This window comes from Fusarium coffeatum (genome assembly GCF_003316985.1).
Source record: "Fusarium coffeatum strain FIESC_28 chromosome Unknown BRIP53273_contig_6, whole genome shotgun sequence".
In the NCBI taxonomy this organism is placed as follows: Eukaryota; Fungi; Ascomycota; class Sordariomycetes; order Hypocreales; family Nectriaceae; genus Fusarium; species Fusarium coffeatum.
The window spans coordinates 1-53,820 of record NW_022157805.1 but is presented as its reverse complement, the minus strand read 5'-3'; the positions used below and the strand labels follow the sequence as shown (position 1 = coordinate 53,820).

Here is a 53,820-nt window from a genome sequence, read left to right as displayed (position 1 = left end):
AAAAAAAAAAAAAAAGCAACAGCGAGTGAATCCAAGTCTCAGTCGCTTCCATCCAATAGACTAACATGTAACGCGGCATCCTGTTGCCGCCCCATTTGTTCCTGCATATGGTCATGACTCTTCCTCATGCTTCTCCTCCCGCTAATAAACCAATGCATGTCCGTAACGCCTCGTCCCCTCCAATCAACTGTATCCGAAATGTGTCGAGATGTGGTGTATCCAAGTGTCACTCTTTGTAATCCACTTCCATCTCAAAACGCCTTGCGGCTTCCTCTAGTAACCCATCCCAGTAGGTATCATTGTATATGAAGTGAAACAATAAAAGAAAATAAAGAAAGAAATATCTCTATCCGTTCGATAGAGATGAGAAAATGAATGATAAAGCCTCGTATAGAACTCGGAAGTCGTACTTCCAATCCTGGTCCTCGACGACTGGCAAATGCCTGCTTCGCCTTATGAGGTGGCCCTGGCCGCTCTCATGGAATTGAAGAGAAAGGTTAGACTAGAACTTGATGGTTTCACCCAGCATTGCTCCTACTACCATTCATAGGCCAGCCAAGAAGGTTTGGTAGGAGCAGTACTCAGATCAACAAAAAGTCCCATCCCTTCGATTCCATGACATCCCGCCAGTGGATGTGCAGCTGGGTCGCCTCAGACGTCGTGGACCCGGGTGTGCTAACGCCCGAGAGGCTATCATTTTGTGCCCACACCTCGTGTAGGAGGGTGGAAACACGTCCCATGGTACCAAATCGACCTGCATCACCGAGCTGGGCAAGGCGATCTTCAAAGAAAGCTCGGAATGTGCTACCAGGGACGCTGGTGGAACCGCCAATGAGATAGACCCAAGCAAGGTTGCGGTCAAATCCATTGGGGCCCGAGGGGATGTGCTGGAGCACATTTGTCAGCTTCTCAACCAGTCCCATGGTGGAAGGTTGTCTGGGGTTGAAGCCAGGAACCAGGCTGCAGAGGTAGATGCGCGCGGCAATGCGGAAGGCCATGGTCATGTTCTTAGAAAGCTGCTTGGGTGAAAGGCTTCCGTTGGCGTTGAAGGGCATCTTGGGGCCCGCATCTCCCATCTCGGTCAAGCTGATCTGCTCACCAAGCGCAGAAACATGCTGGCAGAGAGTGAAGTCATCCATGCCGTCCTTCTTGAGGGACTCGAGGCAGGCGATCTCAGAAATGAGGTACATGACTCGGTCTTCACAGCCCATAAGCTCGCGCAGTCCAAGACTAGGGTTGAACTGAGAAAGGTGCTTCTCGCGGTAAGTGTGAGCAAAGGTTGGTGATCTACCCTTCATGGTAGCGCCAAGAATGTCGATCCATGAGGACAGAGACATGTTGAAGGGAGTTTGCATGGAAGCTCGGGTGGGGTCAGTGACCATGCCAGGCAGGTCAAGCTTCTGTACCAAGCTAATGGCAGCTTGGAAGTGTTGGTGCCATGGGATGTCCAACAAGCCGTCATCATAGCGACCGACGACGGACTGGAAGAAGATGAGACCGAGAGTTGCCTCGAGAATTTGCTGGTGGTTCTCATCCTTCTTGAGCGCCTCGCAAAGAGCCCAGATAGTAGCATAGCGATGTCGCATAATGTCGTTGTCGAGCTCCTCGGTAGAGGAGTTGGTGTGCGACTTGAGGTGCTGGGCAGCAACACTCAAACAGCAGTGAAGGTAAGCGCTGTTTGACTGAAGAGCAGGGAGAACAAGATCGGAGCCGACTGAGCAGTGTTGGTTGGACTCGAGGATTGGGAAGATTGTTGGCAACACGAACTGGATGAAGTGATCCAACAGGCGCTGGTCGTTCTCATCAAGCTCAAGCTGAATCTGTCTCGACTCTGTTGAAGGACCGTGAGGGAAGTCGAAGAAGTTGCAGTTGAGTGTCTCTTCAGAGAGGGATTCCTTGCGCTCTTGGAACACCTGCTCGGCCCACTCACCATCCAGACCATGGGGAAGGACTGTACCGGCAGGAGGAGGAGTGTGGTAAGTGCTGAAGGTGGAGATGTGTGATTCGCGAACTGTAGGGACATCGTTGACAAACATTTGTCGCTCTGTCTTGACGTCAATCTCATATGGCGAGTAGCTACCAAACATGAACTCGGGGTGCATGGGAGCACCAAAGCCATACTCGTTACTGCTTGGGGGGCTGTTGAAGTTGAAGGCAGCAGGGTATTGAGAGTCGATGGAAGCAGATCTTGTACGGTCGAGAGGATCAGTGAAGGTGGCTGATGTGGGAAGAGAGTGGGTAAGACCAGGAGGAGAGCTGGTGACAGAGTTCTGAATGTTGTGAGATGACTTCTCAGAGAGCTTCTTGCGCTTGATGATCATCTTGATGTCCTCCTTGTGCTTCCTTCGCATATCATTGTTGCTCCACCACATGGGTCGCTTGTACTCGCACTGCAAGCCGAGGTGCTTGCAGGCTGTGCACATAGGAGTTCCCTCGTCGCATTTCTTGCGTCGCAAACGACAAGTGTAGCAGCCTGTGTAAGTGAGATTAGCTTAAGTCTTTTCTTTTTTTGGTCGGGCACTACCATGTGAGTGAGTTAACATACCTGTTCTTGAGCGACGGTGCATCTGAGTCTTGGTCTTGGGCTTGCCATTGCTGGCTTTGGAGGCCGGCTTGGCCTTTGCAGACTGAGATACAGTCATGTTGACGGTGTTCTCGGAAGCTCGCGAGACGCCTTTGCGATAGTCGGGGGGCAGCGTAGACATTTGTAGGCTGCGATGCTGGACCGTAGAGTATTGGCGTGCTAGGGGACCAGGATGGGGTGTGTGATCTACAAGGGGGGAGTGGGACTGTGCAATCAGGGACCACCTGCGCACTGTACTTGACTTGACTTGATTTAGTGTGTGGAGTCGATCACTCCAAAAGGCTGAGAGACGAGAGGAGCAAAAAATCCAGAGCCAAGAGGTTGGGCGTTGAGAAACGTGACCGGGGGGATATCGAATCCGAGTCTGTATCTTCCGTTTCAACAAGTCGAGAATTAAATTAGCGTAATTGTGTTTTTGTATCGGTCAAGATCAGTATGGATCTGAGCGAAATTTGTGGACAGTCGTGTAAGTGGCAGCCAGGCCGACTCTATCAAACCACAACTGTAGTCGTTCGTTTCGTCCGTTCGTTCGGAAATTGTCCAAGGATTGACTGGTTCAAAGCAAGTCCGGCTTGCTCTTCACTGGAGATTGTTTGTAAGAACAAAGATGTTCGGGGAGTAGATGAGGGTTGAGGAGGGCGGTAAGAGAGGAATGGAAAGGGGATCAAGAGAGCCTTTGGCGACACTTGGGATCTCTGAACACAACGAAGAAGAAAGAGGGTTAAATTCTTGGGCGGCTGCTGGAGGGCTAAATCCTTATATTTTGGCCGCTTCTCTCGCGGCCCTTCACACGTCGATTCGATGATGGCTTCCCATCGTCGTGTTGCTATTTTTGCATCATGCACACAGAACCTGCCATGGCACCAAAGGCAGCGACTGCGCTTAGAGAAGCCAATGAGAAGAGTCGCTCAAAGATAGTCTCTCTGCGTCCATCGGATCTCCACTCTAGGAATAGATGTGCACAAGACGGCATAGGGCGAGCAGGGATTCTGCAGTAGAAAGAGGAAAGTCGCGCATGGTGTGCCCATCCAGTTGTCCGTGGTCATGGCAAGCAGCCACTCTGCTTGCACCAAGAGCTCATCAAGAGGGGGGGCTGGATCCCTTTGCGATCTAGCTCTTCACGGGAGAACATGCGAGGCGGCGAGCTTTGACTTTCTGATTTGATTTGAGGCCATCCACTTGACCAAGACATTGACTAGTAGCAGATCATCCCCAGTTCAACTACCATTCAAGGTTCCCTAATTAGGTTGAAATTATGTTTGCTATATTGAGTAGCAACTTGGGTAGTTTCTCTTTCGCAGTATGTATTCGAATCTCAGTCGACCAAGATTCCATGCAGCAGATCTGTGTCGTAGTCAGTATGGGCTGCTTCAACGGACCACTACCAATATTGGTTTCTAAACCAAGAAGCAGTAACACCCACCATGATGCTGATAATGAAGCTCACCGGACTATCGCACCTGCATATGCGCAAAGTACACCGGAGAGGGGAAAGGCCAAAAGGTCGCACAAGGATGCGTTCACTAGTTCGCATCCTCTATCAAGGTCCATAGCATGAACGACCAAACGGGGCAGGGTCGTTCCATGCTCAACTGCCAGAGCTTGTACTGTGCTAGTATGGAAAGTTTATTCGGTCGCACTTGAGATGGGTTCATTAAACAGTCGCATCTAGTGCAGTCGTGGGCCGTTGAGAAATTCATGATTTGCGAGTCACGCTTCACGCTTTGAGTCTTGGAACTCGACACTGGTCCACGATCGGCCAGGATTTGTCGGGCTCTAGGACATAACTGACATAGGTTGGCAGTATCGAAATGCCTTATTGGGTACCTAGATGGATTTCGACGAATAGAAAGGCCAAAGAGGCGGTCAACCATTAGATTGGTCGAGCGGCAAAAGGCCTCATGGATGCAGACCTGCAAGTGGCTGCCCGCAGCCGGGTCGAGAAGGCCCCATGAATAGCGTATCAAACTCCTCTCAACACCAAGTCTCCAGTTCGAAAGTATACCGACATGGTTAGGTAGCACATGTGTCGTGAACTAGGGACTCTGTAGGGACCGGGGGGCCAGGTCGGTGACGTCTGGCAGCGCGGGGGTGATCGTGGGTCTTGAAAGATATTCCGTAATTCGAGGTCACGAGTGTTGAAAGGAGTCGTGCATTGCAGCTTTGAGCCATATAGAAACAGCTCTAGACAGGCATTGGCATGTCTTGATAGCCTTTCAGCTCGTCCGAAGCTTGGTGACCAGGTTATCCTTGAGTGAGACAGACAAATATTGAATCATGCGGCCTCAGCGTTGAGAAATAATGCAGCGTACTTCGTAGTCGGTACTCACTATTCTGCAGTGGACCGTAGCATTTTGACGAGTACCCGACCCGCGTGGTGTCCTCAACGACAATCCTTTAGTGGATATGACAAGGCCATTGTTCATTGATGTTGCTGTCGAGTACGAGGCAATACTCGGTAAGGTACATGCGAGTACCCTCAGGTGGCTGAAAAGCTCTGCTGGCGCTAGGTCGGGTCGCATTGAAATCTGCTGTCATTTGGTGGGAAAAAAGAATCGGTCTGGTGAAGAGGCCGAGCAAGGAGCCTTGTTAGCCATGTAACTGTCGTGTAGTGTCGTTGGAGAAGGAGCGTTTCTGGCCCGTGATTCGACAGACGAGGGTGACACGCTTGCATTAGTGCGTGATGGGACGGGACCAACCGATGAGGAGCTCCTGCCGCGAGGCAGGGGTCAAAGCAGGGTCTAGTCCCAAATCACGTTAGCACCCTTGTCTTGCTACCCCGGCCTCAGATCTGGATTGGCCGTGAGCCGCAGTTGGCTTGACAGGGAGCTATTGTAGCTTAAGCCAATCAGGTATCAGAAGACGATAATCTCTGCCTTCTTCTTCTAGGACCGTTCCAGGGGCTACCCTGTCCTGTCCTAGCGCAAGACCCTGACCCTGACAGTATTCTTGTCCTAAGAGTGATCAACAAAACACCGAACCGAGCGGGGAAACTCGACAGCCTTGGGCTAGAGATGATGTGATAAGCGGACCATAACGGGCATTAACGGACTGCGTGTATGTAATCGCTTGTAAAGGGTCTTGAGAGAAATTCTCGCCATCTATAACATCATTGTTGGTGGCTGGATGACACGGACAGTACCTGCTTGGTAGTAGGACAATAGATCCAATATCGATCTTATCTAGAGATGGATATGTAGATTGCTTATGTTTGTGGAGGAGGCTGACGCTGCAGAAACCAACAGTCAGATCATCAGTCTCTACCAACCAGCTTAAGTCTCTCCTACACCACCATTCAAGAAAGTATGCAAGACCATACCATTGAAGGTTGAGAACTTGAGCCGGATTAGGTATCATCTGCACCTCGCAAGGTACATTAGCCTATCTTTGATAGTCATCACGTCTTCTCTGTTTGTGTCTCTGTGAGCTATCTCAACTCACAACTGATCAACTAATCATCAACACACGGTTGCATAATTAGCAATTTTCAATGGCATTATCCATATTTATTTCCTCGAATCGAGTCAGTGCAAAGAAACCACGGACCTTATACAAACTCATGAATCTTTCCGAGTCTAGTACTGATCTAATCTTTAGACTGGTGGCCCATTGGATCTTATCACAAAAGGGTAGCTCGTCTGCTCATCTCCTAGGATGGTATCGCCTGTCAGTTCTAACATTCCCACTTGGACTTCTCTCTAGGCCTGAGTGATGGATATAGCTCCCCCGCCAATGCGAGTCATTGCCTTGTCCCCGCTCGCTACTGTACAATTTAAACACTGCCGGTCGACTCCGTCTGTTGGTCGTTTTGTCGTCTGTTCGTTCCGTAGCATCCCTGATCCTTGCTCCCTGCTCCAGCTCAACTGCAGGCATGCTTCGATAAACCGACTCGACAGACTCTCTTTTCGGCTCCAGGACCCGTCTGGGCCGGAGACTTTGGCCCTTCATTCCTATTTTAACATTTAGCCCCCTCATCTTCTCTTTTCGGATACATAATTCGGGCTAAATTGTCACTTTGTCGCCCACTCGGCGCTTAATCGAGTTTGGCTCAACCAGTGCAACACCAACCCAGCGCTAACAAATCCCATCACATCTTGTCACATCTAGTCTTCACTTTAGCATCTATTTTTAATTTAGCCCGCATTCCCTGCTACATACCGACATAATTTGGTCATGATCATGCTCATATGCGACCTAAATCTTTATCGATTTGGGCTAATTATGGAAAAACGTGTACTAGGTCTTGGTCTTGCTCAAGTTCGCTTGATGTAGTTTGTCTCCAATAATTGCTCAGCTCCTCAGCAACCTTGACTTCTGTTTACATGGAGATCCTACGTTCTTTCAACCTACTCTGATGCTCCCTCTTAGTTAATGTCTTGGTTGTTCTCCGGGTGGTCCGCCTTCTCCAATCTAACTGGATTGCGCAGGGACCTGTTCATCCATTTGATGAACATGTTAATATTCTGATCTTCAGCCAGCGTCGTAGTCCTCGGCTTCAATGTAACCGGACTGGAGTAATACTCTGTCCCGTACAATCCTCATCAAATCTTGTCTATCAAAATTTTGTCGCAATCTACTATCAACCTCAAGCACTGTTCCATCAGCATTCCTGCTTGAGCTGCCTACCTACCCTGTTAGCCTGTCAACATGGGCCACAACTCGCGGCCGACCTCGAATATCACAGCTCAACCCCAGCTTGATAATTCGATATCACGAACTCTCACCCTCCATTACGACGCGATTCATCTCAATGTGACCGGACGAAACCTTCGTCCGGTCAAAGGTGTCATGTCACGTAGTGCTTCAGACGGTCTAGCCTTGTGTGGCTGAAGAAACTTTACTCTATACTCGAGATTGAGTTTTGTACCTTGAATCTTCACAGTGAGTGTGTTGGTTGCTCTCGATAACTTACACACCACCATAGACGTTAGTGGGCCTTTCCGTAGCCGTTGAAGGGTCCGCGGAAAGAGTTTCTTGTCCCTGGCGGGCCGGTCCAAACTTAAGATGGACGGGAGTTAAACGCACATCCAGGGTATTGGCCAGTTCAAGCTGAACTCTATTACCTGAGTGATGAGACCGCACAAGGAAAGTCGTGCAAATGCGCAATTTGAAAATGGCAAGCAAGTTGCCAATATGGAATGATCAACAACAGAGTCGAGTAGAAGCTGATGCTGGCACAGTACAGTACAGTAGATCGAGGCGACAGCTGACTAGGCCCTTGTCTATCTGTCAGGGAAGACAAGACATATTTGAAGGTTGAAAAGAAAAAGCCTCCGGTTGCCAAGACTCATTAGATAGACCTGGTAAAATAGTACTGTACTGTGCAACTGAGAGGCGGGGGAGTATATGCGGACTTGGCTTTGCTCGCACTCGAATCACGATTTTTGTCCCTCATTTTCCCCGCCCGACCTCCCTGCCATCCATACCTAGCTCTTTTCTGATCCAGATACGGAATTTTGTTCGCTGGACATGGTTCCGCTGCCCAAGCTACCATTCGAAGCTCCAGAAGCTCACCCATAATGCGACCTGTGATTTCGCCATCCACAGTGGTCGAGAAGGTCGCATTAGTCTGGCATCATGTGAGATTGTGCAGAAGTGAGCTTTGGATGACCCATTGGTTGACACGAAGAAGCTGATGCGTATCGAAACCGTTGATGGGCTTGAGCAACGGAAGTGGAGAGACCGAGAGTGCGAGTAAAAGGTACAGTAGAGGGCTGGACGGATTGGTGCGGACCAGGATTGGAATGGCACATGCACACTGTGATGTGATGCTGGGGGGGGTTGCATGAGAAAATGAGAACCGAGAGCTCAGATGTGACGCTTCGAGTTGACTGCCGCATTCGTCGGACGTTTTCTAATCACCTCGCTGTATGTACCGTATGCGATAATGAGGGACACCTCGGCTTTGCTCTTCAAAGTTAACAATTCGTAGTCGATTGTGTGTGCATAGACTAGGGACTCGGATAATCTCTCAATTTGACTGCCTATCGGCTTTCATCACCTGCATTCAATCCTCGTCGTCAAGTTTCTCACTAAGTAGCTACCCGATATGTGCTGCCAGACAGCACTTTTGTCCGCATGTGTGCCCTTGCTGTCGGCCGCTCTCAAGATTGATGAAATCATCCAACTGGATCTGTAGAGTTGGTAAGGGCCAACTTTGAAGTGAGACACCACGATGGCTATGTAAGACATTGTTATATATTAGCCAGTCCAAACACAAATGTCTCGAACTCCCGAAGTTCACGACAGCCAGGTATTGTCGTCACCGGTATGGAATATGGCGTCGTAAAAGCGGGCGGAACAGTCGGTGAGCGTCCGTGAAGAAGAGTCTTTCCGTAAGAGACTACGGTCTAATCCTCTATGCAAAGCATCTTCACTTGAAGGCTGGACGGGCATGCGAAGCAAAGCGGGAACAGGGCATTAGCTCGCACAGGCGTAAGGATCTGAAGCCACTATTGCTTGATGCCTGTCTGATTGTTTCCCGAAGTCCGTCAAGGATCAAGCCCAAAGCCTAGCAGCTATCACTGTTACATTCAACTCAAAGAAAACTGATGAAAAGGAAAAATACTAAAAAGAGCAAGATTTCGAAGCTGGGCGTTGACAAGGGTCTAATGACAGATGAGAGTGCACAGACACAGAATCCTTACCGTGAGGCTAGAGAAGGATCGGTTATAGCCCCGCAGAATGGCGATTGACGGACGCAAGGCCAATCGATGTCCCCAAGTGGGATTATGAAATGCTATTGGGTCGCAGAAGAAATTGTCCATCATGGGCATGAAGAACTGAGGCCATGTCTCCCGTGGCATCATCACTAGAGTCATACTATTGTTGATTAGGCGAAGTGACTCGAGACGCTGGGTGTTTGTAAGTTGCCAGTTCAAGAACAACGCAATCATTGCAGGGCCAGGAATCGCACGTCAACAGGCCAGCGCATGTTCTGGACCCATGTAAGTGAAGCTGCCTATAGCCGAGAGTTGATGTTGTAGAGGTGAGTTTTGGCAAGATTACCCTATAGTCAAGTAAGACTTGGGAAGGTGTAAGTCGCACTTGCCAAACTTACACCTCATGGCTTCACCTTTGCGCAGTAGGTAGGTAGTATCGGTACCACTTTCTCAAGTTGCTGTTGCTGTGCGACATTGCTTGGAAGGTGTTGCCCAGAACCCGTGCAGTTGTAAAACTGCAGGTTGTGCTACATGAGGAATCGTAATCTTCGACCCCGCAACAAGAGATCTTCCATTGTCCATCATGGAAATGCAGTGAATTAATGTCGCGTCACATTGCATCTCAGCCCAGGCACAGAAACATACCTCTTGCTTGTTTTGGTCAGCAGTCGTCGTAGCGACACCTCCATCATTGAGTATCAAAGTGCATATCGCTCTGCTCGGACATGGAATTGCGATTTTGAACCAACCATATCTTGAAGCCACTCACCCTCGCACGACTGAGCCGTCTATCATCTCCTCAATTCTACACAAGGGTATGCCACCTTGCTACACTTTGCAACGCCTATAATCCCAGATATCACCGATTCAGCTGATGGATTGGGGCTGTTTGCCAATTGACAAGACAGCTTTTACCAAACTACAGCAGACTAATCCATTTACAGTGCGACCAAGAATGCGCAAAATCTAAATCCTGGTATAATGTACACCACAATACTCTGTACACCACATCTCAGTTTTGCTCTCGTTACAAAGTCATAAAGTTCGACAAGGAATAGCACAGTATCAGTCAATTGTCACCGCTCTCCCCGAAATATTGCTGTGATAGCCCGCGACCTGTACATGAGGCGACTGGACTTGTCCATGTGAACACGACTGGCCCCGGTCGATTGAGTCACACGAGAAGCAAGACAAAATATCGAAACTTGACCGCCAGTATGAGCAATCCTCATAGTTCCATCGAAGAGGCAAAATTCCAGTCTGGAGCCCGCGACAGATAGACGAATTGTGGATGAGGCGAAGCAAGACGAGTCTGGAGCCAACCAAGCGATGCCGCCCAGATCCGCCTGACTTCTGCCGCACGGAGAATCGTGGCGCATGCGAATGTTCGTTGGAAGCAAACCAACGAAGAAGAGAACGGTCCGTTCCACTAGCCTGCCCGTGCATATCTTGTCTCCTCATTTGTGAACAGAGCAATCGTTGGCTACCGTGATTGGATCTTGAGTGACATAAGGCCAAGACTGGCGTCCGCGTTCATAGTGCCTGAAGAGGAAATCGGAGTTACGAAAAACTGGTGGTGGGTCAAGTAAAATAGCAGACAGGGACTTTTACAGGGACTCCAAGCCTGTGAAGGGCCTCACAGCATGGTGGGGGGGCTCGTAACCTTGAGCAGTAAGGGACCCTTTGAGGGCCTCCTTTAGCGGCGACAGGGCACACCACCAAGCACAAGTCGCCAAATAATGCGAAGAACTCTTCGTGGGGAAAACATACGATTGACTAGTCTTCACCTGCGGCGTGTCGGCGGTTTTCTTAATGCCTGGCACAGCTCGGAAGACTAGCTGCCCGAAAAATGGTGATCTTTTCTGCCAATTGAGGTTGATAATCACGGCAGATCTCCATGAGACCCGCTCTACAATATTCAGTTTGTCAATTGGGCATTATGTGAACAGTAGCCGAGACTGGGATATGGGACTGAAGCTGGAGCTGGCTCCAGCTTCGACTTTCAGTCTATCAGATCCTGAATACCAGCTCGCAGCTTGAAAAGTCCCAAGCTAATGCACCATGCGTGAGTCAAAATGAACACATACTACTGATACGCAAATGTAACGGTTTCCGGTCCCACAACCAAGAAGCTGGAGCGGTAATGGGCTGGGTACTTCCAGCCACCAGGATCCAGCGCAATATTCGCAACCGTTGAAAGTTTGTTCCTGGATGGAATGGGCGAGACAAGAGTAAACTTTCCAGGCTCGGAAAATATGCGCCGTTGCAAGGAAACACAAGCTTCCATGTTCACACACATTCACATCGTTCCTATCACCCAAATCACATGGCTAGCCTCATGTTCAGGAACGCAAGAGTGTTACGTTTTACAGCACCTCGCAGACGCAGGGGGGAACAAAATACGTTGAACAAGAGATCAAATGTTACCAGAGATGACCACGTCGTCGACTATTACGATGCCAGCGACTCATAACCCAGTGCATCTCAATGTCTAAGATTCGAAGCCAATCTGTACCGGGCATCGTATATGACGATACCAATCAACCCATGTCGATTCTCATTGTCTCTCGAGAATTTTGTATGCAGATGATGGGGCCTGTTTCCCGCCCCTATGCCAAAGCTGCGCTGCATGGTCCGTGAGGACCTTGTCATTGCAGCAAGAAAGCTGTTGTAACACTGAGTAGAGAGTACGGATACGCTGAGAGCTCGCAAAATGCGAAGCGAGGAAAGATAAGATCAAATTTCTTGGGAAATGTGATGAGGAAAGAAAACAGATTCATCACCTCTACGCTGAGGGTTGCCAGGGCATCCATCATCAAAATCACACCAACCCATTGAGCTGAGACTGTGATGGATGAGAGAGGATGAGATATTGATCTCAACATAGTTGCTAACATAAATGGTACGTTGACTCGTTGCTCAACCTCATCTCAACATAGTAACACTAGGTGAGGTGGTGAGCAACTCCAGTTCCCGGCGCTTAGACGCCCGTTAGGGCCGCTACTGTGCTTTTCAAGGTGTGGCTCTAACAGATCTCCAGCTCTGGAGCTTGTGTTCGCCGAGTTAAACCTAACGCCTCATGAGCCAGGGTCGCAACGTGCGCCAGGTCAAGCCAATCGACGAGCACAGACTGCTTAAGGCATTGTGCCCCACGCTCTTCTGTCTACGACAAGGTCCTCTCTCATCGAGCATCGTCATTAAGCGTCCAGCCCAGCAAAGACACTGCTTCACTAGCATCCTCTGAACCTCAAGACCCCGGACACTTTCTGATTCGTGAGCCAAAGGTAAGGAACGTGACTGGGCGTGCATTTTTGCATGCGAGAACGAAACGCAGCCACTATGCCCAGATCGGGGGCCCAAACTGGTACCGCCAGCTTGACGCCGCGCACACACCCCAAGTCCGTCGACGGTCGTTCCTCGTTTCTCTCCACTATCTGAACCAAATCTCATGCATGTTCCTCAGCAAGAGGGGCCTCTTGTTACCCAGCCTCCATTCTTTACGAACACCGTTATTCCTGATCGCTTCTCAAGTGAAAGCAATCCGGTCAAACGCGATCTACATGTTGGTCAATGGATATCTCTTGCGGTTGGTGATAGGATGCTGTTTGCTTTCCACTTCTGCGTCCCGTGCCGGTGTGATGAAGCCGCAGAACCCTGTCTTCACCCTGGCCCTTTTGCTCACACCCTCCTCTTGATACTCCCGTCTCTTCTGCTGCCGCCGAACAAGCCAGGGTGCAAGGGTCTAGGGTCTAGGGACTAAGGACTGGGTTCCAGTATCCCAAGGGCCTAAAGATATGGCCGCAGACTCTGCATTTAGCACTCACTCAAGTCTATTCTTGGTCTCCATACCCTCCGTGACCGCCATACTCCTGCTGGTTCCCTCAGTCACCAGCGTTGAGCTATAGTGCATACATAACATCCCGTAACCGCCCGCTCGCCCGCTCCCCTGGTCCCCTCCTTCTAAGTTTTGCGACCACTGTATTATCCTCTTCGACATCACGAGGTTTATGTTTCCTTTATTTGTTTCTGTTTGTTTCACGGCGTGCTCTTGATCGTGCTCAGGCACTGAGTTCTAAAGAAACGAGTGCCGGCAACGGCTAAACCAAGCAACCATCACTTGATATAACCCATCCTTACCGACCATATCTGGTGCCTGGTAGCATCAATACCTGGATATCCCTATAAAAAAGTACAAAATGGTAAGTGCGAAAAGCTCGAACGTGAGTGTCCATAGAAACCGCTAACGCGCCGACTTACAATAGGAGTACTCATCTTTCCGAGGCGGAGATCGCTTGACGTACTCCCAAATGCGACAACAACCTCTTCCTCGTGATACCTTCTTCAGTCTCAAGAATGATTCCCAAATATTGGAACGACCAATTTCAGTAGCAACCGAATTTGTGGACACGGACTGGGAGGAAGAGGACGAGATTATTAGTGACGAGGAAGATAACTCACCACGCATAAGCTTGCAATCAGTATGTATTTTGCGTAAAACCGATACAAGTCTTGGAAGGCACTGACAGCCGAACCTTTTCAGGCCGGACAACCGAGTTTCACCACAGTCTCTTCTTACGATGAGGTCCCAACACCAAGGTCAAGCAGAAGTCAAGAGGTCCCTGTTGAATACTCACCCAAACAAGTTGAAGGCCCTCGAGGACCTCATCTGTTCCGAAACTCGACTGACCACTACTCATCAACTGAAGAGGATATTATCCTGACACTATCGCCTATCACCCCGAAAGGACCTCGAAACATTGCCGACTTTCTCATGTCGTCTCAGCCACCACCGCAGCCCCGTGCTAGTCCTTTCCAATACACTGATGTGGAACTTGACACGACAACTCTGGCATCATGGACTACTGAGATGGTTGCACAGGCTATGCTCAATGCTGGCATTGAGTTGTCTGTCGCTGACCGATTTATGGAGAATGACATTAGCGGTGCAATCTTAATTACATTAAAGTTCGAAGACCTTAAAGAGCTCAGCATCCAATCTTTTGGCATCAGGACCAAGGTCTGGCACCAAATCCAAGCCTTGAGGGATAGTCGTCCTGCGTCACCTCAACCGGAGACTCCAATTGAGGATGTGCCAAGCAGGGAGTTGGTGAGAGAGGCGCGAAGACCTGAAGAGAGTGGACTAAGACGTCGCCAGAGCAGCAAGCGAAGGAACCGAACAAGGCCAAACAGAGACGATATCACCCCTATGGAATCAGTATCCATCATCGGTATCGAACAGGTCATCCCGAAGCCACACCATTGCTCCAAAGGAGAAAACTGCTCCAAGTACAAGAAACAACAGCAACTTATCCGGGCCTTCAAGAAGGAATATCCCCATGTTGATATCAATGCTACCGGGACGGTCATGATTGGTGATGCTGGAAACCCAGAGACTGCCAAGGCATTGGATCCCAACAAGGTCCGACCCATCTCAGATGCTGAGCCTTCTGTAGTCGCATCCTCGGATGTCATGGGTCCTGGCATGCCGCCTATTCAGTACCTTTACGAAGCATCTCTTCGTGGAGTCCAGGCCAGAGATCCCCAGGACAACGTCAGGCAATTTCTTAACTTCCAGCATCAGCATGGAGGTGAATGCAATGAGGAAGTCCCTCCCACACCCCCTTTTGCTGGAATACCAACTGCGCAGGCTCAGCTTCCTCACCAAGGTTTGCGCCGACTGCCTAAGCTCTCCATCCCTGGTAAGGCCCCGCTGCCGCCTTCACGACTTGGTGCTTCATCTGTCCCTCCTCAGAAGAATCAGGCACAGAATCAATCGTATGTGCAACGCCAGCAGCAACAACAGCAGCAGCAGCAACAGTATTACCACCACCAACAGCCTGCTTTTATACCTTACCAGATGGAAAGGACCAGCCCTCGGTCTCCTGACCTGGAGATGACACCCAGAAATAACTTCCGCCACGGTACACCTTTTTCAGAGCTTGATGTTCCTGTTACCGCTGTACCCATTGGCCCTGTCGCTCGTGACTTCTCACAGTCTGTTCCCCCTGACATGAACTACCGAACATCTCCCACCAACAACGTTTCTCCTCCCCGTTGCCAGTCTCGTACTTCAGCCCGCCGTCCATCTTTCCCCGTGATGCCCTCTCTGGAGGAAAACAGGCCTATTAACACGGCGCGACCCTCTCAAGGGTCATCATCTCCCAGGTCGCCGCGAGGCTCACGAGCTCAGCAGCCGCTTCAGCCGCCTCCTCGGGATAACCTCCCCTTCTCGCGTGGCCACCTCAACGGTTCCGAGAAAACCCTTGCGCCTTCTATCACACCCCTCGGCGCCAAGGGAAAGTCTCCCTCTGCCGACCCTGCCAATGGCATTAGCCACCAAGGCCCCATGAAGAAGCGTAAGACCAAGATGCTTCGACACGAGTGGCAGGACGGTTACTTCACTCTCAAGGGTACTCGTCTCAACATGCACAAGGACTCTGAAGAGCTGGACCGCACTCTCGAATATGTTGATATTGATGACTATGCGATTGCTTGCTCAAGCGTGGCATCTTCTTCCAAGCTTAGTGCCGCCTTCAAAACAATGCACCTTTCTCGTGGCAGCCACAGCCGTGAGAAGAGTGACCCGGTTGGCGCATTTGCTTTCCAGCTCATTCCTCAGGAGAAGAACACCGCGCGACTTCGCAAGCGCGAGAGTCACATCCAGCCTGCTGGCTCAATCCCTGCTGAAGGAGTTAACGGCACAGGCAAGACACACCACTTTGCCGTCAAGAACCGTGATGACCGTATTGACTGGATGCGTGAGCTCATGCTTGCCAAGGCATTGAGACAGAAGGGCGAGGGCTTTGAGATCAGTGTCAACGGCAACATGATCTAAGTCGACTCTTACCACTTTCCTTTTATCATCTACGAAACTCTACTCTGTATTGCCTTTTCTTTCCCACCTGATAACTCTGACCGGAAATATTTATTCTGGATCACCGTTACTCAGACTGCTTGTTTATTATTCTTTCTGCACTGGTGTTTTCGTGTGCTTTTATATGCCAGAACGTACAACCACTTGAGCGGATACCTACCGCGGCTCTCTCGCGGGATGCCCACACAACGGATGAATGTTAGCTCAAAACGAGCAATGGTGCTTTTATGGGTATTTGGGCTTTGCATATGATGTTCTCTTTGTTTTGGCTACAGCCTGGTTATGACCTACTTTATACCACTCACACACGACTTTAGAAAACGCAACACAGCACAACCCACTCCCTTTAAAGGCTTATGAACGACGACATGGATACCATATGGCGCTACTTGACTTTTACTTCATACAGATAGCTCAGGCTAGCTTCTTAGGATAGGAAAACAAAATGAATTGATGAATTTATATACGTACATGTCCCACCCAAACTGATTCCAGATGTGAACGATCTGTAGGCGAGTTGATACTGAAGTAATGTGAGTACTGAGCCGACAAATACCAGTCTGTGGTCTCAAATAGCAGTAGCCTTGTCTGCTTCAGACAGATCATGTGATGCAGACTTGAGATGGATGTGAGTAAGTGCCCTTACATCCAGGGACAACTGACTACTAGTATGCATTGTCCATCAAGACATATGAGGTAAACCTGCAGTTTCGCTAATAATTGCTGCTCGTATTACAGTCTTAGAGTACCGTGGCCATAAAAGAATTAATCTTTGGTAACGACATCAACTTCCTTTGTATATCATGTTCTTCTGGGATAGAACAATCATCAGAGTTTCTAGCTATCAGAATTATGTCTCATAGGATAAGTCGAGACGACACTTGCCACCAAACACCACTGTATAATCCCTTCTCATCACTCAAACTATCACATACGACCACAGCTCGTGGAGAATACGGGGTCCCGTCTGCTCCCCCATCGTCAAGCCACGAAGCGCCGGATTAGTAGTTGGATCGGTGACGACCAGCGAATACCTGGTGTTGTATGTCTTTTTTTTGTTTTTGGTATTTCACTTTTTGGGCTGTTCCTATAGAAATACATATACATACGTGCCGTGGTATCATACCTCATTGCCCTTCGCTCACCCTCCATAGACATGATCATGACATGAACACTTACTGACATCAAATGGTACATTTTCCCCACCTGTATATGCAGAGTACAATATCTTACAAAATTCGCTCCCCCTCCGCCTCTTTGTCTCTATCTCAATGCCGTAACATCGTTTTCCCTAAACTGTACATCCTGTCTACACAAGTTCATCATATAGTATCTCCCAATCTTTACGCCGACTTGAAGTCAGGTCGTAGCACTCCTGACTTTTGAGCAACCTTTTCCCAGTCAATAAGACTCCACCATGACTCTGCGAATGCAACCTTTCCACCCTGACCGCCAGCACCGACACCCCAGTCCAGCAACCAGGCGTGCTCCCATGTGTTTAGGCACAGAAGAGGCTCGAGCTCGATACCTCCTGGAGGAAGATCGCCTGATCGCTTGTTGGCACCGAAGGCCTGGTTGTTCATGAAGTTGCGGGCGGAGCCGTCCTTTCCGACAGTGTTCATATCGGTACTTTGGGCACGCCAGTGAGCGCCAGGGTAAGGAGAACCAGCGAGGTAGGTGGGCAGAAGGCGGTAGTCGCCAGGGCCGGCCTTGACAAGCCAGAGGAAACCGGGACCGAACATGGCGGAGGCTGTGATGATGAATTCTCGGCGGAGGGTCTCGATGGAGGAGAACGAAGCCTCGAGCTCGTTGCGGAGAGCATCGGGCATGGGGGTACCGGTGGGGGAGATGCCCTGGAAGAAGAAGTGGTTGTTGTGGGCCATGGAGGCATAGTTGAAGATGGGGGCCTGGTTAGGCTCGCGGGCTGTCATGAGAGCAATTGTCTTTGTGTCCTTATCCTCGAGTTCGGTACCTGAAGGAGTATTTTGTTAGTAAATGCAGTATCAGTGGGCTGATATAGAGAATTGAATATAGATGAGTATTGCGGTAGTTCAATGCTCTCCTAACATCAATGCTACACATACCGACAGTCAAAGCATTCAGCTTCTCCACCATGAGCTTCATGTACTCGGTCCAGGCAATAGAGAAACCTCCGGGGCTCATGAGGTTGGGAACACCCTGGGAATAGTCGTGCGGCAGCTCGGGAACATGATGGATTGAACGGCGGGCATTGACCATTGGGCGCATGCCGAGGCCAAAGACCTGGCGAGGAACCCTTAATCTCGGACGAAGCATTTTCTCTGGTGAAAAGGGCGACGGTGTTGGAAGTTATCGTCAATTGAACCGTCGTCGTCGTCGTCGAGTTGGGACGATTGGATTGGACTTTTTTGGTGTTTGGCGGCTCTTTCTGATAGGCCTTGCCTGAGGTTTCTGCACGGAGCTAAGTTTAACCGGGAAGATGTGCTGAGCCACGGACGATCTAGGTCTGTGGCGGTGCAGTGGTTATACTTGTCTTGGTTCAGACCGGGGAAAAGACACGCTAAGTGGAGTGGCTGAGTGAAGAACCTGAGACTAGACTCAGAACGACCGAGATACAATATCAATGACCCGGCATACCTAAGGTAGGCGTGGCCGAAGCGGGATAGGTCAGCACGGTCAGGTACCTCTGCAAATACATTAGTAGCGTACGTAACTGAGCGCCTAGGATACTGTAATGTTCATGATCACAAGTCACAAGTGCATCGTCTTTTTTAACTTTGTCCCCCTTTCCTTCGTCTTATTTCTTGGCCAGCATCTTTGATTCGATCACCAACAAAGGATAAGTTTCATTCTACAACACATTCTGTCAGAGTTTGTCCGCCAAGCCCGTACTTTCGCCTCTCTCTCCGCCCCCGTTGGACCCTTTTCGGTCATCCTGAAACATCACCACTTTCTCTTCTCTCCTCTCGTTCTCGTCTGAGACAAGCGACATCATACTCAATTAAACCACCAGACGTACATCAGCAACTTTCCACATGCAACCACCGTCAAATCTCGAAGTTATACCAGTTGGCGTCGATGATGCTTCTTCTCTAGTATCTGCTTCTTCAACCGTTATCGAAATGGCCACCTCGGTCATTGCCTCGGCCGCTTCCATGGCTACATCTGCAGCCGCGTCGGCTACGTTTATCTCGTCCGCACCACCAACACCATACGACGAAAAGGAGTCCAACGGAGAATGCTCGTTATTAGGTTCCTTCGCGCTTCTTGTGCAAGGCGCACTCGGTGCTTTGGCTTTACTTTCGCTCGTATATAAACGATGGAGGGAACGGCCTCAGCGACCTCTCAAGATTTGGATATTCGACGTTTCCAAGCAGGTCTTTGGTTCCGTACTTGTGCATATCGCAAATATCTTCATGTCTATGTTGACAAGCGGTCGCTTTTCGGTCCAAGTCGATCCGTCAGCATCAACCGTTACTACGCGTTCTGATGACGACGATTATGCTCCCAACCCATGCTCCTTTTACCTCCTCAACCTCGCCATCGATGTAAGTGTCAGCCGTGCCTTTACTTTTCATGTCTGATCCACTGACCTTTGAACTTAGACCACTCTCGGTATTCCTATTCTTATCGTCCTCCTCAAGATCCTTACCGGTCTTGTCCGTTTTACACCCGTTGGCCAACCCCCCGAGTCCGTTCAATCAGGAAACTATGGTAGCCCGCCAAATGTCTGGTGGTGGTTGAAACAATCTGTCATCTACTTTTGCGGTCTTTTCGGTATGAAGGTCTGCGTTCTCATCATCTTCATCATGATGCCCTGGATCTCTAAAGCCGGCGACTGGGCCCTTGGCTGGACAGAAGGCAACGAGAAGCTGCAAATCGCATTCGTTATGATGATATTCCCTCTCATCATGAACGCCCTGCAGTACTACATTATCGACTCGTTTATCAAGCTCAAGGACACCGACTACGAAACCGCCAGCTCCAACGAACCTGATGATGAGAGTCGGCGCAGGAGATATGACGATGACGAGGACGAAGCTTCACGCGATAGACTGGTCCATTCTGAGCACGAGACCGATAGCGACTCGGACGACGAGGCCGATAAGCCTGTCGCGCGTTCTGCGCAATCTTCTCGCCAACCTAAAGCAAGAGACTCTGGAGAGTACGATCCTGAGCGCGATGGTGACGATCGGACCATCATAGGAAGTAGTTCGAGCGCCCGCGGCCCAAAGGACAAGGTACCCCCGGAGCTGTATCCTAAGGAATAGTGGAGAGACAGCTCTCAGCCTGTGATGGTTTTTCTTTTTGTTAGATTTCCCTGACTGGTGGCATCGGTGTTTTAAGCGATATTTTGGTTTAAGTTGTGGAGTTTCTTTTTTACTACGATGGTGTAACATTCAGGTGCACTGTTTGTCTGGGCTTCTTGTACCGTACGGTGAAAGAAGACAGATGTAGAGCGTATACGGTGGTCTAGGGCGTTATAAGATGGGATCACATGGCTTTCATAGGTATTAGAAGCGAATTCATTTACTCTACGCTTGGGCAAAGATATTGAACCGTCATTGTAACAGGTGGCCTAGACTTGCATAAAGTGACCGGAGTTCGTTCAACAACTCTAAGTTTTCCATAAGTCTTAGGACTTTGGAAATAAATAACCTAGAAGCCATTCTAAGAGCCATCCTAACTTGCCTAAAGTGACGAAATTCCATCTCAACTATTGAGTTCTGATAATCCTTAGGATATGCATTGAAAATTAGCCTAAGAGACGGCCTAAACTTTCATAAAGTGACCAGACTTTATCTTAATTGTCTAAGTTTTGACAAACCTTGGGATCCACATTGAAGATAGAGATAAGTATAGCCTAAGAAGAGACTTAACCTTGCGTAAAGTTACTAATTCGTTTCGTCTTCATTCTCATGGTCGATTTTCTCATACTAATACCTAGTCGTTGACTAAGCTGACCCAAAGGTTTCTAGAATTTATCAAGCCTTGTGAATTCGTCTTATAGCTAGCGACGATGCCTATGTTCAAAATGCCCGAAGGCGTCTCGCCAAGTGATGTGAATAAGAAGTACATCGTTAGACCTTTCCAACAAAATCTACACTGAGCATCCATGACTTGGATGATTGCCAGATAACCCCACCTGAAACGCCAATGCAGACCCAAAACCCATATTCAAGGAACAACTCTATATCCATAAAGTACTGAGACAGATAAGAGGCCAAACGCCTTTCCTTTCTTTCTTTTCATGCCATTGTTTCAGAAACTATATCCATCTCTCTAAGGCTGGTATGGCTTGAAACCGGGATACGGCTGCTGAGGCTCGTAACTGACCGGTGACTGAGACTCCAGCAACTGTTGTCGTTGGGGCACAGGGCGAGGGCCATAGTTGCCCTCAGGTGGTGGTGGTCGGTAGTTGTTCATAGGACCAGGTGATTGACGGGCCGGTTGGGCGTAGCCGAAGTCGTTCTGGGGAGCGGGTGAGTGACGGGCTGGCTGAGCATAGCCAAAGTCGTTTTGAGGACCAGGTGAATGACGGGCAGGTTGGCCGTAACCATAATCGTCAGCAATGGCGGGAGAGCGTCGTGGAGGAAGATTTCCGTAACAGCCAAATTCATCCTGATGCATGGAAACTCGTTTGGCATAACTGACAGGGCGAGGCGAAGGGCTTGCTCGGTATCCAGCGTAGGTAGCTGCCATGTCCTGAGGTGGGACGCCTTCGCCGTAATTCGGTGTGTTGCCGTGTCCTTGCATCTGACCAAAGGCTGGAGCTTGTTCAAATCCTTGGTTGTAGCCGTAGCCTTGATTCCCATGGGCAGGTTGGCTCAAACCTGGAGAGCGACGCTCGTGTGGCATAGGAGCAACGGCAGCAGCGCCGTAGACTTGGTTAGGAGGGGGGGCCTGGTAGCCATAACCTTGCTGGTCGAGTGGTGAATACACATCAGGAGCTTGGCCAGGGCCTAGGTAGCCACTCGAGTTGCCTCCGGGTTGACTGTATGGGGTTCCCATCATGCTGTGTTGGCTAGGAGGTGGTTTGGAGAGCGTGTCCAATTCGACGGCTTCAGTGTGGACCTCAACCTTCTTGCTATTGGCACCCTCCCAGCTGGGCATTGCAGGCAAAGCGTCGTCGTCCTTCTTGCTCGTTTCGAATTCAGCATATTGAGGTGGCTCGTTACGAATAGGCTGAGTAACTCCATACTGAGGTGCCGAGGGGTTCATAGGAGGTTCGGTTCGATATCCATGGTGCTGAGGCTGAGGAGCGTAAGGATCGTCAAGGTGCTTTGTCTGACTGCGAGGAGGGTCACAAGCACCGCAGCAGTTACCGCAGCACTTGAGGCATTGACAACAGCTACAACAGCACGAAAGTCCACAACAACAGCAACGAATGATACACCAGACAATACTAAAAATGATAAGACCTCCGATAATCATGACGCCAATCACTGGCCACCTGGAGATTGTTAGTGAACAAAGCTTGAAACTGAGAAGGGATATATACGCACTTGCACCACACCACATTCATACAATTATCCCAGCTGGAGAAAGCACTTGCGAAAGTCTCAGATGTGGCAGAAATTTCGTCAGTTGTTTGGGCGGCATCAGCGATCATATCTCGTCGTATAAGATCGGAGGTAATAGTTCTAACGAACTTGTCCTTGACTATTTCCCAGGCGCTGCCTCGAAGGCTCCGCGCCATAGCCTCGTCGATGGAGGGCATTATGGCGATTATGTCGCGGGTTTCGATATATTCAGATAATGAGCGTATTGGAACTTGAAATGTCGAGTACGTTGATACAGTGATATCTCGAGATATAGTGATGTAGTGATGCTGGATATAATGGGTATAATGCTCTGTCGTATGAGCGAGTCGTTATGCTAATTGAGTTTTGAAAATAGTGATGGAGAAACGGCGAAAAGTCAATATTGTATGGTATTTGATACAGCGACGTATGTGGTATTGTTTCTTCGGCGCGTAATTCAAGTTGTTGATGCGGGTCGTTAATGGAATGAAGGATGACGGTTTAGCGGTAGAAGATATCGGGAAAGCGGCGCTCGCACCGGTCGATATAAGAGAAAGTAGTGAAGAGAAAAGAAAGGAAGAATATAATCAAAAAGATCAAATGAGGGTAAACAACCTTTGCAAAGGTTCAAAATAGGCTCAAGAGTTTTCAGCCATGGCGAGTGTTGTGTTGGTTGAGAGGTAAGAATGAATGAAGCGAAGCCAGTGCAGTGGAGGGAGTCAAATGGAAGTTCAAAAGATCCAATCCTACCGATGCAGGTGCAGGGACCCAGCGTTACCGCCAGTGGCGGGGAGGATCCAGGGGAAATGGGACTGCTAATTTTACCCCTGGACGGGTCAGGGCAGCCGACCTCAGTGCATGCAGGCGCCAAGGGACTTCTGAAACGGTGAAACCCAAAAGGGATGTCGATTGGATGTCTATGGGGCGAGCATTTCATTTCAGCCTGTACTACTCTGCACTACGTAGTACGTAGTAGTTGATGGACAAATTTGAAGATTGATCTCGAGTATATTGACATCTATTCAGTGCAGAATGAAATGTATCAAAACAATGAGCATTTAATATTCTATACAAGCCAAAAACAAAAGGACTGCTTGTTGCATGGGACAACGACGCCTTTGTGGCTTGGCCTGCGAACCCTACTCCGTATAAGACCGACGGTAAAGAGGAACATTGAGGAATTGAAGGAAGAAGATAGGCAAGTTCAAAGATTGACATTAGATGTCGACGATCGTTGCTACACATATCCACCATAACTCACTCTGTATAAAGGTCACAAAGCAAGCACTGCAACTCTCCCTGCTTCTTCTCAAGCACAACCTCAAGTTCAAGTCCTGACGACTTTAACCGTAGGTGCGCGATATTAAGAAGAAATCAATTTACTTCAAGCCTGCGTCAGAGAAAACCCCATGCCATTGTCCCCGTTAGCTCTGGTCTCAGCGGGGGTCTTCAAGGGCGACCATTTCCGAAATGACAGGGTCGTTTCGATAGCCGGACGATCCTGTCGCAGAATTGAAGGGAATTCAAAGCAAAGGGTTTTTAACGATTGCATCATAATTGTACCACTGGAGAAAGTACATAGCGGGAGGACATTTGGCCCTGCTTTGACTGAACTTAAGTCTTAGCATCGTGACAACCCTCACTTTGACTTCGCCAATATGCGCGGCTATCGGCCCAGATACTTGGGACTTGGCGTTGATAAGACCAAGAAGCCAAGCCCTAGGCTCTTCTTGCGGTGATTGCGATGTGCAAGGTACCAAATACGCGGATGACCTCGGTTGCATTCTTTGAGGCCGTAGACATTCAGATCGTCGTTGATTGCTACGTGAGAGTGATACCCTAAAAAAAACGCCCAATATATGGGTACCTTATTCAGTATATGGATGTGTTTTGCTGAATGGCCATCATGTTTCATGCAGACTCCTCTTGTCAGCGGCTGTGGCGCCAATGCATCTGCCAATCGATGCACGAGAATTGGCTTCTTGAGAAGCTGAAACGGAAAGATGCAAGACTATTGAGCGCCTCGCGGGAGACTTGAAGAAATCATGTTGGATCTCTTTTAAAATAGACGCGGCTGTGCTGACATGCAGAGAAATAGGCGCTGGTAATACCAAGATTTGAGATATGACATGATATCTTGCAGCGGTCAACTATAACATTGAGTTGTTGACACGAGACCATGTAACAACAACGTCTGACACCCAATACGGCTACGGCGACAAATCTAGTCATCTATTGCCATCACAATCATGATCTATTTTCTCAGATTAATAATTATTTAATAGGAGAAAGCTAGTTGCTATGTAGGTGATCGAAAAAGTTATACATCAATCCACCCAAGAACCAGTACTGTTCGTGAGAACAAGCACTCTTATCCGCGATGTCTCTCGACGAAACAGCAGCCATTACATATCATGAAATCAAGCTCCCAAAACGCCTCAACAAGTGGTATCCTTTCGTTTCATTTCCATATCGGGGCGTGTTTTCGCAATATTCTTACATTCATACCACTCTCTGTTTACTTTCCAGGAGGAGGTCCAGGAGGGGGCGCATATCCGCCATCGCGTTGATAAGTACCCTGAGGATGCTGGACTCCGGATTGCTGACCATAGTAACCGTCGTTGGTGTTAAATGTGTTGCCGGTGTACTGAGGCTGCTGCTGTTGGCCGTACGCAGGAGGCGCAGCGTAGCCCTGATTGTAGCCGCCTTGGTTGTAACCCTGGTTATGGCCACCTTGGTTACCGTAGTTGTACATTTGGTGGTTGTTGTTGTTCTTTCCCCAGGGCTTGCCAGCCATCCAGCCGGTACCGTAGACGGGCTTAGTGCCACGGCTCTTACGACGGCGAGAGATGCTTTGCAGAGGTTAGCATGCAGTTCAGTCATAGATGAGGTGATAGTGATGGTGATAAATACTTACAGACAGCACATGAAAAAGAGGACGAAGAAAAAGATAACGACGCCTGCTAGAACCCAGCGTCCCCAGTAGGACCAGTTGTTGCGGTAACAATAGCCTCTACTGTAACTCTGGCCATAGCCGCATCGAATGTCGCGCGCAAAGAGGGAGGAGCCGTCAGTGGGCGCCATTGTTGATGTTGTTTTGTTGATTGATGGCCAAGACACGCGATGCCGTGTTTATGTATCGCAGCAATACGAGAAAGATGAACGAGGAAAGTTACTGATTGTTCAAACCGACAAACTTTGTTTTTAACTTATTGCACGTTGCTCGTTTGCGGCGTTGAAATGCAATTGTTATGTGGCTAAGGCTTGGCTAAAGTATGACGTATACTCGACAATGATGATGATGCGACGAGGGTGACGTTTAGGTTGTAAGCCTTGTAGGTGATAGGTGATAGGTGAGGAAAGGGAAAGGTTATGTGATTGATTGTAGAAAACAGGAAATTGTCGAATCAAACAAGAAAGATGGGATAAGGGCGAAAAGAAGCACAGAGAAAAAAATGTGTGGGAGGGCAGCTGGTCTTTGTATTCAAGCTGCGACTCCCAAGATATCAGCCAAGCCCGCCCAAAAGGTCAAAGTTGCCTGGCGTAACCCAACCAAAAACGCGGTCACAAGCTCTATCTTTTCCCTAAAGTCTGGGCATTTCCACTTTTTACTTCTTGGCTGTCAAAAGGCTCTTGCGATGGTAGTGGCTGTGCGTAGCACTACAGTAACACTTTCAAGCTTGGCACTTACATCACGGTTTGAGTGTAACTGTAACGTCCCCCGAGACTTGATCGTTTGAGAGCATGCGCCCGTCATCAATACGCAGCGTATTCTCAATCAATTGAAACTCCAACGGCTACAATCTGCAACAACCTAGGAGCCTTCCATTGACCGGCAAGTTTATACCGAGATCAACAACTTAATCACCTGTCCAAACCCAAACCAAGCCTGCTGAGCCTCATATCTTCGTGGCTCTTTACCCACTTAATCATGAGCTTCGCAGCCCTTCTTCAACATCTGTGGCGAAGCGTAACTGTGATGACGACAAAGGTTCCACCCCCAGAAAGCTACTTCACCCGATTCAACGGAAATTACCTTATGTCGACAGCAGATCTGCTTACTGTAGTGAGTCGTTGATATTCTAGAACGTCATATCAGCAACCTCCAAATGCTGGACTCTTTGCGAAGACTCCAAATATCCTGACACGTTAGATATTACGTATCCCATTTCGCTAGATGCTCTTTACCAACAACCTCGGGTTGTTCTTTGCCATGCACTTTCACGATTAAGCCTAATAGCTGGTAGTCACAATTCTGGGTCTGGTTTAGAGCATGCAGGAACTAGGTTAATTGCCAAACACCAAGTCCGATGCCTGAGCGCTATGGACTAGGACCCTGAATAAACTCCTTGCTGGTGGTTATTCGCGTTTGCAATAACTTGCAGAGCAGTCGGCACCGCTGAGGTTTCTCGATAGAAGAAAAAGTCTTGTGATATCCAAAGTTATCCATTCGCTCTACCCTCTGGTTATTATGCTGCACCCCTGGGTATGTTGGCTTCAAAAGCCAACTGACCTCGCATCGAATAAATCAGCCTCTCGTCACAAAACAATGAGCACTTCTCATACAGCTCTAAGTCAAACGCTAGTTGCCTTGGACCTCGCAAGAGGGTCGATCCATTACCGACGGCATATTGTCTTTGTACCCCAAACGCCGTCAAAAATCATCCATCTTGCGCCTTTTCCTTCCTAAAAAGCCACATGATCCGTCATGAAGAGGTATAGTATATTCGTAATTGTCGTTCAGCTTAGAGACCGGCTCGAGGGAAAGAGTAGCGTTGACGTCGAAGCTCGTCAGCTGCCTTCATGTTGCGCTCCGCGGCCTGTTGAGCTTGTTGTCGCGCTGCTATCGCGTTGACCTTCTCTCGGGCCTTGAGCAGACTGCTGTTATCTTGCTGCTTAATCTTGGAGCGAATGTCGTATAGTTGCATGAGCGTGCTTGCTCTTTCTAAATCTTCCTCGAACTACATAGAAGTCTTGTCAGTGCACAGTCCTAGCTTAATCGTAGGAGTAACGGTTAATGGAAAGTCTCACATCAGATTCGCCACGGCGAGGAGTGCCAGGGACGGAGTTCACTGCTGACCCCGTGTGGGAGTTGGGAGAGAGGATTCGGCGGCCGAACTTGTCGAACTTCTCAGAAGACCAATGACGCTGTAGGCCCGTAGGGCGTCGCTGGTTGTTGGTAGCAGGACTCGAGGTGGGGGCAGTCGCAGTTGCATCGGTTCGGGTGTAACTGGGTTGAGGAGGGTTGCTGGCGCTGACGATGGCTTCGGCAGCTCCTGGATCCTGATAGCAGTAAAAGTTAGTCTTGATGGTAGACAGAAGACAGTCGCGCAGTAATGCGAAACTTGAGGCGTAGCATTGAAACGTACGGCAGCGCCCAGGTTGCTGAGGTCGGCGAGAACCTGGGATAGTTGGAGGCTCTCCATTGTTTATAGTAGAATTTTGTTGAGATGTGTCGCTAGTGAAGTTGGCGGCGATAAAAATAGTTGAGTTTACTTCCTATTGCATTCATAAGAAGAAAAAAGGCAAGATATTTAGGTCTTCTCTAGGAGGTAGGTAAGAGAGGAAATGAGGTTAGAACAAGGTCTGAGGGGGGAAGGTGTTTTTGACCTGGATCAGAGTGCCGCTTGCTCTGGCTTGCTGTGGACAAATTTTGGGTTTCGGAGGCAGAAGGTGGGCGGGCAGGCAGCCGCAGATCCGCACCTACCAACTTACAGGGGCCGGGGGGGAAGGCGAAAGGGAAGCAACCAAACTTTAGGCGGGCCCCGAATAGCGATTGTGGAGGGGTAGACGGTAGAGAGAGCAACTGACACCGGTCAAACGGTGATACAGTATCGTCTTTGAATCATTAATAAGGTATTTTACTATGAATCACTGATGAGCTTCATAATCAGTGATACATTTCATGATTTTTATCTATCGCCACTGCATATGGAATCACAATTACGGTCTAATGAGGTATCAGGACGCTTTCAATGCAAAACATTCGATATTATGCTGAGAAATAAGAATTAGTGAAGCAAAGCACCACAACCACCATCATAATCAACATGATTGGTCGCACCCAAGATTCTAAAAGTCCAGAGCCCCAGAACTGCATTAATCGTGCATATGATAGCCCGTGTCCCCCGGATGCAGTGGGATCTTGTGGAGGGGACCTGGGGGCTAAATTCGAGATTACAGCGTGTCGAGACCTACCTCAGCCAACCTAGTATCCGGGGTATCGATTGCTCCCCCACACTTTGATTCCGCCCATCTATGGAGAGGACGTCGTCAAAGTCACGAGCTTAAAAAAAGCCATGTCTGAGAATGGGAAACGTTACTTGCACAAAACAAAGGACCGGTTAAAAGAAGAAAATCTCACCGCTTCTCTCCCATTGAAACACGTACGAAAGAAATCGATCGAACGTGGGATACAGGCATAGAGTACTGTATCTCTTTTATCACATCCTGATCATCGCTCTTGTCCGATATTGCAGGTCTTTTCCTTGTATATCCAGAATGCCAGAGACGCGTTGCTCATGGTTGCGTTGCATTCCACCAGGCGGCGAACATTGTTAATCAATATTGCATCAACATCCGCCCTGTGCACCGGATAGGGGTAAGGATTGTCATCGTTCAGCCTGGTATCATTGCGGACACATGGAGGATTGTTTTTATTTCTCACTACTAAAATTCGTCCATAATCACTCGTCACTAGACTGTACCTCGTTGGTTCTGAAGTTTACCTCCACTACGTCATTGCATGAATGACTTCACGGTCAGCTCTCTCAAATTATCGTGTACTAGACTCCCTAATATCAGTCGCACAACCCATCGTGATCTTTGCATCCGAGTCTGTCCGATTTCGGGGCACATGATCAATTGTCAATTGAATTGAAACATTCCCCATTTTATCCAGGCCTGGCCAGACAAAGATGCAGGTTTTGGCGCATGTAACCCTCTCATTGACCGGGGTTCCCCGCAATATACGCACTGCCGATGCGTGAGCTTTTGAAGCTTATGGGGAGCTTGAGTCTTGGCTAGCCTAACTTTAGGATACTCGTATGATAGAATTCTCTAGATCATTAGAGTAAATTAGTTCTCCTTATGATGAGAAGATTCATGCGTTTAAAATATGCATTAGATATGTGTTGCCCTGCGAGGTCTGAGCTACCTCAAAACCAGCATCATATTGCAGTCCACCGTTTTGATAACTTCCATTCAACCCGGAGTGAAATCCCGTCTTGCCCGCGCATTTTACCTTACTGTAGGATTGACACAATGTGGAGCTGACCCTCGGGTCATCCATCTCCTGTTCTCGAAGCGCGCCTACAGTATGTCGTCGATCTTGGAACCATCTTCATCCCACGTTTGAAAAGCCCGAGAGTACTCCGAATTGCGCGGCGCACATCTTAAAGTTGTGAGGAATCAAGAAAAGAGGTACTCAGGTATCTAAAACAGGTACCTAACCGCCCTGCTATCAAACCGATGTCATATGTTCGTTTTTACTTGCTGATGATAGCGGAACGCGGCACCGGTCCGCAGCGATGGTATCCACCCCCGCAAAGCCCCGGAAGTCCGGCCCCACTGATCTTCATCTGCTCTCTAGGTATCCGTAATCCTTAGAATACAAAAAATAAATAGTCTAAGAGCCTGGTCTAAAGTGTCATAAACTGATCCACTTATTTCATCTCTTATGCTCTCAGCACCCTTTTGTACCCCCTGGGGATCTGGTTCTGTCCGGTCCGGCCTTCAAAAAATAGCCTGTCAACTGTCTAGACCAAGGACTCGGTCAAGGAGTTGCTGTGATCGTGTAACCTCATGCAACCTTTATTGTTCAGAACTTAGCCTGTTAGGCTCAAAAAGTCCATGGATAGCAAAAGCCTTTGCAAAGGTTATCGTCTTTTTCTGGATTTGTCTTTGCAGTTCAGAGCAATATCTGAACTCCTTTGACACCAAGCAGAGATATGACATTCTAGATAGATGTACCCTCTGTGCCATGCAAAAACAATAGTCTTAGTTAGTACATGTATAAGGTCAGTTTTCTCGTGGGAAAACTCGGTATGTAACATAAGGTAATCCCTGTTGTAGTCGTCTCGATTATACTGCCTGGATCTCCAGCAGCCCATTTTTGTTATTTCTCCATTACAAGGTCGCAAAGCAAGGGAGCTCAAATCTATGGAATTTGATAATCTGTCTAACGTATGTGAAAAGCGCTGGCATATGTGCTTTAAAGCTTTAGAAGACACCTAAATCCGGGTCTAAAATCCTACAAATCAAGCCATTGCTTTCACTAAGACTCCAGACGCTCTCAAGTCATTGATCATAGTTTTATTCATAGTATTCATCGAAAAGACTAATCATAGGTCATCTTTACGCGCCAAACCAATAGCCCATTAATCTCTGGGTACTCCCGTTAACCATAATGTATCATTAAACCCAACCCTGTATTTTTGTTTTCTTTGGACTGTCTTGGGCTCTTTAGGCCTTCTCGATTCTGCAAATGAGATCTGAACCGTCGACAGAATCACCCTCGCGAACGTGGAGAGAAGTGACTCTACCAGAGTGCGATGCACTGACGCTCATTTCCTATACAAAGTTAGTAATCGATGCCCAGGAACAACAAGTAGATAGTAACTTACCATCTTCATGGCAGAGAGAATGGCAATCGGGTCGCCCTTCTTAACCTCGGAGCCCTCATGGACACGGAGTTCGACAAGGACACCAGACATAGGCGCGCCGACCTGGCTCGAGTCATTAGCATCGGCCTTAGGTCGGCTGATGTTCTCAACAGCAGCCTTCTTGTCAACAACAGTGACCTGTCGGACCTCTCCGTTCATCTCGAAGAAGACCTCACGCTGTCCAGTGTTCTCAGACAGGGGACCGACAGCAAGAAGCTTGAGAATCAACACCTTGCCCTTCTCGAGCTCGACGTTAAACTCCTCGCCGATCTCAGGGCGAGACAAGAAGTATCGGGTGGGCAGCACAGAAAGATCGCCGTATTGCTGGACAAACTTCTTGTAGTCCTCGAAGACCTTGGGGTACATCACATACGAAGCAACGTCACACTCGGTAACAGGTGCGCCGTACTTCTTGCCAAGCTCGCGCTTGGTCTTGACGAAGTCGACAGGGTCGAGGAACAGACCGGGTCGCTTGTCGAGCTTGCGTCGACCACGAAGAGCATCGGATCGAAGAGGCTCGGGGAATCCACCGTAGGGCTGTCCCATCATACCTTCAAGAAACTCCAGGACGGAGCTGGGGAAGTCGAGCTGAGATGCCTTGGCCTTGACGTCTTCAGGGGAAAGTCCGTTCGAGACCATGAACTGGGCGAGATCGCCAACGACCTTGGAGGTAGGAGTAACCTTGACAATGTCACCAAGAAGCTCGTTGGCATGCTCGTAAGCCTTCTTGGTCTCAAGCCACTGAGATCCGAGTCCCAGTTGAGAAGCTTGGAACATCATGTTGGTCAACTGACCACCTGGAATCTCGTGCTCGTACACCTCAGGGTCAGGACCAGCCAAGTGAGCCTCGAAGGGAGAGTAGAGCAGACGAAGTTGCTGCCAGTATACATCGAGGGATCGCACAAGCTTGGGATCCAAGCCAGGGTCGCACTCGCTTCCCTCAAGAGAAGCGATGATAGCGTTGATACTGGGCTGGGATGTCATACCCGACAGACTGTCGGTGGCGGCATCAACAGCATCGGCACCAGCCTTCGCGCAAGCAACCATCGAGGCCACACCAGTACCGGCGGAGTCGTGGGTGTGAACGTGGATAGGAAGATCAGGGTACTTCTTGCGAATGGATCCGATCAGAAGTGTCGCGGCGTGGGGCTTGAGCACACCAGCCATGTCCTTGATACCCAAGATATCAATGTCAAGAGCAACAAGCTTGTCGACAAGGTCAAGGTAGTACTCTAGATTGTACTTTTTGCCAGGACGCTAGAGATGGGTTAGCCGATATGATCCAATTGTGAAAGCATAGCAAATCGAGTAGAAAGGAAGTATGATTGTAAAAGAAACGGAAGGACAGGGAAGCTCATAAAGAATAGCCTAAGAATTTGCCTAACCAGCATAAAGTGACCAAATTCTTTCGTCCTTTATGTTAGGGTCTCGAGGCTTGTCTAAGGCTTGCCTAAGTGGTCTTGCGCATAATCCGCATGATGCGGATGGACGGTAGTCATAGAGCAAACCACTATTGAGAAGCGTTTGCAGCTTATCCGTGAGTTGGCGCTTGGGAGTTTGAGCTGGGGTTGCATATGTTTCAAGGGAAGAGGAATCGCTGGCGAAGCCAACAACAAAGTAAACAGTAAAATGGAAAGAGCTACAAGTATGGCGCTTATCCATAGGGAAGGAGCCAACTTGGTGCAGAAAAAAAGTGAAACACCATCGTGAATACTTACAAGCACTGTTGAGATAGTTAGTAAAACATCACAAGTCCAAGGAATAGATTAACTTACTGTCTCCTGAGTAAGATACAGTTCCCTCGCAGCAACCTCCCGCTCGCTGTACGGCCTTGATACCCACTTCGAGTTGATCGATATCATTCAAAGCATCAAAGACTCGGAAGATATCGACACCGTTCTTCTTGGCCTGATCAACAAAGTGATCGATGGCGTTGTCGGGTAGAGAAGAGTAAGCAACACCGTTAGCACCACGGAGAAGCATCTGGAAAGGAATGTTAGGAACAAGCTTTCGCATCTTTCGAAGTCGGTCCCAAGGATCCTCGTAGAGGAATCGCATGGCAACATCGAAAGTGGCACCACCCCAGCACTCGAGGGAGTAGAGGTTAGAAAGGGCATGGCTGGTCTCTTTAGCAATGCCGAGCAAGTCGACTGTACGGACACGAGTAGCCAGAAGCGACTGGTGAGCATCTCGCCAAGTTGTGTCCATAAGAAGAGTACCCTTGTACTCGCGGACGGCCTTAGCGAAGGCCTTGGGTCCTTGCTCGAGAAGGATGTTTCGCCATCCCTTCGTGCAAGGCTGGGAAGTATCAACCTTCTCTCCGGCGGAGTTGATGAGCTCAGGTACTTGGATCTCTCCCTTGAACTTGGGCTCTCCAATCTGTCCCTTGATGCTGCTACCATTGACGGCGACGTCACCGAGGTAGGCAAGCAGCTTCTGGGCACGGTTCTGGCTGCCGACGAGATCGAACAGTTGAGGGGTATCGTCGATGAAAGTAGTCCAGCAAGTTCCATCAATAAAGGTAGGGTGGGTAAGAAGAGAAGCCAGAAAAGGGATGTTGGTTCGGACACCTCGAATACGGAACTCGATCAGGGATCGGAGAACCTTTCTGCGAGCAATCTCGTAAGTAGAACCATGGCAAGTACACTTCGTAAGCATGGAATCGTAGTGGGGAGTGATGACGGCACCAGCGAAACCGTTACCAGTGTCCAGACGGACACCGTTACCACCGGAAGATCGGTAGACCTCGATCTTACCAGTATCGGGTTGGAAGCCCTTGGCAGGGTCCTCAGTTGTGATACGGCACTGGATGGCAAAGCCACGAGTGGAGATGCGGTCTTGGGTAAGACCAAGCTGGTTCAAAGTGGCACCAGCAGCAATCTGAATCTGAGCAGCAACGATATCGATTCCGGTGATCTCCTCAGTGATAGTGTGCTCGACCTGGATACGAGGGTTGATCTCGATAAAGTAGTGGCGGTTCTGCTGGTCGACCAAGAACTCCGCAGTGCCTGCATTGCGGTAGCCGGCTGTCTTAGCCAGTCTAACAGCGTCGGCGAGAATGTTGTCACGGACCTCAGCGGGGAGATCCTTGGCAGGGGCAATCTCAACAACCTTCTGGTGTCGTCGCTGTACGGAGCAGTCACGCTCGTACAAGTGAACGATGTTACCGTGGTTGTCACCGAGGAGCTGGACCTCAATGTGCTTGGGCTTGTCAAGGAAGCGCTCAACAAAGACGGTGCCGTTACCAAAGGCAGTCTTGGCCTCGGAAGTAGCACGCTCAAAGGACTCCTTGAGGCTCTCCTGGTCACGGACTACTCGCATACCACGACCACCACCACCGAAAGCGGCCTTGATGATAATGGGGAATCCATACTTGTCAGTGAACTCCTTGACCTCCTCGTATCTCTCAACGGCACCCTGGGTACCAGGGACGACAGGGACGTTGGCAGCGTTGGCGAGCTTTCGGGCAGAGACCTTGTCACCGAGCGAGTCAATGACATCGGGGGAGGGGCCGACAAACTGGTCCGGGGTTAGTGCACGGACGGAGCGGGAAAGGTGGGGCAGTTTAGACTCACGATGAGGCCAGCCTTCTCGACCTTACGGGCAAACTCGGCGTTCTCGGAAAGGAAACCGTAACCTAGAGGTTAAGTCAGCGCTGTGAATGCCGGATGCCGAAGTTGAGGTAAACAAACCAGGGTGGATCATTTGCACGCCGTGCTCGACAGCGATCTTAACAATCTCATCACCAGCGAGATAGGCGCCAACAGGGGTGTACTGTCCACGCTTGCCAATGACGTAGGCTTCATCGGCCTCTGAAAGACATTGTTAGTAAAATGGTCTCGGAGGGGCATATGGGTGTCGCGTACTCTGTCGGTGCATGCTCAATCGGTCCTCATAACTGTGCGAGTTAGTTTATAAACTCTCGTGCCGTCGGGATCGCGGTTCAAGTGAGGGGTACCTGAAGACTGCAACAGTGTGCAGTGAAAGCTCGTGAGCCTGTAGATGATTAGCGCCTTAGTCCAGGCTTATGAGCCGCACGAAACCGAGAGTCGTTACTTACAGTTCTGAAAATCTATAACCAAATACCAGTGTCAGCTAGGCAGTGTCTAAAAAGAGCGACCGGGCGGAAGGAATGGATAGGCAGTCATACACGAATGGCTGTTCACATGTTAGCTGATTGCGGGTCTGCTATGGGTACTGAGAGTGTTCGACTTACGGATTTCACCACGGTTGGCAACTGCAAAGGAGTAAAAGATTCAAGTCAGCGCAAGTTCTCGAGATAAGCAATGGGGATCATTGGGCCCTCCAGATAAGCCATTGGTGGCTTTTAGGAGCGCGTCAGCTACTCACCAAGAATCTTCTTCACATGCATGATGCTAGAGTTGGCGCGGATGTGGTGGACCGAGTTGGCCTCCTTCGGCTCATCGATATCATCCTCCTCGAAGACATCGTTGAAGGTGAGTGGTTGCTGAGGGGCGGCCATCTTGTGTGATTTACTTCAGCGACTGTAGAAGAAGTTGAAAAGAGAGAGAACAAGAAGCTCTAGCAAAGAAAGGGAGCTTTGTCGAGAGCTCAATGGCGGGGTCTCTTGACGTTTGGTGGGGTAAGGAGCACGCTTGTCGGTATGAAGATACCACGACAGCTCTTCGACCGCAATATCACCCAGTAACGCAGAGAATCGTGGGTAGAGGGTATAATGGAGAGGAATAGATAAAGGTATAAGGTTGAGAAGAAAGTAAATCGAAGGGAAGGGACATGCAGGCGGACGAGGGGGGTTTTGTAGAGCACTGGTAAATCAATTCTATCCCCCAAGTCCGTCGTCGGTGACACACCCGGCCTCCGGGGGTAGAGAGAGGGAGAGAGCTATCCAGGACGGGAGGGCGTGTGATTGGTAAAGTGGACGGTGAGGGAGTGTACGTTGGAGAAAGCCCGAGGGGCACCAGGTGTGAGAAGGCGCAACCCGTCACGTCCCAAGAAATTGGCAGGTACTCGGTACTGTACCAAACCTATCACACAGCGGCGCAGGCGGAACCCTCCCACTCCCACTCGATCCATCAAAACTTTCCAACTAACAATCAAGGTATCGCACTAAGAAACACCTTGGGTATGACTCCAACGGATCTGCTTCGGCCTTGGAGACGTACCGTATCTGGATGGGGAAGAACTAGAGGTACAGGCTTCTACAGAAAAAGAATCTCTGGGCGGTTACCAACTAACGACGAGGAGTGGAACTTGATTCGGCCACATAACGACTCTACCGCGGTCTCGTCAACTCGGAGTTTCTATACTACGTAGCCTTTTATGGTGTACAGCTGAACGGCGGTCGCTTTCCCGCTGAACGTGATACCCTGTGTCTCTTGGGGGGCATCCTTCTAGCATGTACGAATCTATAGACATTACAAGATGTTGTTGACCGGGCCGGTTGATGTAAAGGGCTGTCTATACCAATGGAAGAAGCAACAATAGCATAAAAGCGGCTATGAACAATCGCGGCAATGGGCATCCAGCCTGACGGGACATACCCCGGAAGACTGGGGGTTAAGATGTCTGTGAGCGTGGTGGTAGTATGCCGTAAAGGGAATCGACGCGGCATAGCTTAACACACAGATTTCATCGCGCCTCACCCGGGAACAGACAAAATAAGAACATGACACAAAGGCATGGGGGAAGACAGGGTGTGTGATACAGGATGGTCTCAAATTGACACAAGTCGTCGTTGCGAAGATTGCGACAGCATAACGAGACCTTTATAGTATCAAAGCCGGGGGATATGCTCAGAATAGCTTCTATCATATCACCAACAACGTCTAGCCAGCTAATCACATGCCGCGGTTTCGGGAAATCTCTAAATATATGTACATTGGTTTCAGTAATAATCCAAATTTAACGGTGGTCAGTGTTCTCGGTCTTGTTTGCGACGAGCAGCGAGACAGAAAAAAAGTGAGAGTTGACGCAACTCATTCCCCCGACACATCTTTGTTTTATCCGGCCATTGACCAATCAACGCTCTCTGATAGTGTCTCGACATGACTTGAGGATATTATTTTGGCTCAAGCTCGGAGTTTTACTATCAGCTCCAAGTTACTAAGTTACTTAGTTATCTGTCTACCTTACCAAGTCATATCTCGATATCCATCTCTCGAGCTTTCACATAATAACCTCATTGCGCGCCGATCGATTTCAGCCGTCGCGCCTCGTACCACAATCAGCTTCCCAGCAGAAGGAACGTCTCCTCAACAATTTGGTCTAAAGGTACATTGCGATTCTTTACGTTTCGCTCACGTACACCGACCAGGGCGCACCTTACCTCTAGAGGTTTTGACGCTTTACCTCTAGAGGCTGCCTGCACCGCGTCTTTACCTCTAGAGGTTTGAGGAGGTTGTTGTTGTCCCACACGCCTGACGCCGGCGTAGGAGCGAACGATCTGTTCACCTTATCCATGGGTGGCCATGTCATGGACCAAGGGAAGTCCAGTCAAAGTATCCACGTTTGCATCAGACTGGGCCTTCCTTAATGCCGAGGCTATGTGTGTCTTTGACGGCAGCAAAATCTGGTGAGATCATCCTGGATCGCTGGCCCGAGACTTTTACGCATTGCAACAGAGCCGTAGCAGTAGCTGTGTCCCTCCCACCGCATCACCTCGTCCACAGTATCTCGGGACTGGAGCTATTGGTGTCACGGTGGACGACCGTGACACCGTACACCTTGACCAAGGGATCTACATCTACCTTACTTACCCCCACCACTGACTGGACCCTGGCTGCGTTGTTTGGTTCCAACTCAAGCTCAATCTCAAAAATCTCAAGCTCGCTGAAAGCCCCAAGCTCCAACTTACCTAACGGACGAGTGTGGGGTAAAGCACCGTACCAGATGCCTTGAGGCCTTTGCGCTGTCGCTGCTCGCCGTTTGATCATGGTCTCATTTTAGCCTGTTTTGTCTATCATCTTACCATCCAGCCGTAATAATTTGACAAGTACTTTTATTCGGCTTGTTCCCACCTGCTGGAAAAGTGACTGGGAATAGCCTACAGCCATCCACCTGATCACACTCTGTACCCAGCACGTACAACAAGAGTGTCTGTTCATCAAGAATGACGATCACTCGCGGCAATGTTTTACATATCCTCGTACTTAGTAGGTATTCTAAGACATAAACTTCAAAGCGTCGTGTCTGATTGCTTGTTTCGCGAGGTCCATGTCCCGCCTTTATCAGACGCTCTCCCACCAGTAACCGCATTCTACCATTCTAACCCCCACGGAGGTCAAAGACCGGCACCTATTTCGTTTGAGCCAAAACCCACTCCATCCCAGGCGGCATGACCTGCCTAACCACGCTCTCTCGGTGGATGAAGGCCGGCGCATCACTTTTGTTGATCAAGATTGACGCTTTTATTGGTGCGCATTTGGCAATACAGATCATGTTGCTTTTGTGACTTTTTCTGCAATTATGTGATCCCACTCTGCAAAGCTGAAAGCCTCCACTGTCGATGAAAATCATTTACAATTGGTTTTTTGTAAAACAAACAGGCTCTTTCCACCTGAAGCCCGGGTTCAAGCAATAACCTGCTACAATTCTTAGGCTATTATTGAGAAAGCGAGCTAGCTCCGACTTCGGTCTTCGGTGTACCCCTCCGAGCCGCTGATTCGATACTGTAGTAACGATTGAATAAGATTTGATACAAATCGAAAGACCGGATTGGAGTAGGGCTGAAGAGAAACCAAATAGGAAGGCATTCCTCGGTTCGAGGTTGATCCTTCGGTGTACGGTGTGTAGGTACCGATGAACTTGTCGGCCGAAAAGGTCTGGAGCACTGACGTTTTCCCCTCACGAATACCGAATTCAATGATACGAATAGGGAATTGGAGTTGATCTGAAGCCTATTACAGGAGGCTGTCTTTGTATTGACACTCGAGCTACGATAGTCACCCCAGAAGCAGTGTGAGACAAGCAAGGTGGGCCTCTGATTCACTATACTCAACATTATGTTAGCAGATCATTCACTGCTTCGATCCAGCAACTGCTTTAAACAGTTCATATCCTCAGCTACAAGCTACGACGTAAGTCATGACAGCTACAAAGAAGTAATTTGATACAATTTACTTCTATAACCGAAACGCGGCTAGAAAAGGCAACAAGCGGTTCCGGTAATGATTTGGTAATAAAGAGCGAGTCTTTCCGAGCAACTCCAGGACGACGACTTCTTGAATTTCATCTGCACGTTCACGGACAGAAGCCGACCAGAACATTACCAATCTTGTCCATACAAAGGCCGGGGTATGCACCCTGACCTTGGATTTGCTGATCAGTGTCAGCTAGCTGTCCCTAGTCTCTGCTTCACCTTGACCTTATTTCGTCACGTTGTGGTCCCGAAGAGGGAAGGCCAGGCACAGGCACGAAAACATTCGGGACTTTGCATGCAAGATTCGGGTCTGAGGCGGCTCCACTGCTCAGATCTATCTTGTCCGTACGGAAGACACTAGTTAGGAGCTACGTGCCTACGTAGGGTCTGAAGTGTCTGGGGTTTGTGTGTATGTTTCGAGCCTACTCACGTCAAGCTGCAGCCGAGAAACATACTGAGGGCCTGACATAGATTAAAGTCTTTTAATCACAGGCACAGTTCACAGGTCACAGGCGAGGAGGTAGATAGGCAGATAGGCAGATAGGTACCTAGGTACCTAGGTAAGTAGGTACTTGTTTCATAGGTGCTCATACTCAAGTCACTTATTGCTCTTACCATGGCTTAAGCATCTCGGGAGCGCCTCCGGGGAACCTCATTTAATCTCCGTTTTGCGGGGGAATAGCATCTCTCCACCGTTTGCTCGTGACGCTCTTGTGGCACTTTGAGACAGGATAGCGTCTTTACTCTAACCATTTTGATTGATCTAGGGTCCCCAAAACGCGATCGCACCTCTCTGGGTGCAAGTACTGCAGGTATCCCGGCTCGGAGTGCGATTCTAGATGATCGAGGGAACAATTTCTTGTAAAGGTACAAAGTTATTGTGCGGTAGCTGTGTGCTCATGGCACTCTCCGAATCCCGAGCCCCCAACCCGGGGGCGCTCCCATTATATGGACGGCATGCAGCCCGACACACCGATCCGCCCAGTGACCGTCGGTTTAGCACCCTCTTTATTTGCTGACAGCGTTCTGAACCTTCTCCGTGGCCTTCTCTACCTTGCCCTTAGCAGCCTGGGCCGCTTGTGCCAGCTGCTCCTTGGGCATGTTCTCCTTTCCGCCCCAGTAGTGGTAGTTCAGGTATCGGTATCCTTGAGTGAGCTGGGCGCCGGCGTTGACGAAGTGGCAGGCGAAGAGAAGGTAGTTTCTGGGTGTGACAGCAAGGGAGTATCGCATGAAGGTACCGGCATAGATGATGAGAGCACCGGTCATTTGTCCCGAGATCCTAACGGATGCAAGTTAGTCGTGAGCCTTGCAGGCAGATCAAGGCAGGGATTATCATACATCTCAGGGCTTTTCTGTGTGTCCATAATGGCCGCCAGAGGGATACCAAAGTTGGAGACAGGACCCCAGAAGTCTGCAAGAAAATGTCAGTTCACATCTTCGCATGTCAATTACCCCAAAGCTGTCGTATTCTCGAAGCATTGAGCGCATCAGCAAACACAACCAGCAGCAACCCAATTGGCATGTCACAAAAGCACAGCAACATCTTGCACATGTTTCCCATGCCTAAGCATGCTTCTTTATGTCTTGCCGCCTTTGAATTGGATGTTGAGTTGCGATGTCACAAAATTGCGCTTTCGGAGAGGTATCGGAGCTCATGCAAAAAGCATAATAGGACGTTGAGACGTACGGGTCGAGCAGATGTAGTCAGATACCGGGTTGGACCGGATCTTGGCGTTCGCAGCCTTGATGAGAGCAGCCATTTTGATTGATTTGTATGAGCGACGCCGTGGATATCGGAAATGGGAGCGACCTGTCGTGGGTTGAGGTGATGCTGTTCCTGTTCTCGCTCTCAATTTGCCCGCGCCGAACAGGAAATTTCCAATGTTGAGGTCACGTGCACAGCCTATCTTTTGTTTGCTACCTCACCTCACCTCAACCATTTCCGTTGTGTTACCATAATAGCTCCTAACCCCGGATTAAACCACTGTATACTTGACTGCATCATTTTTTTCGATGTCCTATACTAGATAGTCATGTTGATGAAAGGTCTAAAATATGGGTGAGTTGTTGGATTTCCATTGATTTCGACGTGGTTACCTGCAATTGACCGATGGTCTGGAATTGAGAGTGCAGCTGAAGCATGGGGACTTTCGGACGTTGTCCGTCTAGAGTAAACATACATTCATCGTAGGGGGCGTGTCCTGGAGACAAGCTGACGCCACGCTATCTCTTATGGGTACCTAGCTACAAATTGTCACTTGTGAAGCTCGTGAGATGATATCCCGGGGATTGCGGGGACTTGGAGACTATACCGAGAGCTATTCTCCATCTTCTCCAGCACGGGGCATCATACCCCAGACGGATATTGGGGGCTCAAAGATCCATTGCTATTCAGTCTTCATCTGTCCCTGTCCACTCATTATGCTAGTCCAGCCTGATCCTCTTAATGGGTTGAGCGTTGGACGCCACAAGAACGATCAACCCGGAGTGGGACTCTATTCCAGAAGACTTCTTCCAGCGGCAATGCCTTCTCTATCAGACGTCACTCAACTAAACAACGACTAGAAACAGAGGGTGCAGCTATCAAATCTCCAATACGACCCTCTAGACCCAAATCCCCAGGGTCTTTGATTCCTAAACTGGTCCCTGGGAGCAACCGTCGTGAAGCCATACCATGCCGGGTTGTGGAGAGACGGGCACCCGGAGCCGGCACCGATATCCCGGCCTCTCCCGATGAATTGGATGGATCGGGATCTCTCTACAGCAACTTACACACATACATGTAACGTGATCAATCTTGCATCGCCCTTTATGCCGAGATCCATGGTATTCGTCCTTTTATCCCCTGGTCTTGTGCCGCATGTGCGGGTAAACTAACTAATAGCTAACGAGGAGCCGCTTCTGCTTGAGTCTCGGTTGTGGAGAGCTTCGCTGGGCTGTTAAACCCGAGGTGAGCCGCCAACCATGAAAATATTTGTCAGGAAAAAGTATTGAGAAACACGAAAGAGTTCTTTGGAGTTGTGATTCTGTATCTTTGGTTGCAATGATCTCTAGTAGAAACCAAGCTTCAGTGATATTCTGCCCTAGGCACACCGAGACAGTGAATTTCCTCCGACTTGGCTCTCTTACACGTGGTTGGTCAACAGCCAGAAGCAGAATCACTGACTGGCCATAGACAATTTACAGCACAAACTTCAAGCAAAAAGATTGGATGACTGAAGACACGAATTTGAACTGGTATAACCAGTAAGTACTCCGTATCTCACATATGCCCTTCAAAACTTTGACGACCCAGTATGGAGCTTTATTTGCATGCCATATTCACTGAAAGACCTTGAAGTATCTTACGCGATCATTTCTAGCAAACTGAGGGCTACAAGTCTCCATATGAAAGAATTGAAGTTTCTACGGTACTTCCTTGTACCTATGTACAGCTGGCAGGCAGGCGGGCAACAGAAGAATTGTTACTAAGGCCTAACTGCTGGTCTAAGCTAGCATAAAGTGACCAACTTATTTCGTCTCTTATGGATACTAGTAGTGGCCAATTCTTCTAACACTGACGGCAAGATAACTCCCAGTTACTACTGCAGCTACCCTAGACTTCGTCCCAAGAAATACTAGGAGAAGCGCAACAAGCTTCGTGTTTGGTTGGTCGAATGCACTTGAAACTGCATATATTTACGGCCAGTAAGGCTACTGAATTTGCTGTGGTTTCATCAACCCAGTTCATATGTTTGCCCTGCCATGTGTACTGATGCAATGTGGCTGTTTGCATATATCGTATGCGCCACAATCGAGACACACCAGCAGATGGGAATTCTAGGCAGATATGAAAAATACATTAGCGACTCAGAGTTGATGACTCTTTTACTTTCGCTAAAGCAGTGCATTTCGAGATAGATAGATAGTCCCCGACCACTGAGAGTGATCCTGTGAAATTGCAAAGACCCAAAATACCTACCTACTACCTAGGTAGGTACCTACCCAATGAGTCATTCTGACACTTTAATTGTCCAGCCAATGCTTGCTTGTTTTGCCACACGGAAACAGACAGAGGCTCCACCAAGTTCAACGCCTCTCAAAGAATTTATTGGAAGCGTTGCTGATATATCATCATATTCCTTCCTCTTTCCCCTCGAGAGCTTCCTTTCCTCCTCCATTCATCTCTATCTTTAACGGTTGCCACTGCAGCAGGACTGTCAACGTCAGCTCCTAATCGTGCAAAGCATTTATTCCTTCTGCAAGTCCATTTGTCAGACCATCGTTCTTCGTGATCATTATTTCTCTGTTTGAAGACGCTTTATATTTTACACAGCGCAATCATTTCGCCATCGATAGGGTCTCATTTGACTGCCTCATACTACGCCGTCATGGCCGAGCAGGAGCCCAGCCGTGCCTCTAATCAGGCACAACCACAAACTCAAAACCGTCCCCAGAATGAGGGTCAAGGACCAGCTTCAGGATCTCGAGGAGGCTCACGTGGGGGACGTCGTAGGGGAAGAGGAGGGCGGAACCGTGGCCAGCGGCAGGATGGCTCGGCACAGGAATCTGGAGGACGTGGAAATGCCTCCCAGACAGATTCTGCCGATGCCGCAGTCGCCACAGCACCCACAACTGCCCCTACAGGACCAGCAGCTTCCAACGCACCTGAAAGCTCAGGAAACTCTAGAAACAGACGCAATAGAAGAGGCAACCGAGGGGGCGCCCGAGGTTCAGTTGAGCACGGGAGAGGTGTATTCACAATGGGGCCCCGACGACAATTCGGTGGCCGGCTAACAACGAATGAGCAACCACCAGACGCAGCTGACGAGGACGCATCTTTGCGTGCTAATGCCCCAGAATTCGTCCCCGGACAGCCCGTACCCCAAAGAAGGTAAGCAGTTCATTATAGAGGCGGAAGACAGGCCAGAAACTAACTATCACAGGAATGGACAGCAACCCTCGGGTGCGGGTGAATCCCAAGCTGCAGCCCAGCCTCGTTCAAGGGGTAATCGTACGCGGAATCGGAAGCAAGATAGACCTCGTCAAGAGGTTCCCAAGTCTACTGCCTCTGAGCTCTGGCAACGAATTCAGGAGGATATTGCTAATTGGAACTACGAGTGTCGAATCTGCACCGAAGAGGTCACCCGAAAAACCGAGGTTTGGTCTTGTGGCACCTGCTGGACTGTTGTTCATCTTGAATGTGCTCATCAATGGTGGGATACTTCTATGAAGATCAATGAAGAGAGCGGTGATAGGTCCTGGCGTTGCCCTGGATGTAACTCAACATTGACCGACGAGCCTGGTGATAGTTCGTGCTGGTGTGGCAAAGAAACGAATCCCAGTCGGAATAGCATCCTGCCCCCTCACTCTTGTGGGCAGACCTGCTCCAAACCTAGGTCGACATGCTCCCATCCATGCACTCTCCAGTGTCACCCTGGCCCCTGCCCACCTTGCAACGTCCTTAGCCCACCGGAGCCGTGCTATTGTGGAAAGAACTCTCAGCGAAAGAACTGTAGAGATACAGATTACTACAACGGATGGAGCTGCAGAGAGATTTGTGGCGACTTGCTTCCTTGCTCGCAACACGAATGCTCTCAGATATGCCATCCAGGTGTGTGTGGCACTTGCGAAGTAACAGTGAAGGCGAAATGTTACTGTGGGAGAGTCGAGAAGGAGATGCAATGTTATAAGCAGGACGACTTGTGCGATTCATACGATGATGCCAGTGAGTCTTGGTTTGAGGGCTCTTTCGCTTGTGAAAATACCTGCGAAAGAACCTATGATTGCAGCATCCATCGTTGTCAGCTGCCTTGCCACCCACAAGATGAGCTCCCAGCTCATTGTCCTTTCTCCCCAGACGTTGTCACCGACTGCCCTTGCGGGAAGACACCACTGAAGGAACTCATGGACCACCCTCGCCAGTCCTGCGACGACCTTATTCCCCATTGCGAAAGGAAGTGCGAGAAGAAGTTGGACTGCGGCCATCTCTGTCAATCCCTCTGCCATACTGGTGATTGCAACCCTTGCACACAAGTCATGGAAGTCGATTGCCGCTGTGGCCGTGTCACGTCCGAGACGATGTGTCACGGAGCAGAAGTTCAAAACCCCTTGTGCTTCAAGACATGCCAGGCAAACAGGAACTGTGGAAGACATCGTTGCGGTGAGCATTGCTGCCCAGGAGAAAAGAAAGCTCTTCAGCGGATTGCTCAGCAGAAGAAGCAACGTCTCGGCCCCGACGCACTCCCCGTCGAAGCCGAGCACATATGTGTCGAGACTTGTGGCAGACCACTAAAGTGCGGTAGTCACCGTTGTGAACAGCTATGTCACCGTGGAGCCTGCCAGAGCTGCCCAGAGGCCATTTGGGAGGAAATTCCCTGCGGCTGCGGCGCTACTGTTCTTCATCCACCACAACCTTGTGGTACTCGTCAACCTTCTTGCACAAACAAGTGTCGACGACAGCCCAGCTGTGGACATCCTCCCGTCGACCATCAGTGCCACCCCGATGATGTGGACTGTCCACCATGCGTGTATCTCGTTGAAAAAACCTGTTTGTGCACGAAAACCACATTCCATAATAAGCCGTGTCACCTTCAGCAAGTCCACTGCAGCAAGGTGTGCGGGCAGAAGTTGTCTTGCGGCCTCCATACATGCAAGAAACTATGCCATCGTTCTGGAGAGTGTGGAGATGCACAGGATGGCTGCGAACAGCTTTGCGGGAAGCCGAAGCCTCTTTGCGGTCACCCGTGCCAGAGTGTCTGTCATGGTCAGACTGGTAAGCCAATATCCGCCCTTCCTCTCAAGAAACAGACTAACATTTGCCCAGCTTGTAACGAATCGACAGCCTGTCAGGTAAAGATGACAGTAAAATGCCCTTGTGGCAATTATAAAAAGGAGTTCAAATGTCTAGCTAGCACCAGTAACCCAACTCCAAACCGCCCGGAACTTCGATGCGACGAAGAATGCGAACGCCTCGACCGGAATCGTCGTCTTGCCGCAGCCCTTAACATTGACCCGGCTTCCCATACTAACGATCACATCCCTTTCTCCGATGATACTCTTAAGCTGTACAAGCAATTCCCCAAATGGGGCGATGAGCAAGAGAGCCAATTCCGTGTCTTTGCAGCCAACAAGGATGAGGTTCGTCTGAGATATGAGCCTATGAAGAACACTTCACGCCAGTTTCTTCACCTTCTTGCTATTGACTTTGGCTTCGAGAGTAAGAGTGAGGACCACGACATTCACCGATCGGTTGTGGTCTGGAAGGCGGATAAGTTCGTCTCGGCACCGCCAAAAACACTCTCTCAGTCTGTCAAGATCCGAGCCGCACAAGCTGCGGAAGCTGCGGCGGCGGCAGCAATTCGACCACCCAGCCCGCCAGTTTTGGAGACAGAGCCATTCAATGCGCTGGTACTCCTTGGGCCCCGTTTCGGATTGACGAACGATGAGGTCAACGCAGCTCTTGCACCGGACCTCTCATCGCTACAGGGATTCTCGTTCAAGGTTGACTTTCTCAACGATGAAGTTCTTATCAAGGCTACAGTGGCATACTCAGCCTTCCTAACCCCTGCCCCCTTGGAGAAGGGCCTTGAAATCCTCAAGCCTCGAATTGAGCAGACGATTCGACGTGAGAAGCTTGCCGAGAATGTGTTGCTCTGCCATTCAGATGTCAACGGCGCCATCACTCGTCGCGAGGTGCCACGCCGAGCTGGCGCTGGAGGATGGAGCGCCGTGGCTGGACGCGCGGCGTCTAAACCAGGATCATCATCCGCAGCCGAAGAAGAAGCTAAACCTGGGCGCAGACTACTTCTTGGACTCAAGAAGAAGAAACCACAGCCGGAGGCAGGAAAGGTGTGGGCTGCGCTCGACGGGGACGTTGAATGTTGAAAAGCAATCACTTGACCCCCCGACTGCAGCTTGCTGATGCTGAGTCTCACAATGACATAGATCACTGAGATATCTCACTTGAATGGAAGCGTGAGCGTGAATTAGACAGAAAACTATAATGACTATCCCAGACATTGGAAAACCCTGGATTAAACCGATACAAGTAAGGGTCGTCCCGTTATTTGAGAGTGTGGGTGTTCAGACCCTCCAATGTTGTGCATATTGTAGTCCAAGCCGCCCAATGACAGATTGACTAAAGCGTTGAACCTCGTGGGATTGAGGCCTTCTCAATTAAACTTGCATGTAAGACATAGATGTAACATCGACTATGTTATTTTTTCGCGTCACGCGAGCGCACTTTTGCAAGTTGATGGAGGTATCACATGGGACTAGATCTCCACCAACACCACACACACGCGGGTAGACAAAGTTAATTTTGGTTCACCAATGTCTCATAACTTCCAAGTTTTCTAAGCATTTGAGGGGATGGGTGGCTCAAGGAACACAGCGATTGCCAAACGAACGATGAGTGTGTGTGTATTATTTATACTCGAAGAAGAAAGTAGTATGTAGATGCAAAAAGGTTTGTTAATACAGAAAAAGCAGGTTTCGTTCAATCGTGAGTGCTATGCTGGATGCTATCCCGTATGCTATCTCCTTCTTTTCTCTTCACTTAGGCTGGCCATGCGCAATTGAAATGGAATATCAAGGGTGATGTTACCGAGTCTCTACGAACGTATCTTTTCTTTCTCTTCATTACCTGTCACTTCAGCAATGAAGTCTGACATGGCCTCGAAGTATCCTTCTTCAAGGACACTCGAGTTATGGTCGCCACCAGGGAGGGGCTTCCACCGCTTGGTGGGTGCTGCGGAAATGTCGTACAGCTGTTTCATGTGTTTTGGTCTGCAGAGCATTAGCTTCTCGTTCTGTGTTGCATTGTGTTGATCACAGAGAAAAGGGGGATGCATGATGGATCATCAGAAGATATTTGCTTTCATATCAAGACCACGAGGGTACTTCAACTTTTGTGGGTGATGCAAATTTGATCATCACATGATCGAGGGTAGGAATAGAGAGTGAATGGTGTGGGAAGGATAGACAACTTACGGGACAATCTCATCCTGCAAGCCACTGATGAAGAGCGTAGGCACCTTTGTGATATTGGGTAGAACCGACTCACTGGGCCAGACTTGGTGGCATAGCAGGGTGAGGTATTTTGCGGGGGGCACGACGGAAGGGATCAGCTTCCGGATGGAGAGAAATGTGTTCTCGAGGATCAGACCAGCGATATCACCCGTTTCCTGGTTCTTGGAGACAAGCTTGATGGCGACGGCGCCACCCAGACTCTGCCCGTAGACCATGAGCTTGTGATCGCGTGTCTCGGCCCGCTGCCGCAGGTAGTTAAGACCAGTCTGGGCGTCAATATTAAGACCCGACTCGTCAGGCTGGCCGGTTGAGGAACCGTAACCTCTGTACTCGAGCATAAACACATTGCAGCCAATGTAGTTTATAATCATGCGAGCGATGGGTAACCGATGGCCGATGTTGCCAGCATTGCCATGGAACATCAATATTGTGATGTTTGAGTTCTTGTGGCCACGAGGGCCACGGATGTAGAAAGCTGAGAGCTTTTCGCCATCGTCGGTCGGTATGTATAGCTCTTCGAAATTTGTGAGGCCAAAGTCAGAGGGTTTGGGAACGTCGGAGCGAGAATTTGCAGGAATGTTGCTCGGGTAAATGAGAGCCCTAAAGTAGGTGGTTAGCGCGGGGCTCGGCATGATGATGATGCGGGTCGGTCGATAGCAATGGAACAGTAGCGACAGGAAAGAGAAGGCTGGGGGGACCACAGTGGTCGTCGGCGATAGGCGACGGTGGTACGGATAGATATACTGACTTTTGCTTAAAGTATAGTAACGAGGTGAGAACGGCAGCGATACCCTGTGAAGTTGCGCATTGATGTCAGCTTGGACTCTCGTGAACCAGAGAGTAATCTGAGAGGCTGAACGCCAAGGACGTACCGTTGAAGCCAACGCGGGCAGACGCATGTAGCTGGCGACCGAGCTCAGTACCGAGACGGTCTGCTCAACGTAATTGTTGGAAGATTGCGAAGTGGGAGAGTTTGAGCTCGACATGGTTGCCTTTGCCGGTTTGCTGGGCATTACAGCAACTGATGTAGAATGGCCAGAGAGATTCGGATTCAGATGCAGGTACAACAGGTAGGTTAAGGTAGTCAAAAATCTACCTTGAACCTACTGGACCTGACTCGACCGAACCTTTACTCAACTGTACGGGGGGGGGGGAGATCCAATGGGGCCCCGACAGTGATTTACAGCGGAGACTGGAGACTGAAGGGCGGAGCAAGGGGTAACGACAGGTAAGGTACAGAGTACGTAGGGTTCTCGCTGGATATCGTAGTAGCGGTCGACAACGTTTACTCGAAAATACGGTGACTGATCAGACCCAAGTCTCGAATGGTCGACTTCGAAGGTTTTTGATTCGATTTCGAGATAAGGTAAATGTTTGGTCGCAAAACGCCGTCGGGGTATATATTTCGAATTGTTTGTTGGTGAAGGAGAAAGGAACGAAACAAGACTGTAAAGAACGGATGATAGAGCGATCGATGGCCTGTAGTAGGATATCTGTTCCGCGGTGTTCGGTTCCGTAGGCCCTAAAGGTGATAGAGTCCAAGCTGAATTGGATTTGAATGAACCTGTATTCAAGATGCCCCTGGCGATTCTCTTCGGCAGCGATCCCACTTAAGGAAGTACCAAACGCGAAGTCGACATGGGGGTTTTTGAGAGATGATAATAGGTACCGAGGTTGGCGAGATAAAAAAAATAAGACAGCAAAAGATACAATAGTGAATTGTAGAAAGAATGGTATCGGTAGAGCAAGAAAGAAAGGATGCGCAAATAGCCAAAAAGGGATATCGATTCCAGTCCCGACGCCAGGGATGCGAAGACTCTAAGGAGCGGTCTCTGAGAACGGTGAGAGTGGAGTTGAAGGTGTCATGTCATGAGGAGAAGGGAAGGTTATACGGATAGGCAGTTATGATACAGTCAACCAAGAAAAGAAAGAAGAAGAAGAAAAAAAAGTTAAGAGAAAATATCAAGCTGAGAAAAGTCGGTAACAAATCATGACTAGTTAGTATAATACCTGTCAATTAGTAGACAAGCAGGTCTTGTCTCGATGATTAGTAGCACCTCAACAAAGTACAGTACAGTTGGCTGCCAGTCATCATCCATGTTCACCTTCAAAGATCGATAGATATCGACGACCAGATTCAACTCAAGGTGGAGCACAAAGTCATCTCAGCACGGTGAGGTGGATAAAAGGTAAAATGAAGATACTCTTTCTACACGCGCAACGCAAGTAACAGCTCAGGCTAATTTAGCGGAGAGTTGTACTTCTAGAAGCAGCGGGACTTATGTATATACTTCAGGTCGACTCCTGGGCTATTCCTCACCAATAAAGCTGATACACGCGACGAAACACACGGATCAGCAGAGACAGCAAACACTTGAGCGTTATGTGACAGCATGAATATACAATCAGCCATCAATCAAGATGGTCTACAAATAGTCTAGATAGTCACGCTTCTTCTCGACCGTTGATCGAGATGATGTCGGTGGAAATGAAATGAACCAAGCAACTTCTCTCAACCCATTGACTTGTCCAAGTTGGGAAGATTCTACGAAGAAACGAAAGAGCCTAGAGCTTCTCCACGACACGGACCAACAATACCATCATCAGTCCAATGACAAAGAGCTCATCTCGCCCGCTCGGTGATCCGGGAAGATCTCAGCATATTACGGCCCGGCCTCGAGTTACCCAGTGCGTTCATGCTGTTCCTCAACTTGAAGGTTTGCGGGAAAGAAAGCATAAGTGCAAGTCAAGAATGCAAGTCTGGGGAGCTTGACAGCCCATTGGTGAACTGTTAAAATGTGACGAGTTTCTGGTTCCTGGCTAATGGATCAATCACATCTGTTGACCTGCATAAGACCCAACCAGGAACCTCAGCCAGGTCCGACACTTTGGGAACCTTTTCCTTGATCATCAAATGGCGACACCAAGGGGGTTGCTTTTCTTGTCGATGAAACCATCAACTATCACTTTTCTTCTTGTTCGTGGGGGCCAAGGGGGGTTTTCCTTCCGTCTCATCCGTGTCTGATCTGACTGAGAGAGATTGTGAGTGAGTATCCGTACAACACCTGAGATAAGTCTCTCGGCCTCAAGATTAGACTGAGAGAGAGAGGAATGGAATGCGGATGATTAGTCTAGGGAAGTTTATGGAAACCAAAGTTAGTTTCCTCGTCTCGGTTCTTTATGGTCTTCCCGTCGTGAGCTGACTTTGATTCTGATCTGAGTAAAACTCCATTCCTCAGCTGTCGTATCGTATCAATTATAGGCACTCAAACTGAAGCATGTCTGTCTCTTGTTCTTCCCTATGGCTATGCTGATCCCAGGTATCCGTAGCCAGGATCCATCCCCTGAGACACGCCTCGTCTTGGCAATCTGCGCCCACCGCGCGGTGGTTTTAGCCTCTTTGTGCCGTGATAGTAAGCAGCCTAGATTCTTCAAGGCATAGCTTGACGGGCTAGACAGACCACGAGACACTCTTTGAAATAAAGGCGCATTTCGCTGAGCCCACCCGAGAGTCAGTTAGAATTATGAGGCTGACTGGCGAGAGAGAAAGAGAAGAGGTTCGAACTGGAGGGACGGTGATGATCAAGTCAACAAACCATGTCTCCGCTGCTTTGCGGATACCTACCCAGTTCAGTGGGGGTAGTTACTGTAGCTAAATGACGGACAGCAAGCAGCATGATAACCTCGTGGGCGTGACGGAAGGGTTCATAGGTACGGATAGGCGAATTGTACATACAGAGTTACGTACATCACACATACCAGCTAAGGATAGCCCGTCTTATGCAAGGGGTCATGGCATGCTACCGAACTGAACTCTGTTTTTAGTAGCAACACAATCACCAACATGGAATTCATACGTACCGTATTCTGGTTCATCAAGGCTGATGATGAAGCACGGCTATTATTGGGTTGCTTTCATGCAGTGAGGGCATGGACCGGCGGCTACTGCAGAGTAATGGACACTACAGAAGGATTATGGAAGCCCAACTCGTAGTGCACGACCATTGTGCATTCTTGATAACACCGCGGAACCGGCTTCTGTTTGAACAACGCACAATTGCTCCAGGGAAAACGTCTTTATTCCCTTTAATGCCCCGCACAGAAGCTTATGTATCAGAAGCTATTCCGAGTGGGTTTGGTTCTGCTTGAAAGAACCCTTGTAAGTCAGTTCCAGGTATCCATTCAGGCGCTGCCGCTTCGCTTTGAGGCCCCTCTCTAGGGCATCCCTCTCTGCCTCATTATGCATTGCTGTGGATGGATTGCACATGGCATTTCTGGTGGCATGTTGCAGACAAATCAAACCAGATCAGGGCGTTTGACATTGGCACGCCAAGAAAGTATGGATGTTGGGTTAGGGAAAAGCCATCCATCCACAGTTCAGGTACAGGTGCAGGCACAGGCACAGGAAGCGCTATCGAACAACGAGATATACATTGCCATGGCGTATTGCTGATCATGGAATTATTGAATAAGCGTCAAGGCTTAAGCCCTCGTTTGAAACGATTGCAACTCTCTTCCCTCCCTAACCCAAGAGAAATAAGCGCGCCACGAGCCCTTATCCAAGGGGAGGACGAGACGCTGTGCCCCTTCGAAACTCGTGTTTATGTACTCCTGACACCCTCGTGAAGGGAAGGGAAGGGTCGTCTCTGACATGACATGGAGACTGAGAGTGATTGACAAGCGCGGACAGTCGCCAATCAAGGTGAATGAGCCCGACTGGGCGGCATTGGGTATCGCATTGATAGACTGCCCCTGGTATCTCGACCAATAGAAACAAGACCTTGGGGCAGGTTTGGAGGAATGCCGGGCTTGACTAGCGTTCAGATGGGATGAGCGACAGGATACGGATAGACGGTCCAGGGCGAGCGGCTTCAGAGTTTCCAGGGTTGCTTTTTCGAGGTGTGCATCATCATACCTAATCGGCATCATCAATAATCAGGTTCTGCTAATTATATGAGCCAGCACACCAATCATTTTGTTGCCAGGCGTCGCTATAGCAGCGGACTCACACACACTGATAGGCTGAGACAAGCTGTGGGATGCTCTTTTGGCTGGTGCTGGATTGAACTGGACTGAAAGAAGTTTGTTTCTTGTTTGGTGGTTGTTTGGGCGTTTGTCAAGTAACGAACCGTAGACTGTTCTACTCTACTATAGGCTGCGATGAAATGGCGTGAGATGGTTACAACTCTTCCATCTCAATCTCGATGATTACTTACCTCTGTGCCGTCATGTAAAAGAAATCTCCTGTTTGTTGTCGCTATTCCTGTTCCTATCAGTTGCAGTCGTTGCTGCAGGTTACCATCTCTCTAGGGCGTTTGTTACAGCGGGTTGGCGCTGTAGTGTCTTCTGCAGCACCCACTTGATCAATGAACCGCCCTCTTTTTTCTCGTTTTTTTTTTTTTT

General features: G+C 49.3%; 11 protein-coding genes across 11 annotated transcripts; 3 read left to right on the top strand and 8 right to left on the bottom strand.

Annotated features, from left to right (window-relative positions):
- Positions 1 to 581: 581 nt before the first annotated feature.
- FIESC28_00298 (uncharacterized protein) lies at positions 582 to 2,642 on the bottom strand (the record flags this gene model as incomplete). The annotated part of the gene is made up of 2 exons (XM_031154449.1): positions 582 to 2,473; positions 2,546 to 2,642. 2 exons carry the CDS (start codon positions 2,640 to 2,642, stop codon positions 582 to 584), a joined length of 1,989 nt encoding a protein of 662 aa, XP_031021503.1.
- Positions 2,643 to 13,442: 10,800 nt separating this feature from the next.
- Positions 13,443 to 16,081, top strand: FIESC28_00297 (uncharacterized protein; the record flags this gene model as incomplete). The annotated part of the gene is made up of 3 exons (XM_031154448.1): positions 13,443 to 13,445; positions 13,509 to 13,724; positions 13,787 to 16,081. The coding sequence occupies 3 exons, from the start codon at positions 13,443 to 13,445 to the stop codon at positions 16,079 to 16,081; spliced, it is 2,514 nt and encodes an 837-aa protein (XP_031021502.1).
- A 1,382-nt stretch (positions 16,082 to 17,463) lies between these two features.
- On the bottom strand, positions 17,464 to 18,415 carry FIESC28_00296 (uncharacterized protein; the record flags this gene model as incomplete). The annotated part of the gene is made up of 2 exons (XM_031154447.1): positions 17,464 to 18,092; positions 18,205 to 18,415. 2 exons carry the CDS (start codon positions 18,413 to 18,415, stop codon positions 17,464 to 17,466), a joined length of 840 nt encoding a protein of 279 aa, XP_031021501.1.
- Positions 18,416 to 19,134: 719 nt separating this feature from the next.
- Positions 19,135 to 20,370, top strand: FIESC28_00295 (uncharacterized protein; the record flags this gene model as incomplete). The annotated part of the gene is made up of 2 exons (XM_031154446.1): positions 19,135 to 19,647; positions 19,705 to 20,370. The coding sequence occupies 2 exons, from the start codon at positions 19,135 to 19,137 to the stop codon at positions 20,368 to 20,370; spliced, it is 1,179 nt and encodes a 392-aa protein (XP_031021500.1).
- Positions 20,371 to 21,382: 1,012 nt separating this feature from the next.
- FIESC28_00294 (uncharacterized protein) lies at positions 21,383 to 22,820 on the bottom strand (the record flags this gene model as incomplete). Its single annotated transcript, XM_031154445.1, has 3 exons — positions 21,383 to 22,391; positions 22,547 to 22,553; positions 22,628 to 22,820. The coding sequence occupies 3 exons, from the start codon at positions 22,818 to 22,820 to the stop codon at positions 21,383 to 21,385; spliced, it is 1,209 nt and encodes a 402-aa protein (XP_031021499.1).
- Positions 22,821 to 25,141: 2,321 nt separating this feature from the next.
- On the bottom strand, positions 25,142 to 25,707 carry FIESC28_00293 (uncharacterized protein; the record flags this gene model as incomplete). The annotated part of the gene is made up of 2 exons (XM_031154444.1): positions 25,142 to 25,475; positions 25,541 to 25,707. 2 exons carry the CDS (start codon positions 25,705 to 25,707, stop codon positions 25,142 to 25,144), a joined length of 501 nt encoding a protein of 166 aa, XP_031021498.1.
- A 1,661-nt stretch (positions 25,708 to 27,368) lies between these two features.
- Positions 27,369 to 28,049, bottom strand: FIESC28_00292 (uncharacterized protein; the record flags this gene model as incomplete). Its single annotated transcript, XM_031154443.1, has 3 exons — positions 27,369 to 27,584; positions 27,655 to 27,906; positions 27,993 to 28,049. The coding sequence occupies 3 exons, from the start codon at positions 28,047 to 28,049 to the stop codon at positions 27,369 to 27,371; spliced, it is 525 nt and encodes a 174-aa protein (XP_031021497.1).
- Positions 28,050 to 31,086: 3,037 nt separating this feature from the next.
- FIESC28_00291 (uncharacterized protein) lies at positions 31,087 to 35,769 on the bottom strand (the record flags this gene model as incomplete). Its single annotated transcript, XM_031154442.1, has 12 exons — positions 31,087 to 31,194; positions 31,248 to 32,543; positions 33,005 to 33,009; positions 33,062 to 34,805; positions 34,862 to 34,923; positions 34,979 to 35,098; positions 35,153 to 35,184; positions 35,245 to 35,282; positions 35,347 to 35,358; positions 35,437 to 35,444; positions 35,503 to 35,523; positions 35,637 to 35,769. 12 exons carry the CDS (start codon positions 35,767 to 35,769, stop codon positions 31,087 to 31,089), a joined length of 3,579 nt encoding a protein of 1,192 aa, XP_031021496.1.
- A 4,644-nt stretch (positions 35,770 to 40,413) lies between these two features.
- On the bottom strand, positions 40,414 to 41,165 carry FIESC28_00290 (uncharacterized protein; the record flags this gene model as incomplete). The annotated part of the gene is made up of 3 exons (XM_031154441.1): positions 40,414 to 40,684; positions 40,744 to 40,816; positions 41,093 to 41,165. 3 exons carry the CDS (start codon positions 41,163 to 41,165, stop codon positions 40,414 to 40,416), a joined length of 417 nt encoding a protein of 138 aa, XP_031021495.1.
- Positions 41,166 to 43,775: 2,610 nt separating this feature from the next.
- On the top strand, positions 43,776 to 47,271 carry FIESC28_00289 (uncharacterized protein; the record flags this gene model as incomplete). Its single annotated transcript, XM_031154440.1, has 7 exons — positions 43,776 to 44,278; positions 44,331 to 44,635; positions 44,697 to 44,998; positions 45,082 to 45,112; positions 45,690 to 46,159; positions 46,211 to 46,236; positions 46,305 to 47,271. The coding sequence occupies 7 exons, from the start codon at positions 43,776 to 43,778 to the stop codon at positions 47,269 to 47,271; spliced, it is 2,604 nt and encodes an 867-aa protein (XP_031021494.1).
- Positions 47,272 to 47,999: 728 nt separating this feature from the next.
- On the bottom strand, positions 48,000 to 49,403 carry FIESC28_00288 (uncharacterized protein; the record flags this gene model as incomplete). The annotated part of the gene is made up of 4 exons (XM_031154439.1): positions 48,000 to 48,174; positions 48,379 to 49,017; positions 49,166 to 49,209; positions 49,290 to 49,403. The coding sequence occupies 4 exons, from the start codon at positions 49,401 to 49,403 to the stop codon at positions 48,000 to 48,002; spliced, it is 972 nt and encodes a 323-aa protein (XP_031021493.1).
- Between the last annotated feature and the right edge of the window lie 4,417 nt (positions 49,404 to 53,820).